This window comes from Pongo abelii, chromosome 10 (assembly GCF_028885655.2).
Source record: "Pongo abelii isolate AG06213 chromosome 10, NHGRI_mPonAbe1-v2.0_pri, whole genome shotgun sequence".
Classification (NCBI taxonomy): Eukaryota; Metazoa; Chordata; class Mammalia; order Primates; family Hominidae; genus Pongo; species Pongo abelii.
The window spans coordinates 91660489-91732577 of NC_071995.2; the positions used below are offsets into that span (position 1 = coordinate 91660489).

At 41.1% G+C, this 72089-nt stretch overlaps 1 long non-coding RNA gene across 1 annotated transcript; it reads left to right on the top strand.

Moving 5' to 3' along the window:
- The first annotated feature begins 28786 nt into the window (after window positions 1-28786).
- LOC103892108 (uncharacterized) lies at window positions 28787-36827 on the top strand. The gene is made up of 3 exons (XR_656334.4): window positions 28787-29491; window positions 30411-30540; window positions 35837-36827. It is a non-coding gene; the product is annotated as an uncharacterized LOC103892108 (long non-coding RNA).
- Window positions 36828-72089: the final 35262 nt, after the last annotated feature.

Below are 72089 nucleotides of genomic sequence, written 5' to 3' on the forward strand. Positions count from 1 at the left end.
TATGAGCATTATTGCTTATTTAGAAATTTGTCCCTGTAAGAGCTTTGATATTCTCAAAGGAAAGGTGCTGCCGAAAAGTGAAAATATTTTCTATGCTTCCACTATGCACGTGAGAGAAAGGAGATTTGGATCAGGTAAAAGAATTATTGGCAGGCACATAAATTCTTTATCTAATCATATTAGGATAACACTCCTGAGCTCCTTGAATGGAGGCATCATGAGTACCTGCTGCGCTTAGCACATACCTTACAAAACACTGAAAATCTTACTCAACACAATCAGAACTGCTCATTAATGAGCTAATCAGTAATGTCAGTCAAGAAAAAAATAAGGGGATACATTTATGGTGTAAATGTAATCACTCGACAGGTTCTTCTCGCCTGATGCACAGAAGAAATCAATTCACTGACACCATGGTATTGAAGTAAAGAATGAGTTTAATTAATGCAGGGCTGCCCAGTGGAAGGAATGGTGTTATCACTCAAGTTGGTCTCCCCGAAGGCTCAGAGGCTAAGGTTTTTCAAGGATAGTTCGGTGGGCCAGGGACTAGAGAATGGGTGTTCCTGACTGGTTGGGGATGCAATCAGAAGAATGTGAAAAAATAATCTTCATGTGCTAAGTCTGCCTCTGGGTGGGGGCCACAGGACAGGTTGAGTCATGAGTCACAAGTCCAGGTGAGGTTAGTAGGTTGCCAGAATGCAAAAGCCTGAAAGACATCTCAAAAGACCAATCTTAGGTTCTACAATAGTGATGTTATCTATAGGAGCAATTGGAGAAGTCATAAATCTTGTGACCTCTGGCCACATGACTCCTTAGCAGTAAGAGATGATAGAAACTCTGCCTATACCTTAGCAGAATTCAGGCCCCTTCCACAATCCTAATCGTGTGGCTTTTCATTAGTCTTACAAAGGCAGTTTCAGCCCCTGAACAAGGAGAGGATCAGTTTTAGGTAGGTACTATTATGATCCTTGTTTCAAAGTTAAACTATATGCTAAATTCCTCCCATGGATAGCTTGGCCTACACCTGGGAATGAATGAGGACAGCCAGCCTGTGAGGCTAGAAGCAAGACGGAGTGAGCCATGCTAGACTTCTCTCACTGTTGTAATCTTTGCAAAGGTGGTTTCATAAACATTGTATTTTATTTATTTTTTAAATCTTTTTAAGATGGAGTCTTGCTCTGTTTCCCAGGCTTGGAGTGCAGTGGTGTGATCTCAGCTCACTGCGACCTCCATCTCCTGGGTTCAAGTGATTCTCCTGCCTCAGCCTCCCAAGTAGCTGGTATCACAGGCATGCGTCATCACACCTGGCTAATTTTTTTTGTATTTTTTAGTAGAGGTGGAGTTTCACCACGTTGGCCAGGATGGTCTTGAACTCCTGACCTCAGGTGATCTGCCCACCTCAGCCTAGCAAAGTGCTGCAATTACAGGAGTGAGCCACTACATCTGGCCCATAAACATAATATTTTAAATTAAATAAATATAAATGTATTTACCAAACTGGTAGAAGGCCATGGTTCTTTCCCTCACTATAGATTCACTGGCAAGGGTCCAATACCACCTTTTTTTGCCTAAACCACACCCATAAGATCTCATTCTTCGTTTCCAACTTTTCTTTCTTTGTAGTGGATGAGAACTTAAAGACACTCATGAGCAAAATACTGTAGAGTTTATTATTTTTCCCAATCTCTTATTGTTAACTAATTTAACATTAGTGAGTCTTTCCAAAGCATTCCATTTAAATGTCATTGTAATAATTCTCTCTCTCTTCACCCTCATGTTATTAAAGTAATATTAAAGTAAATAGCATAATTTTAATAACAAGTAAAACTAGCACAAATATGTTAGGGAACAAACAATTCTGATTCTCATAAAGCACAAAATTCAACTCCTCAGAGAAGAAAGGGATCAGTGAGGACAGAGTGGACAGCTCTGTTCAGTGTGTTTTGACCACCAGCCCAAGCCTTACAGAGGGAATGGACGCTGGTTCCCTCTATGAGTCGCTTAAGCAGAAGTTGGTTTAAAGAGTGCCCACCATAGTTTTTTTATTAGTTAATTATTAATATTAAACAGTGTACTTGTGGACAATGACTGGTGACAGCCCCAGGTAGGAGTTTAAATCATATGTATTCATTCATACTCAAAGTTTTAAAATCCCATCCTCCCTACCCAAATAAATTTCCAGAGTCTGTCAACTTGCCTCTCTACATAATAGGTTTGAGTTCACATTATCCTGCTCGTAGGACCATAAAAGACCCAGTTACTCACCAGGGAAGCCTCTTAAGATGAGAGGGAAGAGCTAGAAGAGCAAATTAAATCTCAACTTTTATTTTCTTCCTGCTACTTACAAACATTGTAAGCTTTCTTATTATTTCTTATTTTCTGTCTCCCAACATTGGAAGGTAAGTTCTGTGAGAGGAAGGATTTCATCTCCCTCACCTACCTCTGTATTCTTGGCACACTTAGAAGAGTGCCTGGCACAGAGAAGTTACATAATAAATGTTTGTTAAGTGAATGATTGATTTAATCCGGGTAAACACAACATGGATGTTTGCTACACAAATTTGATCCCACTTAATGGTTAACTTTTTGTTTTTCCATTTTTTAAATAAATTTCTACACTTGTTAGAAATTTTTCAAATTTCTTGGCAAAAATATAGCATGCAAAAGGCTAGCTAGATTTTAATCTTGTCTAAATCAGGTCAGAAAAATCACTTTTATTCCAGAAAACACAAAGGGCAAAGTACAATGGCCAGAGCTACATAACAGCTACACTCACCAGGTGTGCAAAGCGATTTAATATTGTCATTCAGACTCAGCCCTAATGAGCAATCTTGTTTATCTACAAAACTGTGAACAACCAGCCGCTAACAACCGGACATTGTCCCCAAGCCCAGCACACTTCATGTCACCTCTCGATGCACCTACAATCTAGGGCCGTTATTAGAACTTCTAATAAGGACCATGATAGAACTGCTGAGAAATAAAGAAAAAAACGGATTTCATGCACGTGCTTTAAAACTTTATGTTTAGTTATTTTAAGTATATGTTTTGTTCTGGTACACTTAGATTTGCAACTGAAAAGAGAAAGGCATATCAGAAAGAAGCTTTTTGTTAAAGCAGACTGATGAAGAAACCAATGATAGATGGAAAGCACAACTCATTTGAAGTTACCAGAGGAAGCAACAGAAAGTTTCTCCAAAAGAAAGAAAAAATAAAGAAAGAAGCAGCCAATTGGAGAATTACTTATTTTTATTATGCCAACTAAAAAGATAGTCAAGGGGCCAGGCACAGTGGCTCACTCCTGTAATCCCAGCACTTTGAAAGGCAGAGGTGGGTGGATCATTTGAAGTCAGAAGTTCAAGACCAGCCTGGCCAACATGGTGAAACCCTGTGTCTACTAAAGATACAAAAATTAGACAGGTGTGACGGTGGGTACCTGTATTCCCAGCTACTTGGGAGGCTGAGGCAGTTGAACCTGGGAGGCGGAGGTTGCAGTGAACCAAGATTGCACCACTGCACACCAGCCTGGGCAACAGAGTGAGATTCCAACTCAGAAAAAAAAAAAAAAAATAGTCAAGGGCTTCATGCCACATCTTTTTTTTTTTTTTTTGAGACAGAGTCTCACTGTGTTGCCCAGGTTGGAGTACAGTGGCTCAATCTTGGCTCACTGCAGTCTCTGCCTCCCAGGTTCAAGTGATCAGCCTCCTGAATAGCCGGGACTACAGACGTGTGCCACCATGCCCAACAAATTTTTGTATTTTTAGTAGAGATGAGGTTTCACCATATTGGCCAGGCTAGTCTCGAACTCCTGACCTCAAGTGATCCGCCCACCTCGGCCTCCCAAAGTGTTGTGATTACAGGCCTGAGCCACCACGCCTGGCCCCACGTCTCCACAGAGTGAACATGACCACGATCTTTCTTCAAGCATCACCTTTGATAGCCTTTCAATATAGAGTTATGGGCTTTACTTCAAACATTAACTCGTCTTCCACATTCAGTTATCAAAACCATTGAATACAACCTTTAAAACATTTTGCAAGTTCAGCACTTCTTCTCCATCCCATTGATACTGATTCAGACTCTGCTCCTCATTGCAATGAGCTGTTATAACAGCTCCTGAATTATACACTTGCCAGTGCTCTATCCTTGTGCTAATCCATCTCCATGAAGCCACCAGGCTTCCCTCTGACCCAACTCCCTGGCATACCATTTAAGGCTTTCACCCCAACTCAACTCACCTCCGAAATCCTATTTTTTTTTTGCTCTGTCGCCCAGACTGGAGTGCAGTGGCACGATCTCGGCTCACTGCAACCTCCACCTCCTGAGTTCAAGCAATTCTCTGCCTCAGCCTCCCGAGTAGCTGAGATTACAGGTGCCCACCACCACGCCTGGCTAATTTCTTTGTACTTTTTAATAGAGACGGGGTTTCACCATCTAGGCCAGGTTGGTCTAGAACTCCCGACCTCGTGATCCACTGGCCTCAGCCTTCCAAAGTGCTGGGATTACAGATGTGAGTCACCACGCCCGGCCTGAAATCCTATTTCTAGTCAATCCCCCTGCAGCATATATTTTATGCTTTAGGCACAATTAGTAGATAGTGGGCTACATGAGTCTGAAGCCCAATGGGACAATCTGGAGCAACTGAACATTTGTAAATAGAGTAGTTCATGATTTCTGTGATGGATACTGTAATGCGCCACTCAGATCCTTCGAGAACATGATGCTCATGCTTCCAGCTGCAGGGGAGTGCTGACTCACAGCTAACTCTCTTTCCAAAGAAGCTGCCTTACTCAAGCTCATGTCCCTTCCAAATTGGCAGCCCATATCCAGTGACTGGTTGAGGCAGAGCACAGAAGCCCAGAACCCTTGCCTTGATGGCAGATAACTCTGAAGGGTGATCCCAGCTTGAGGACTCATCCTGCACCATGGGCTCTGTGTTGGCTATATTATAGCTTACCTTCTCCTTCTGTCCAGTCCTGCTTCCCTTCTTCCAAGGAATTCTTCCCTATAAAGCTCCTGCATAGGAATCTTAGGCACAGGGTCTGATTCCAGGAAACCCCACCTAAGGTGGTTTTATTTACATTTTACTTGAGATATTATTATCTTATAAAAATGACTTGCTTTTTAATTAATGTTTATGCTTGACCATTTCAACTTTTTTAAGGTTTCATTTTAATTCAGAATGTTTAACTGAAAAGAAGGAACATCTGTATCTTTTTTTTGTAAGTATTAATTCCTATCCAGCTCCACAATCAGATATTGCTTAAAATAGTAGAGCCAGAACTCTGAAATCTGGCTCCATCGTTTCCCAGCTGTGTAACCTTCAGTAGGTTACACAGCCCCTCTGTGTTTCCATTTCCTCACCTATAAATTGAGGATAATAACAATAAAATTATCCTAAATAAACTGTTGGGAAGACTAAATGAGTTATCATATATAAAGCATTAAGAATGATGCTTAGCAAAAATACATGTGCTCAAATTCATTAGGGTAACACTAGCTGCTATAACAAACAGACCTAAAATTGTCCAATGACTTGACTATATAATAGATATTTCTTCCTCATTTGTCTACATGGTTTTACAAGGACTTAGGTTGATAGATGCACAGTTTTCTTCACTACATAGTTTCTCCATCCCAATTGGCCAGAAAAGGGAAAGAACATGAAGGAGTATGTACCAGAGAATTCTACGGAGGTCATTCTTCCTGCTCAAATCCTATTGGCCTGAACATAATCACATGGCCACACCTAACTGCAAAGGAAGCTGGGAAGTGTAGGCTAGACAATGAATTGTAATGACTAGCTGTCTATAAAGCAAACTTTGCTGTACTGATAATTATTGTTATCATCTCATTATTACCAACTTTCGAGCTTGGGCTCTTATCTCCACTTACCTAGAATGCTGCAAAAGCCTCCTCACTGGTCTCTCTAACTCCAGGCTATTTGCCATCCCAAACGCTTCCTCCACAACAAACCCAGAGTTATTTATGTCAAATCCCAAGTCTGATCTTTTCCCTCACCATCCTCCAACTTCAGTTTAATATCCTTCTGTGACCTCCCCACTGCCTCAGGTTCCAGTCAAGTCCCCTTCATTGCCTTCATGACTCAGTCCCTCCACATCCCTTTAGTTCATCTCCAAAATCCCCACCCACCTTGCAGCGGGTGTTTGCGATTTGACACCCACTTTGTGCCTGCAACAGTGCTGGACACAGACTACTCCAGTGAAGAAAGCGGGCGGGATCCCTGCTACATTTTAATGAGGTAGCCGAAAAAACAAGTAAACAAATAAATATGTAATATTAAGCTATAAGGAGTACAGTGAAGAAAGATACAGGGTAAAAAAAAAAATGGGGCGGTGAGCTAAATGAACAAGTAGTAAATAACATCTTAAATTTCACGTGCAAGTGATAGCCATTCTGCAGCAGGATGCATTGTGGACTTTTTATCTTCACTATAATTACCCACACCCCTGAGACTGCATATTACAAAAGAGTTCTTATCATTGGCCTATATTTGCATTCCTTTTAGCTTCTTTTATGGCTGTTATTCAGGGAAATAATATAGAGCACTAAAGATTGCCTAATGTGCTATTTGTGTGGGATGTTGAGAGAGAATATCATTTGCTATTTCCCCACGGGGCAGTGACGGTACAAATTACTCAATTTTTTTCCCTGCAACCTTCTTTGCAGGAAAATTCAACTAAAAATATTTAGTAAAACCAAGTTTTACTCAAGTATGAAAAACTGTTATTTTTAAAATTCCCTGGGCTATGTTACTGTCACCATGGTAGCTTAAAAAGTATTACATATGTGATGTTCCTGTCACTTTACTGGATTTAGGTTTTCAAATTCAGAGCAGGTGAAATTGAAGGTTTTCTTACAGAGGCTGTTCTTTTAACCAGGGTGATTTTCTCCCACCCGACTTAGTCATTTTTTTAATTTTTGTTTTCGTCTTTGTTTTGAGATGGGAACTCGCTCACTGCAGCTTCAAATCCCCAGGCTCAATCAATTATCCTGCCTCAGCCTCCCAAGTAGCTGGAACCACAGAAGGATGCCACCAAGCCCGGCTAATTTAAAAAAATTTTTTTGTAGAGATGGGGGTCTCCCTATGTTACCCAAACTGGTCTCAAACTCCTGGGCTCAAGCGATCCTCCTGCCTCAGGGAGGATCCTCACGAAGTGCTAGGATTACAGTTGTAAGCCACCGCACCTGGCCCTGACTTAGATTTGTATTGGTCTAATATAAGCAGATGCTATAATGTGAGATGCACATTAAACCATGGATTTCCTCTTAATCCTTCTATTAAAACACTGGAACTTTTTATTCAAAATGATTTTTTAAAATAATCCAATTGTCGGCCAGGCACAGTGGCTCACACCTGTAATCCTAGCACTTTGGAAGGCCAAGGTGGGTGGATCACTTGAGGTCAGGGGTTCAAGACCAGCCTGTCCAACAACGTGAAATCCTGTCTCTACTAAAAATACAAAAATTAGCCAGACATGGTGGCACATGCCTGTAATCCCAGCTACTTGGGAGGCTGAGGCAAGAGAATCACTTGAAGTGGGAGGCAGAGGTTACAGTGAGTCGAGATCATGCCACTGCACTCCAGTCTGGGTTGCAGAGCAAGACTCCATCTCAAAATAAAATAAAATTAAAATAATAATCCTAATTGTTAAATAGTTGAGGAATCATTAAATAAAACTTGGAATATTGTACAGTCATCAAAACTCAAGTTTGTGAGGCCAGGCATGATGACTCATGCCTATAATCCCAGGACTTTGGGATGCAGAGATGGGAGGATTGCTTAAGGTCAGCAGTTCGAAATCAGCCTAGGCAACATAATAGTGAGACCTTGTCTTCACAATTTAAAAAGAAGAAAAAAAATTAGCCAGATGTGGTGGCATGTGCTTGCAGTCCCAGCTACTAGGGAGGTTGAGGTGGGAGGATTGCTTGAGCCCAGGAGTTCAAGGCTACAGTGAGCCTTGAACTTCACTGTGCCCCTGAACTTCAGCCTGGGCAACAGAGCAAGACTCTGTCTTTAAAAACAACAACAACAAAACAGTTGTTGTAAAACACTTAAATACTTAATAGCATGGAGAAATAGTTGGGACATAAAACCAAGTGGAAAGGGGAGAACGTTAAAAAAAGTGTAAAGCGTATAATTGTATCAGTCAAATTTAGAAAACCCAAAAGAACCTCAAAGAACTCAGAAGAACAATAGTCTAGGACTGGCAGAGTAGCTCACAAAACTGTTAGGATCTCAGAGCATTCAACCTTGCTACTCCCCTATCTTCAGCCCGTGACTTCTAAACAATGGCCCAAGATGGCTGCTTGAGCTCCAGCTGGTATAACCACATCCCAGCCATGAGAAGAAGAAACAGGTGAGAAGAAGAAAGAGGTGATAAACAGAATAATGACCTGCTGAAGATGCCCAGGTCCCAGTCCCTCAAACCTGTAAATATGTCATCTTTCATGGAAAAAGGAGCTTTGCAGATGTGATTAAGTCAAATATCTTTTGATGGAGAGGTTATCCTGGATTATCAACGTGAATCCTGGATAATGTATTCACAAAAGTCTTTATAAAGGAGGATCAGATTCAGATAAGGAGATGTGATTACAGAAGCAGAGATAGTAATGTGAGGAGGGTGCTCCAAGTCAAGAAAAGCATGTAGCCTCTAAAAGCTGGAAAAGGCAAAGAAACAGATTATTCTCTTGAGCCCCCAGAAGGAATAGCCCTTTCAACTCATTTTAGACTTCTGACTTCTATAAAAGTAAGATAATAAATGTATATTGTGTTAATCCCCTAATTATATGACAATTTGTTACAGCAGAAATATGAAACTAATCTATTCTCCTTTAATTTACCAAGGAAGAAGATAAAATTGATGATGGGGCACAACTAATATATTCTTCCACAATGTTGTCCTTTAAAAATGGGAATATGTGACCAGCATGGCCAACATGGTTAAACCTTGTCTGTACTAAAAATACAAAAAATTAGCGGGGCATGATGGCATGAGCCTGTAATCCCAGCTACTCGGGAGACTGAGGCAGGAGAATCGCTTGAACCCAGGAGGCAGAGGTTGCAGTGAGCCAAGATCGTGCCATTGCACTCCAGCCTGGATGAGAAAAAAGGGGGTGAGAGAGAGGAATATATATTCCAAAGGAAAGATGCTAATTGTGTTTTACTAGAAGTCATTGGTTGTAAATATGGAACCCCAATCCCAATTCTAGTTAAGGCAAAGGAAGGGGAGGACAAGTTTATTTATAATTTATTTAAATGGCTCACCCCATTAAGGAACAAATGAAGGATAAAGTATATACCCATAATGCCTGTAACCAGGATTTGTCCAGCATGCTCTCTCTCTCATTCTATTCCTTCTGCTTTTCTCTGTTTGTATTCATTCTCTTCTACTGAAGATGGACCTAATTCACATGATAAGAATCAAGGCAGTGGGCATCTCTGGGTCATTCAGTCCAACTTAAAGATCTTCACTTGATCATTCATTCATTTGCCATGTATTTACTGGGTCCCTACCATGTGCCAGGCTAGTGAGCAAGACAAACAAGTCCCTGGCCTCAGCCTGGCAGCTAATACAGATCGTAAACAAATGCATAAACAATATCTTCACAGATTATATCAGGCGTGATGACAGAAATGTGCAGAGATAAAATACACAGCAACTGGGGAGACCATTCTAGAATGGGTGGTCATGGAAAGCCTCTCTGAGGAGTGGACATCTGAGACCCCTAAGATAAATAAGGCAGATAGGAGCATGACTGAGGGGACAGTGAAGACTCCAGAGTGATGTCATTAAACAACAAGAAAGGGAATCATACCTGGAGCAAAGCGGGCAGATGAGGACAGGGACAGTTGGGGCCACAGCCAGATCTAGCAGGGTCTCGTGGATACATCTTGGTTTTCCTGGGAGAGTCCTCTTTGCATGTGTTTTCCTTACATACATATTAACAGCCATCCCAATTTGAGTATCAATCATACAGTCACCCTAAACACGAACTACAGGAGTCAGGATTTTATCCTAAGAGAAATGAAAAGGCATTGAAAAGTTATAAGCAGAGCAGTGAAACGATCTGATTTTTATTCAGGCTCCCTGGAAACCAGAGAAGGAGCTAGTAGATGCAGGAAGTTCAATAGGTCAACATTCAGGACACTAATTTTTTTATTTTTTTGTTTTTCTTACTTTTTAAAATTCTTATTTTTATTTTAGAGACAGGGTCTTGCTCTGTCACCCAGGCTGCAGTGCAGGGGCATCATCATAGTTCCCCGCAGCCTCCAACTCCTAGGCTCAAGCGATCCTCCTACTTCAGCTTCCCAAGCAGCTGGGACTACAGGTGCACATTACCATGCCTGGCTAATTTTTTATAGAGACAGGGTCTTGTTTTGTTGCCTAGGCTGGTCTCAAACTCCTGGGCTCAAGCGACCCTCCCGCCTCAGCCTCCCAAAATACTAGGATTATATGCATGAGACAGCACGCCTGAATTTTTTTAATATAAGAAATCAATATAAAGACAAAATAAAAACAGGTAAAATGTGTGCCTTTAACCTAAGGTATAGATAAAGCCTTATTATCCTCATCTAACACACAGACCTTAATTCTACTGCTGATTTCCTTCCCACTTCTCTTCAACTGAGAAGCACTTTCTGAGGCAAAACATAGCTCCAGCTTTCTGGTCTCATGGCAACTTGGCAGCACAAGGCTTCTAGGCTAAAATCCCAGCTTCCATGGATCCATGCTGTTTCAGTCACAAATATTTACCTTGCCTGGCTCCGCAGGCTAATTAAAGGGGTAGGCTCTGTTCCTCTTAGCTCTCCTCTAAATTGCTTTTAGAGGAAGAAGCAGTGACGGGACCAGAATGGCAGCCCCATCACTCATCTCCACAGCCACACGGTGACTACCTTACAAATATCCTGTTCAGATTAGAAAAGGGGTTTGCAGGCACGCCCTTGCCTCTCTCCAGCTAGATCTGAAATTGCACCTCCCAACAATGATTTCCCCTGGAAGCTGACATAAGCCCTAGCAGCGTATTTGACTGACGGTGCCTCTGAAAGAGGGGCTCTCAGGATCAAATACTAAGAGCTTATTATACCAGTTAAAACACAGTGTTTCACTGTGAATATTTACTTTTATTAAAAAAATGACATATGCTTATTATAAACAATTCAAGGTGAAGAAAAGGTGGGAAGTTCACAGGGAATTTTTCTTCTGCTCTCACTCAGCCCCAGCACTGATCCAAAGACTGCCCTCCCTCTAGAAACCTCTGTTATCAGTTTCTGGCATTTTCTATGCATCCACAAGCAAATGGATACACACACACACACACACACACACACACACATATATACACACACACACAAACATACATATATATATATATATATATATATATATATATATGCATTTAAATAAATCACCCTAAAGGCTTTAAAGTGATTTCATAATAACAAGCAAGTCCACATTTGATAAACCATAAAATGGAGTCACATAGTTCCAGTCAGCAAAGGGCTTGGCCCTTCCTACAAAGCAGAGTCACTGGGTGAATCCTGGTTACAACTCACAATCGAGTCAAGAAGCCAAAACCAAATTGCCAGGCCCAGGAAGCAATCAGAACATGAGGTGAGATTACAACTCTGAAAACAGATACTCAAAGTCTGGGCAGGGGAGGGAAATCAATGTAGAAGGTAGAAATACACTCTGAAAGGCAAGGGGCTCAGAGCGCTGGGTCTAGTTGGAAGGGGAGATGATATGGTTTGGCTGTGTCCCCAACCAAATCTCATCTTGAATTGTAGTTCCCATTATCCCCACCTATCTTGGGAGGGACCCAGGGGGAGGTAATTAAATCACGGGAGCAGTTTTTTCCCATGCTGTTCTTGTGATAGTGAATAAGTTTCACGAGATGTGATGATTTTACAAAGGACGGTTCCCCTGCACATGCTCTCTTGCCAGCTGCCATGTAAGACGGGCCTTTGCTCCTCCTTCAACTTCACCATGATTGCGAAGCTTCCCTGGCCATGTGGAACTGTGAGTCCATTAAATCTCTTTTTCTTTATAAATTACCCAGTCTTGGGTATTTATTATAGCAGTGTAAGAACAGACTAATACAGGAGAGAAAGCACCCCAGGGTTTACTGTCATCACTGGGGTGATGGGTAGGGAGCAGAAGTGGAGAAGTGGCAATTTGAGTTTGCCTTACAGGAAGAAGCAAAGATAACACTGGAAAAACAGAACACATCCATCCACAAGGTGAGAGGAGACAGAGGAGCCCACAGGGGCTGAGGCTGGGTGGCATCTACCTGGGAGGCAGTCTCCCTCTGCTTCCTCTTTGAGAGACTTCTAATAATATTATAAGTTGCCTTTCAGCTTGCTTTTGTTTGCTTTCTTGTTTTAATATGATAAAATGTATATGTAATGTAAAATTCATCATTTTAGCCAATTTTTTAGTGTACAGTTGAGTGGCACTAAGTATGTTCACAATGTTGAACAACCGGCACCATCATTCATCTCCAGAACTTTTTCATCTCCACAAACTGAAACTCTGTCCTCATTAATAACTCCCCATTCCCTACTATATTAGTTCATTTTCATACTGCTATGAAGAAATACCTGAGACTGGGTAATTTATAAATAAAAAGAGGTTTAATGGACTCACAGTTCCACATGGCTGAGGAGGCCTCATAATAATGGCAAAAGGCGAAGCAGGAGCAAAGACATGTCTTACATGGTGGCAGGCAAGAGAGCATGTGTAGGGGAATTGCCCTTTATAAAACCATCAGATCTCATGAAACTTATTCACTATCATGAGAACAGCATGGGAAAAACTCACCCCCATGATTCAGTTACCTCCCACTGGGTCCCTTCCACAATATGTGGGGATTATGGGAGCTACAATTCAAGATGAGATTTGGGTAGGGACACCGCCAAACTATATCACCTACTTCTCCCAGCCCCTGGCAATTACCATTCTAGTTTCTGCTTCTATGAATTTGACTACTCTAGGTACTTCACATAACTGGACTCATACAGTATTTGTGCTTTTGTGATTGGCTTATTTCACTTAGCATAATGTCTTCAAGTTTCATCTATGTTGTAGCATGTGTCAGAATTTCCTTCCTTTTCACAGCTGAATAATATTCCATTGTATGGATATACCACATTTCATTTATTCATTTGTTAGTTGATGGACACTTGGATTGCTTTGACCTTTAGCTATTGTGAACAATGCTGCTATGAACATGGGTGTACTTTCAGGTGCTTTTCTAAATGAAGTATTTTAAGCCATGAAAGGTGAACAGGGTTTTTCTAAGCAGAAGACATTCCCAAGTGAGGGAAAGTGTGGTGTGAGGAAGCACATCTTGTTCAATGAAAGGTAGGAGGCCCCGTGAGGCAGCGATATGAAAGAGGGGAAGAATGACAAGTGAGATAAAAAATGTGGGTCAGTCCATTAAAGTTAAAAATACAAAGAAGAATAGAATATATTCACCACCTAGTTGTGCTGGGTCTTAATATCTTGCCCTATTTACTCATTTTTCAAAGAAATATGGTATTACAGATACAATTGATCCTTCCTGCAAAATCCCTCATCTCATTCTTTCATTCCCCTTCATAATGGCAACCATTTTCCCGAATTTTTAATTTATTTTTTCATGTTTTATAAATTTACAACGTATATGAACCATGTCATGTTTTGCATACATTTACATTTTATGAGTGACATCACACTCTGTATATCTCCATTTCCAACTTGCTTTTTTAAATCAACATTATGTTATAGGGTTTTACTTAGATTATTTCATATTAATACTCCATAGTATAAATATTTTACACTGTATTTTTGCACCATTACAAACACTGCAGCAATAAACATTCTTGTACATTTTCCTTGTTTATATGGGTATGACTTGAGGCTGTGGACCTAACAGCCTCAGTTGGTAAAGGCAAATTGCTCTCCAATTAAGTGGTTATGTCAATTTACGCCCCAACAAACGGGGTTCACTTGTTCCCATTCTGCCGCATCCTTAACAACAGTGAGTATTGTCAAATGTTTAAATTTAACAAGTTGATAAAATAGAAGGTAGTTAAGAACTCAGATTTTAGAGCCAAACCACTGGTATTCAAATGCTGGCTTTACTGTTTACTAGCTGTGTGATTTCAGCCCTACTTTCCCTCTCTGGAAGAAGAAAGAGGTCGTAATACCTACCTCATGCACTCATTGCCAGGAATATGTGTGTTAACATATGCAAAGCATTTGGAATAATATATATATAGCTAATACTCAGTAAAGCCTTTAGAATAATACACAGTGAGTGCTCAATAAGTGTGAGCCTTGTTTTAACATTTTGAATTGGCCATTCAAATCTTGTCTCCTGTGAATGTTCTATTCTTTTCCTTACCCTAGGACTTATCATTTTGACTTGTAGGTATCCTTTAACTATTCCGAACAATAATCATTCATTTGTGGTTATATGTTGGAAATATCTTCTTTTAGTCTGTGGCTTGTCTTTTTCATTTTTATGACATTTTTTGTTAAGAAGTTTTAAATAGGAACCTAGTCAATATATTGTGCTTTGTACTCTTTTTTCTCTTGTTTAATCAATCCTTCTCTTTGGTGCAGTCATACAAATATTCTCCTATATTTTATTTGTAAGTTTTTAAAGTTTGTTCTTCACATTTAGGATTTTATGATTTAATCCATGTCGAATTTAATTTTGTGACTAGTGTGAGATAAGGAGTTTTTTCAATCACTTCTCCATATGAGAAACCAAATATTGTGATATCGTTAATGAATTTGTAATGTCATTTTTGTCATGTTATTTGTACATATGAATAGGTCTGGTTTTAGGCTCCCTATTCTATTACTCTATTTTTGGGGGTTTTTGTCTTTTTTTTTTTTTTTTTTTTTTGCCTACAACAAACATTTCTTTCTTCTTTCTTTTTTTTTTTTTTTTTTTGTTTGTTTTCAGACAGGGTCTCATTCTATTGCCCAGACTGGACTGCAGTGGCTTGATCGTAGCTCACTGCAACCTCAAACTCTTGGCCTCAGGCAATCCTTCTGCCTCAGCCTCCTGTGTAGCTGGGACTACAGGTGCACTTCACCATGCCCAGCTAATTTTTTTATTTTTTGTAGAGATGGGATCTCACTATGTTGCCCAGGGTGGTCTGGAACTCCTGGCCTCAAGTGATCCTCCTGCCTCAGCTTCCCGAGTAGATGGGACCACCGGTGCATGCCACTGCACTTGCTAATTTTTTTTTTTTTTTTTTTTGGTACAGACAGGGTCTCTTTGTGTTGCCCAGGCTTTCACTGTCTTAATTACAATAGCTTTAACATTCATCTTGACATGCTAGGTTATTTCATTACGACTTTGGTTGAGCTAGGAATTCCCTTTCCTGTCTGGTTCCAGGTCCAAGCTGGCCAAGAGAAGACCTTGTGTGAGACTTTGGGATGTGGAAGTGAAGGGCAGTCCTTTACTCTGTGAAGCTCTTCAAAGTTAGATGGGGTGACAGACACAGGAGTACCTAACAGATTCCAACTTGCCCTTGTTCTCCTCTGCTTTGCATCCTGCTGTTCTTCCCAAATTCTGGTCCTGCAGCCGAAGACCTACTACCAGATACTTGGCTAAGAGCCACAGAGAAGGTGGCTTCACAAAGGCAACAGCTTCACACAGACATCTCCGTGAGTTCCCTCAGCAGGACAAATTCAGTAGCTGGATGTGTACTTGGCTTCTTAGATTTTTTTCTGTAAACTCTGACTTGTCCACTTATGCCAGTGCTTTCAAAAGATGATTTAGACTTTTCTCTGAGCTCCCAGCTTCTCCTTCCAGATCTTCATCTCCCCAGCTCCTGCACAATTGGATAAGGTCTGCTTTCTAGAATAAATCCCATGTCATAACACTCTTTGTGGCTCTAGTTCCTTGATTGAACCCTGACTGACATATTTGATAGGTTAAAGTGAGCCTTCCTATCTTGGTCTTCTACAAACTTCTTGGTCCTTTGCTCTTCCACATGGCTTTTTAAATCATCTTGTCAAGTATCAAAAAAAAAAACTAGTTGGGATTTTGAGTTGGGATTGTTTTGAATTCATTAATTAATTAAGGAAGAACTAACTTTTTATAATATTTAATATTTTAAAAATTATTTATTGATGTTGATGCAGTGTAAATTATCTTTATACTAATATTGTGCTTAGTAACTTGTTGATTTTTTATGTTAGTTCCAATTGCTTGCCTGTATTTTCTCTTAGACTCTATGAGGGCAATTTCTGTAAATAGCGATTGTTTTGTTTTGTTTTTACAATTAGCATGTCTTCCTTTTCCTGCCTTACTGTTCAGCTAGAACCCCCAAATAATGATTGGCTAGAAATAGCAATTGTAGGCATCTTGTCTTGTCCCTCATATTAAACGAAATAATTCTAAAGATTTACCACTACATATGATGTTTGCTACAAGTTTCCGATAGACATATTTTACTCTGTGAAGAAAATCTGCTTCTATTTGTATTTCTTAATTTTTTTAATATAAAAGTGTTGAATTTTAACAAATAATTTTTCTGCCTCTATTGAAGTAATCATGTGCTTTTTCTCTTGCAATTTGTTTATGTGGTAAATTATGTTAATAGATTTTTCTAACATTAAGCCATCTTTGCTTTCCTGGGAACTTGACCTGGTTATACTGTATTATTATATACTATACAGTATAGTGTATTTTTGTTTTTAAACAAAATATAGTTCTGTTTTATATAAAATATAGTGTATTTTTGTTTTTAAAGTTACCAATTTTGCTAAATTTTATTAGAATTTATAACTTTATATTTAGAAGTGAGGTTGGCTTACAATTTTCATTTATTTATTTATTTATTTATTTTTGAGACAGAGTTTCACTCTTGTTGTCCAGGCTGGAGTGCAATAGTGCAATATTGGCTCACTGCAACCTCCACCTCCTGGGTTCTAGCAATTCTCCTGCCTAAGCCTCTCAAGTAGCTGGGATTACAGGCATGTGCCAACACACCCAGCTAATTTTGTATTTTTAGTAGAGACGGGGTTTCTCCATGTTGGTCAGGCTGGTCTCAAACTCCTGACCTCAGGTGATCCACCCGCTTCAGCCTCCCAAAGTGCTGGAATTACAGGCGTGAGCCACCACGCCTGGCCTACAATTTTCTTTACTGTTCTTGTCTTATTTTGGAGTCAATCCAGTATAGGTCAGTCTAATAAAATGAGCTTTGGGGTACTCCTTCTTTTTGTATCTTGTTATAATCTCTGGAATAGTTTATATAAGATTGGGATTATATATTCCTTGAAAATCTGGTAAAAATCACTGGTAAAAAATTATTTGTGGCCAGGTGTGGTGGCTCACACCTGTAATCCCAGCACTTTGGGAGGCTGAGGCTGGAGGGTCTCTTGAGGTCAGGAGTTCGAGACCAGCCTGGCCAACATGGCAAAACCCTGTCTCTACTAAAAATACAAAAATTAACCAGGCATGGTGGTGGGTGCCTGTAATACCAGCTACTTGGGAGGCTGAACCAGGAGAATTGCTTGAACCCAGGAGGCAGAAATTGTAGTGAGGTGAGACTCTGTCTTAAGGAAAAATTATTTGTATGTTATTTCATAATATAGGTAGCTATAATCATTGATGTAATATCTTTCAAGATCATATAATTTGGGTTATTTCTTCTTAAGTTTGTATTGATTATTGTTTTCTGGAAGTTAACCATTTTGTATGTCTTCCGAATTAATTGACATAAAGTCATACCTGATTGTCTCTTGTTACCTGTTTTAATTTCTGGCATATTTGTGGTTATGTCCCTTTCTAATTCACAATTTCAATATTGCTTTGAATATCTTTTGTATGTAACATCATGCTGAAACTGGCTGTAAGAAAGCCCAGTTTTAACTAGTTTTAATAGCTAATTCTTCCGAAAACCCAGAGTTGTGAAGAGGAATAGAAACAGAAATACCACTAAAACTACTTCTCTATAACTTCTACCTACTGTCCCTAATTCTTCCCCTGGGAGTCACATAACCTCAAATGTGTACTTCTACATACTCTTTAGAAATTGTTACTCTTAAGTAAATCCAAAGTGGTGGTGTTTCGCTCAGTCCGTTCAAGAAACAAGAGACAATACACATCTCTCCTGAAATACATCTTTTGCAGTTTAAGGAGCCTCAGTTTTTCTGAAAGTTCCTCAAACACCCTGCATTCCAAGCTCTTTGCTAGCACTCCTTTCTGATGATCCGTCCCCAGGCATCAGCGTCTGGAACTGAGTCCTTTAGTCCAAGCGTAGTCTGACCAACATGAGGAGAATGAGTCTAAGGCTATCCTCTCACTGGACCTTTCCCTTCACACTTCCTAAAATGCATTTTTTGCTTATTCATCACACTGTTGACTCATGTTAATTTTGTCATCAACCAAACATTTGAGTCTTTTTCACACATGCTGAGGAATCTTTATCCCCAAGTAATAAAAGAAGACTCCATTGTCTAACTCCCTAGTCTACAGACTTCAAAAGAGAATTTAAAGCATGTTTGGGCCTTGAGCAAAGCATTGAGATAAAAAGTTGAGGGAGAAGGAGTAGCAGTACTATCCTTGGCAATTAGAGGAGGAATTCTTTCTTTATAAAGGAAGGCGTATCAGCTGGGTTATACCATAGTCCAATTTCCACAAACAGGGAAGGAAAGAATTCCCTTTTCCTGAGTACCGACTGGGTGCCAAGTCTAGGTTAGGTGCTTTATGTGTGTTTATCTCGGCTTTCGTGCTGATAACATCATTGGGTCAAGGTGCAGTGTAAATAAAGAACGATGTAAATAAATGCTAGGTAAAGTTATTCCCGTTTTATTTATGAGGAAACAGAAATTCACAGCATGACTTGCCCCAAATGATACAACTAAAAAGTAATGGGACCTGGTTCAACTTCTTCACTCTTAGCCAGGAATGAATGACTACAAGCAGAGGGGAGGCAGCAGGCAACAAGAGCAATTGGATGATGCTTTGTGGTTTAATGAAGGACAGGACTTTCACCTACATTAACTCTTTTGGATCACCTGCTCCACCTACCATAAGAGGCTGATTCTCACAACAGCCTCTTATGGTAGGTGGAGCAGGTGATACAATCTTTATTTTACAGGTAAAGATTACAGGGCTCAGAGGACCGAGGGACATACCCAAGGTTGCCCAGCTAGCCAGTGGTAGAGACACTTTGACCCCCGGCTTTCTGAGAACAAGCACCTCTTTTGGCAGCAGGTATGGGGCAAGGAGAACAGCAGGGGCCTGGGGCAGGTGTTGACAGGTCAATGTGGACATGGGGAAAGAAAGCCCAAAACCCCTCACCAAGGAAATGTAATGCTCTGTTATTTATTGAAAAAAAAAAATCTCAAGCCTTTGAGATGCACAGAAGAGGCCTGGCGCGGTGGCTCATGCCTGTAATCCCAACACTTTGGGAGGCCAAGGCCGGTGGATCACTTGAGGTCAGGAGTTCGAGACCAGCCTGGCCAACATGGTGAAACCCCATCTCTGCTAAAATACAAAAATTTAGCCAGGCATGGTGGCTGGCACCTGTAATCTTAGCTACTTGGGAGGCTGAGGCAGAGAATTGCTTGAACCCAGGAGGCGGAGGTTGCAGTGAGCCAAGATCATACCACTGCACTCCAGCCTGGGCTACAGAGTGAGACTCTGTCTCAAAAAACAAAACAAAACAAAACAAAACGAAGACGCACAGAAGAAAGCAAGTCCAGTGTATTAGTCTGTTCTCACGCTGCTAATAAAGACATACGTGAGACTGGGTAACTTATAAGGAAAGAGGTTTAATGGACTCACAGTTCCACATGGCTGGGGAGGCCTCACAATCGTGGTGGAAGGCAAAGTAGGAGCAAAGTCACGTGTTACATGGCAGAAGGCAAAAGAGCATGTGTGGGGGATCTCTCCTTTATAAAACTGTCAGATCTCATGGGACTTATTCACTATCATGAGAATAGCACAGGAAAGGCCTGCCCCCATGAATCAATTACCTCCCACCGAGTCCCTTCCATGACACATGGGATTTGGGTGGGGACACAGCCAAAGCATATCACCTAGGTCGATGACAGAAGCAGCAGAGGTGCCTAGGACAGAACACATCACTCCTTCTGCCACAAGCACGTTCTGGAAATGCCTCCAGCCAAGTATCCTTAGAACAATCGTTTTCCCAGCTATTTAAACTCCACTTAAGTCAAGCACCAGCTTATTCCAGGCCAGGCTTTGCCTGCTAATTAACAATTCACCTGCTGGTTACTAGGTCACACAGGGCCTCAAGGGAGACCAAATCCCCCAGCTGGGAGGTCCTCTTTTTTTCCAGCACTGCTAATTCAGATCTGTTGCCCATCTCCAGCCTGGCTGAGAAGTTGCTCCCCTGAAGCCCCCTTAGTTGCTCCAGGGATTCTAGATGCCCTCAACATTCAAGCCAACATTTATCATCTGTCAACAAGTAGTGGACATGTACTTTTATGATTGTACTCAAGTTCCTCTGAGTTTTGTTTTTTCAACCCAGACATTAAGAAATCCATACTTCCTATAGAGGATTAAAGAAATAGAAAAATGGCATGAACCTGGGAGGCGGAGCTTGCAGTGAGCCAAGATCACGCCACTGCACTCCAGCCTGGGTGACAGAGCGAAACTCCATCTCAAAAAAAAAAAGAAATAGAAAAATGAAATTAAAAAAAAAAGATAAAAGACATTAAGAAATCCAGAAGCAGAAACACAACTTCTCCAGTATTTTCCAAGCCTGGCTATGGATCAAATTCACCCAAGCACCTTAAAAGAATATACAGATACAGAAAGGATTCTGCAGCAGAGAACCACGTTAAACATTACTTGGATGCCATCAGCAAAATGCAGACTCTGGAAAAAAAGAAAAAAGAGAGAGAGATGAAGGAAGATGAAGGGAGAACTTGTACATTAAAGGAGACTTAAGAAACATAACAACCAATGGGATGTTTGAACTTAGTTGGTTCCCGTTTCAAACAAACACAAGGTAAAAACAGACAAATGAAAAAAGAAAATTTGGGACATTTGGGAGACAATTAAAATTTTGAACACTGGCTATATGATGATATTAAAGACTTCTTATTATTTCTGTTTAGATGTAATAATGGTATTGTGGTTATATCTTGAAAAGATTTCATATCTTGAAGAGAAATGTACTGAAATATTTTTGGCTAAAATGATATGTCTAGGAATTGCTTCAATATGGAGGAGAGTGAGTGGAAATCCAGACGAAGCAGGAATGGCCATCAGTCAATGATTTTCACAGCTGGATGTTAGTTTCATGGAGGAAAGTGGGGTTCATTATACTTTTTGTTCACTTCAGTATATGTTTGAAATTTTCTATAATAAAAGTTTAATCTCCCCAGTTTTGTAAACTATTCTATTTATTTTATTCTCATCCTTTAATACACCTATGTACACGGAACTTCCTGTGTAAAATGTTTATTGAGTGTTTATTCCCCAGAGGAGAAGCAAAGAGGAAGTAAGAATAGGATATTTTTGAACTATGTACAAATACAACCAGTTTCAGACACTTTTATATGATCTATACTCATTCTAGACTGAGCCACATAGAAGAGCTTTTCCTGAAGTCAGATCATCCTGGTTACCTCTAAAAGACCAAAAGACTAAACTAAAACAGCCTTTTTTTTTCTTCTGTGGAAGTATACGTGTGTTTGCATGTGTACGTGTACTGAACAGCTGTCATGTACCTTTGTGCAGGCTGTGCACTGCACAAGGTTGTCACATCTAAGGGGGCATGCTTCACCTCATCAACACATTGTAGATCTATATATTTATTGTGACAACAGTCTTGTAAGTGGCAGCAAAATGTCTTCTTCTAACAAAATTGGTATTTTTGATAACTTTCCAAAAGATGGAAGCAAAAATATCTTAAAATAGGGGCTTCTTTTCTAATTATGTACTTATGGTATGGGCTAGCAGTGGACCTGAACTGACTGTCTTGCCTGAGTTTGAATCTCTTCCCCCAAACTTACTCACTGAGTTTGTTATTTAATAGCCTTGAGTTCAAGTTTCACAAGTTATTTAATAGCCTTGAGTTCAAGTTTCTTCATCTGTAAAATGGGATGATAATATTAGGTACCCTGAGAGCACTGTTTAGAGCATTAAATGCATATAGACAGTATCTGGCCCATAGGAAGCCTTCAAAAAGTGTTAGAGATTAGCTATTACCATATCTGTTCACCCATATCAAATTTTACAGCTGTCGGTATGTTGCGTTATTCATAAACTCAACTAATAAATTTTGCAGTGGACTGAAAAAAGACTGTCTCCACTATTTCATGAATCCAAACTATTTTAAAAAGAGGATTTTCCCCTAACCATCAGTTCTGAAAAATGCAAGGAAGCTCAAGCTCCAGGTAAGCAGCCAGGGTTTCTAAGCCTCTCTGCGCACAGAAGCTGTGTGCATATGCTAATAAGGAACCTTTGAAGAAAAGTGCTGGGGTTTTTCCAACGCTCTAACTACTTGGCCAGTAAGCCTTTAATGATGGGAAAAGACCCAGTGGGAGTTGCCAGCCACAAAAGGGGTTTTACCTCACAGGCAGAATAGTCAAAATGCTTCAAGAGGTTAAAAGTCTATTTTTAAAAGGAAAGAACACAGACTATGCCTTTAACTTGATGTTAAAAATAAACTCAGCCTCCTCCTCTGCGTTTCCCACCCTCTCCCACTGTCCTTCCGTCCCCTGCACTGCCCTAAAGGAAAGAAAGAGTGCTTTTGTTTCATTTTTATTTTTCTCATGCGCTTTTCTTTCATTATTATTTGTTTACTCTTAGCCAAACTTGTTTTTCCGTTCACAAAACAAGTTGCATTTTTCTCTTAAAAATTCCTCGGGGATTCCCAGGAAGCAAGACGGATTATCAATTAGAACTAGCCCGTGTCAGGATGAGTAAAAGATTCGCGCGGAGATAAGCAAAGTGGAGCCCTTACGGCTTCCCTTGCGCCCAGAAAGTATCTGCAGGGGACGTTGTTCAAGCAAGAGGGCCTTTTATTTATTTTTTATTTTTTTATTTTATGTATGTATGTATGTATTTATTTTTGAGATGGAGTTTCACTTTTGTTGCCCAGGCTGGAGTGCAATGGCACGATCTCGGCTCACTGCAACCTCTGCCTCCCAGGTTCAAGCGCTTCTCCTGCCTCAGCCTCCCAAGTAGCTGGAATTACAGGCATGCACCACCACGCCCGGCTAATTTTGTATTTTTAATAGAGACGGGGTTTCTCCATGTTGGTCAGGCTGGTCTCGAACTCCCGACCCCCACGATCCTCCTGCCTCGGCCTCCCAAAGTGCTGGGATTTGAATGCTTTTTCATTGGGGTTTAAGTACAGACACTTCCTAACGCATGACTAGACACAGAAACACTACTTTGCTGAGCTGGCTTCAATAAATTCCATTAAGCAGCCATAAAATTCCAATAGATCAGATGTGCCAGTTTTTGTTCATGAAAAAGCTAATCTGTGTAGCAGAAAAGCTGCCAGCTGGAGTGGATAATCTGGATTTCTTATTGTATATTGATGGCGGAGGGATTTCAAGACCCCAGTGGAAGCCAAAGTTGTTGAAAGACAAGGAGACCCAGGCCTGTGCATAGTACTACGATTTCACTGGAGGGAAGTGTAAGAGATGAAGGGGTGGCTGAAGGCTTGAGACCCTGTTTACTTAAAAATATTTTTTAAAAGAAAGAAAAAGAAAGACAGCCCTTAGGCAATATAAGATAAAGGAAAAAACAGCAAAAATCATTTTAAGAAATAAAATTCTGTCAGCGTGGTCGTAAACGCCTGTAATCCCAGCACTTTGGGAGGCCAAGGCGGAAGGATCACTTAAGCCCAGGACTATGAGATCAGCCTGGGCAACATGGCGAAACCCCATCTCTACAAAGATACAAAAATTAGTTGCACGTGGTGGCATGCACCTGTAGTACCAGATACTCTGAGTGGGTGGGGGAGGCTGAGGGGGGGGATGGCTTGAGCAGGGTAGAGAGAGACCTGAAAGGAAGGAAGGAAGGAAGGAAGGAAGGAGAGAAAGAGAGAAAGAAAGGAAGGAGGGAAAGAGGGTAGGAAGGAAGGAGAGAGAAAGAGAGGAAGGAAGGAGGGAGGGAGGGAGGGAAAGGAAGGAGGAAAAGGAAAGAAAAGAAAGAAAGAAAAAGCTCTAGCTGGGTGTGGTGGCTTGTGCCTGTAGTCCAGATATTGGGCAGGCTGAAGCAGGAGGATCGCTGGAGCGCAGGAGTTTGAGGCCAACCTGGGCAAAGTAGCAAGACCGCATCTCTTTAAAAAATTAGAAAACAAAGTTCCTGTCTAGGGTTGGCCTCTAACTTGCAGCATGACCTCAGTCCAGTGATTTTCTTCCCTACAATTTCTTTTTCACAAAATCAGATCCCTCTCTTCTTGGATCTGTTCTTTAATAGGAATATATAATTGATAAATTACATATAATTGAAAACAAGATATTACATCAGAGCACTTAATAAGTGAAAATCACAGTACAAACGCATGCTTAAACACTGTTGAAATTTAATGAAGTAATTTTGACACATGTCTAGAAAGTCAGAAGGGAAATTTTGTTACTAAAGGTTGAGTTTGAGCCAATTGTTGCCCAATTTTCATGAAAGTGAAGCACTGTAATACAAAAGCATGCCTAGGGACACTAGCACCTAACTCAATATGCCTTAACAAATGAGTAAAGGAAGAATGCCAGGATTTCCAGCCTGTAAAGCTTCGCCTCTAGTGAGTCTATGGCCTTCTTGCAAGGGATCTTCTAGTTTATAAGCTCACCAACATAATTTGAGACCCAGTGAAAATGCTATTTTCACCATATGTATATGCCACCATTTTCAAATGTGTGTAGATTGGTTGTGACTAATAAAATATAATAAAAAATTATAAATTTATCATTTGTATATGTATTAATAAAATACAGACTCATTTAAAACATTACCAAAATTGAGTTAATAGTCAACATCTATTTCTTGATTAACCAATTCTAAAATTACAGTTTCTTCCAGCTGGGAACTCTGGAGTTTAATATACTATAGCTTTTTGTCATAAATTGATTATGCTAATCTCTGCTGGATTAGTTCATTCTAGAAAGTGATGGAACATTAATACTTTGAGTTACTTGAGTGCCAGTAACTCAGAGTACTTCCCTAAAGCAAAGCCAGGAATCAAGTCTGTGATTAAAAACATTTGAGTCAATAACTATTTATTTACTTATTTGTGTTGTCCTGGGAAGGCTTGAGGATGGCTTACCAAGATGCACAAAATTCAGCAAGATACAATCAGTTGAATAAAAGTGATGGGGGAAAAGATAGGATAGAAAAATCAGTAGCAGGGCTGTGGTTAGGACATAAAAGGCGTGCTGTGAAATCCCACATTCTTCCAAGTGCTGGCCTATTTGGCTCTGCCCTTTGTAAGCAGCCAAAGGGAAGAGGAAACCATTATTAGATACATAACTCATATTATCTGTTAATAAATATACATCAGCTTCTTATAAGAAGCCCAGCTCTTTCTGCTGGACAGATGAGAGAAACTTCAAGAAATGGCAGCATCCCCAACAACATACCAGTTGCAACAGATGAAAAACTCAGTTTTAGCCCATGTCCTCATGCCAGAGCCAGATTCAGTAACTAATTTTTTACAGACTTTCTCTAATGATGAAAAAGTACTTTTCCAACACTCAGTGAAAATGATCTTTTCCCTCTTGTTTAAGTGGGGAAACAGAGGCAGAGAAGAATGAATTGCTTCCACTTCATATACTAGGTCAATTGCTAAGATAAAAGTAGAAATAATTCGTCCTAGCTAGATATAATTACCTCCAGATGTGCATTTGCAGATTATATTATGATTAGGAAGTGCTCTTGAGGTCTCCTTAATGGTGTAATGGTGACCTTTTACTCCATTTCATTTTCTCTTCCATCCCCCGATGCAATTTTCCTCACCCTGACTCTCATCCTCTTGCCTTGGTCACCACTGAGCACTCAAGGACATAGAAAATAGATGGCCTCTACAAGGTGGAGGTCCAGGGGAAGCCATCACAGAGACGGATGAAATGGCAGAGCTGGAACACTCGGGCATGCACTATGGAGATGGCCTGGAATGAGTTTCTGAAAAGAGGCTGGGCCTTCAGCACCTCACTGCTGACCAAGAAGTCCAGAGACATGTCTGTGCAACTTCCACTTCCACGGCACCAGCAAATCACCAGGCCATTGAATAATTCACCAAGCAAATACGTACTGAGTGCCTTCCAAGGCACCAGGTGCTGAGCCTGTGCTAGGGAATCAAAGGCAAAAAAGGCACAGGTGTGTCCCCATAGAAACTGTAGCTTAGCTGGAAGAGAGTCCATCACACAAGAATTTTAATATGGCATACACACGTTGACTCTGGAATCAAATTCTTGAGTCCTACTCCCACTTTCGCTATGTGAGTAAGTCAAACTCTTGGGGCTTCAGTTTTACCATCTGTAAAATGGAGACAGCAACTACTTCTAGAGAAAGAGCCTAGAACAGTGCTGGGCACAGTTCCCACGCCCAGACCACTGCCTTCTCCTGGGATCCTTATCTCTGTAAGAATGACCAAAATTTACTGTGCTTATGATATTCCAGGCACTATTCAAAATATTTGAAGTGTGTCAACTCATTTTCCCTTTATCATAGCCCCATACAGAGGATATCACTATTATTTCCATTTTACATATCTGAGACATGTGATTCAGTGCCTGGCCCCAGGTTCTCAGAGTGGCAGTGTACATCAGTGGTTAAGGGGACACACTCTGGGGCCGAACTACCTAGACCTTGCAACTTAGAAGTTGTCAGAGCTTGGAAAAAGTAATGAACTTCTCTGGGCCTATCTTCTACCTATTTCTCTCAGTTTGTTCCCCATCTTTACCACGACCTCTGCAGACTACATTTTCCCAGGCTCCTGCCAATGAGTGTCTGGTTAGCTCAGCCAACGGGAAGCAGTGGTGGAGCTTAGCAGTAGGACAGGGGAATGTCAAGGTACTTAAGCCCCTCTCAGTTTGGGGTGGCTGCTCTGACAGTGGCTGCACCTCCTCTAGAGCTCCAGTTGCCGCTGGGCAGTCCCAGTGCCTCACCTCTGGTGCCATCCCCACTTCCTTCTGTCCCTCCAACCTGGAGCAGCAGCTTCCTACTGTTTCTCATCTTTGGATTATCTTGCATCCTCCATTTGTTTTTTGTGTTCTTGCAACAGCCTTGTAGTCAGAGCCCTGTGTCAAACTTCCTCTGGTAAACTACTAGAGTGGCAGATGCACTGTGCGCCAACAGTCTCATCTGCTAAGTGGAAATAATAATTGTGTCTACCTTATATGGTTTTTGCAAAATTAAATGAGTTAATATATTTAAAGTGCTTGGGACAAACCGTGGCACACAGAGTGACAGCTATACTGGAACACACAGCCAAGGCACCAAAGTCCCTTTCTAGACCCCAGAGAGGAGATCCCCAAAGCCTTTGAGGATGAATAGGAGTCAAGCAGGTGCAGAGAAGATGGAAGGACATTCAGGCTGTCTTAGTCCCTTTGTGTTGCTATAAAGAAAGACCTGAGGCTGGGTGATTTACAAAGAAAAGAGATTTCTTTGGCTCATGGTTCTGCAGGATGTACAAGAAGCATGGCACCAGCATCTGTTTCTGGTGAGGTCTTCAGGCTGCTTCCACTCATGGTGGAACGTGAAGGGGAGCTGGTGTGTGCAGAGATCACATGGCGAGAGAGGAAGGGAGCAAGCAGAGGAGAAGGAGGAGCCAGACTCTTTTTAACAACCAAATCTTGTGGGACCTAAGAGTAAGAACTCACTGATTACCACAAAAATGGCACCATGCCATTCATGAGCCATCTGCTCTTATGACCAAACACCCGCCACGAGACCCCACCTTCAACACTGGGGATCAAATTTCAACATGTGATTTGAAGGAGACAAGTATCCAAACTGCATCATAGGCAAAGGGATGAGACAACTAAGTGGGCAAGAGGTGAGAGAGAGAAGGGGGCCTTCTGGGAGCCAGGAAAGGGAAGAAACGCAGGAAGACGGGGCATGCTGACAAAGCAAGGGGAGAGGATGGAGTCAGGGAGAAGGATGAGGCTGGAGAGAACAGAGCCCGGAGCATACCCTTTTAGGCATATTGGAGTCCAGACTTTGCCCTGACAATGGGGAACCACTGGAGCATTTTACTGAAGTGACACATTTGAATTTATGTTTTAGAGAGATTTCTTTGGCTGCAGTACGGAAAATAGATGGGGTGGAAAGGAGAGATGAGAGAACAGCAGGAAGAGCTGTTAGGAAGCCATTGTGAGTGCCCAGGCAAGAGATAATAGCTTGGACTATAGTAGTGACCCAGGAGCAAAAAAGAAAAAAAAGAAAGGCTCAAGTTATTCAGGAGGTAAAAGGAACTGGATTGGCAGTGCATTGGATGTGGGAGCCAGGGAGAAGATGACATCAAAAATGATTCTCCAGTTTTTGACTTGGGTAAATGTACAACAGCAAGCAGCCCAGCCAATTGATTAGAAGCATGGGCTACAGTTTCAACAGCCTGCATTCAAAGTCTGGCTCTGTCCACAGCTAGCTGTTGAACCTGGGGCAAGGCACCGATTCACTGGGTGCCTCAGAGTATAAGAGAGGGATAATAATTGTATCTTCTGTACAGGGCTCTGGAAAAGGTTAAATGGGGTAAAGTATGTCAAATGCTTGGAACGGAGCCTAGAATATCACAAGCACAGTAAATCTTGGCCACTATTACGTAGACAAGATCTCAGGAGCAGGCATAGTTTGTGGGGGTGGGAGCATCATGAGCTAGGTTCAAACACACTGAGTTTGAGACATCTAGGGAACCACAGAACAAGTTCTGGGCTGGAGATGTAGATTTCATTTGAGAGCTGCCAGCAGTAGAGATGGTAATTGAAGCCATGGGAATGGAGGCGATTGTCCAGGGAGTGTAGGTAAAGTGAGAATAGATAAGTGCCAAAGGGCACAGTCTGGGTATGTCAACATTTAAGTGACAATTTCAGAAAGAGAAGCCAAGGAGGAAACCAGAGAAAAGCAGTTGGAGAAGCAAGAAGGCAGCCAGAAGTGGTCCTGGTACAGCTGTGATGGGGAGACAATGACGAAACAGCAGGAACTGGCACCGAGAGTTATTGGTGTAGCTTGGGCTCTCCCCTCATCATCCTCTCCAGCTGGGAGTCATGCGACAGAAGCAAGAAGCCTGTCTCAGCACATGTGTAAAAGAGCAAACTCCAGACACCCACGTCTGATCTGTGCTGACCCACAAGCGTGAGGTGGCCCACCTTGGTGACTGGAAATGACACCATCCAATTTTTCTGGCCGCTATGTTGCACCCTTGATTTTTTCCTTCATATGACAGACTTCACAGCAAATACTCCTACTGAGTCCAAACAACCGCTACGATTGAGAACAAGCATGAATCCGCCACCCACCTTCTCCTGGAAATAAGGTGATGTGTAGCTTCCTCATCTCCTTTCCAGTGTCCACAAACCCATCTGAGTACTTGCAACTTCAAATTTTTCTTTTTTTTTTTCTGTTACAGACACTGATTCCAGAAGAGTGTTCCATATGCTATGCTTTTTTAAATTTATTATTTATTATTTTTATTTTTTTGAGACTGAGTCTCGCTCCGTCACCCAGGCTGGAGTGCAGTAGCACAATCTCAGCTCACTACAACCTCTGCCTCCTGGGTTCAAGCGATTCTCCTGCCTCAGCCTCCTGAGTAGCTGGGATTACAGGCACGCACCACCACACCCAGCTAATTTTTGTATTTTTAGTAGAGATGGGGTTTCACCATGTTGCCCAGGCTGGTCTCAAACTCCTGACCTCAAGTAACCTGCCCGCCTTGGCCTCCTAAAGTGCTGGGATTACAGGTGTGAGCCACCGCGCCCGGCCCATATGCTAAATTTATTAGAACCCCCAAGCCTGGCCAAAGGCCTCACTCCTAAGATTCTGGTGGCGATGCCAGCATACGCTGGGCTCAGAGGAGGTCTTCAGATACCAGGAGGATTACTCTAATTCAACGCAGAAATGTTGTGAAACTGCTTTATATTCTGTCTAGCACAAGCAAGTGGGGGTTACTATTTTTATAATCATTATAGAGCCTTCAACTACATAATTTTGGGAAGTGGTGATAAAAAACAGAGTACTTCTCCCTTGAATTCTACCACCCCCAAACTTTCATTAACATCCAATTAATTTTCTTAGAAAAGTTCAGCATGAAACTCTCTGCAGCACTTTGGCACAGTAGTATCTATGCATCTGGAATGACCAGTAATTTCTTATCCTAGGGAAAAAAATTACTCTGTCAAAATGAATCTTTTAGCCTAAGATGAACTGGTTCCATTTCTCATTTCTCTTTTCTCAAGGTTATTGGGTTGCTGAACTCCCATGAACCAAAAAGAAAACACTGAATGGTATCCAAACCAGCCTGGAAGGGACAGCGAGAAAAGCCAGAACCAAGGCTGACCAGCCTGAATGCTGGTAAATGTTATCAAGGTAACAACTTCTCATGTATCGGTATGTGACCAATAAAAAGGGAATGTGCTTGATTAGCGAAAAGAATCTCCATGAAAAATAAGGCATATTAGCATGATGAGTTTATTATACAGCAATAACATAAACGGCAATCCACTCTCGTAGAATATTTGTGTTGAAATTAGGAAATGGCAGCAGATTCAAACACAAGAGCTAATGGAAGCCCTAAATATAGATGATATTCCATCTGGCTGCCAAGAGCCTGCCTCAGCACATTAACCAGAAGACCAAACCAGAGAAGGGAAATAGCTTTTGAAAGTGCAAAAGAGAAAAGAGATTCACTTAGAATTTTATCTGGTAAAAAAAAACATCTAGTCACAGGATGAGGAGTCATCCATTTCATGGACTATTTATGACTCAGATGTTAATTCAGATGCTGTCTTTAAATACATGGAGAGAAGAGAGAAATTTTCCCCGTTTACTTAGGCTTGAAAGAGTTTTGTTGAAGCAGGTAGCTCACAGCTGGTAAGTGGCATTCAGTTGTTTAAAATAATTTATATGATTTGGCTTTCATATTTGCTACATTTGCGCAATAAACAGAGCTGCTGTTTTGATTCCTCCAAAACCGTTTTAAACTCTAGCACCATGGGGACCATGTACCCTTAGCATTTTGCAAGAGTTATACTTTGCACTAAATGAACAGCAAGCCTGTGTTTACAAAACAAAATTATTTTTTTCCAGTTTCAGTTTTGCTTATTAACAAAGTAGATATTTCTCAAGTCAAAATTTCTCCTTTGTTTATGGTTGGAGCTCTTGGCCCTGATGAAAAAACAAAAATCCACTGATGAGTACAGAAAATCACCACCATGCAGAAATCTCTCTTTACAACAATCCTGTGGCTCACAGAGCCATCATGATTGCCAATGTCCTCGTAGAAAGTCAACAATAGCTATTTGCAGTTGATTTGGTTCCTCTGTTTAGGAGATTTTTTGTAGCATAAATAGATTACAGTGTTTGCAAAAATGTGCATTTATGGTTGACCCTTATGCTTCTCAGAGTCTGTTTGGAGTACTAAGCATGCTATCCTGGGTGTGTTGATTTCTCTTTGTGCAAACCCTGCTGAAAACCAAGGGCAATCAACGGTATGAAGAAAGTTTAATTCAGGACCTGGGTTGATAGAAATTACCTCTGGGTCTAAGGTCAGGGATGCTTTAGTCCTCCTTGTTAGAATATCCAGGGAAACCCTAACTCCCAGATATTAATCAGATCTGTAGAATCTGATTAAAACCTTCCAGTGGCTTAAAACCTTCCAGTGGCTCTGAATTACTCTTAAATAAAACTCCTTACCCTAGCTGATAACACACTATACAATCTGACCTCTGTTCAGACCTCACCAGACCTGTTATGCGCTGTTTATCCTGAGGCCTCTCACCTTGACCTGCAGAAGGCGGTCTTCTCCCTTTGTCTTCACATGACCTTTCCTCTGTGTGTAACTGTGTCCTAATCTCTCTCTTCTTAGAAAGACACCAGTCTTATTGGGTGAGGGCCCACCCAGAGGACCTCTTTTTTGCCTTAATTACCTCCTTAAAGGCCCCATATTCAAAGACAGTTACATTCTGAGGTACTAAGGGTTGGGACGTCAACATATGAATTTTGGGGGGCTATAATTTGCCTATTCTGCACATTTCATATAAATGGAATCGAACAAAATGCGGCCTATTGATTCTGGCTTCTTTCACTTAGCACAACGTTGTCAAGGTTCATCCAAGTGGTAGCAGGTATCAGTGACAGAGCAGAAGCACCGTCATCTTGGACAAACATCGCCATTTCAAGTTCCAGCTCCCTTTCTAATCTCAGGCATTTCAAGGAAATCACTTCTCTTCTAACAACAAGCAGCCAGAAAGAGCAGACAGTAAAACACAGATGAGACAGCTCAGGCACAGAAGGTGGGGGGAAAGTCTCTTGGGTAACTGCCAAACTTCACACTCATACAATGGGCCCCAGTAAAACAGTGGGCCCTAATAAGCACATCCCTTTCCCTTTAGGTACACTAAGATAGGGAAGCTAAAAGCAGGCTTCAGTATGCCTGCAGCTGCAAAAAAAAAAAAAAAAGGATGGAAACAAACACAAAAACTCCCTCCCAAATAAGCAAGACAAAGAAACACAGAAATATTCTGAGCCTGCGATAAGCTCTCCTGCCCTAAACACTTAAATACTCTTAGTCTGTAACAGAGAGTGCCTCTGACCTAATTCAGCCAGAAGCCACTCCCGGGTTTATTCTCCAAAATAAACCTGTCTTTAACTGTGAAGCCACTTTTCATGTTTCTTTCTTCCTTATTCAACTCTTACTATCAGTACTTTATTCTTTTTTATGACTGAATAGTATTTCATGGTACGGCTCTATCACATTTTATTTATCCATTCCTCAGCTGACAGAGATTTGGATTGTATCCACTTTTTGCCTGTTATAAATAATGTTGCTACAAACGTTTGTGTACAAGTTTTTGTATGAACATATGTCTTCAGTTATCTTGAGTATATACCTAGGAGTGGAACATTCTGGTTCATAAACACACATAACTTTGTGTTTCCCTTTTTGAGGACCCACCAAACTGCTTTCCCCAGCAGCTGCATCATTTTACATTCCCACCAGCAATATATGAGGGCAGGGCATGTTTCTAGAGATTAGATAATCACAAACGAAGGGCATTGTCCTTTATAGCCTGCTGAAGTTCAAAAGAGAGAGGAAGAGATGTTCAAGTAAGGAAGAGATGTTTTATTAGGAATATGAAGGGTTCACAAAGTCCCGCTTACTCGTTTTCAGCCAACTTTGCCATGGCATTATTTAATTAGCATTTTCACCTCATCTTCAATCTTAACATGAATAGCCTGGGTCTCAAGGCCATCTTTTCCCAACCAGTACAAGCACCTTCGAGACAGCATTCAATATGTGTCATTTTATTTCCTATTTAATAGGGAAAATTAGGTCTTGCTTTGCCCTCTCAGCTTTATTCCTGGAAATACACTTTTCAAAAAGTAGAAAGTTCAGTCTTGCTTTAAACCACCGAGCTGCCTGAATGGATTTCATCCATTATTTCAGGCTTTATTTTAAACTTTGCTTTTAATAGGCACAGAACAAATGCATATTTTAAACTTTTGACTCAGGCAAATTTTATATGTCCAAAAGACTCTTGGAAGTTAAGCAGACATAAGGGGTTCCGTGTGTGTGTGTGTGTGTGTGTGTGTGTGTGTGTGTGTGTGTGTGTATGTAGCACAGAATGAGGGGCACATGCTGCCAATTTAGTAATTAATTATCAACTAACAGAAGGCCACTACCTATACTGTCTGTGGCAACCAGAGCCTCACCACACTGACACAAAGTTGCTGTGCCTCCTTGACAGAAAGTAACACAGATTGCCATCAATGGATAGACAAAAAAAACTCTGAATCTATGGTTATATGTGTGCAGCTTACAAATGGAGTAACAACAAATAGAAGAAATATATTTACAAATGAAAATGAACCTGCATTTACTTACTCACTAAAACTGTTTTTTTTCTTCTCATCAAAGATTTCTCTATTCATGCTACTCAACATCCCAAAAAGAATCAGCATAAGGCCACAAACTTAACAAAATTCCTTCTCCTGTTCATAAAACTCCTGTCCTGACTCCAAGTTCATACCCTAAATAAACAGGCAAGCCTGTGCTCTGCACCCTGAGGAGCAGTTTCCTAGGCTTTGTCCTTTCAGAGAGCCCATTTCCAAGGAGAGGCCGTCCATCTACCCAGCTTTTCTCAAGGCCATGTAGCTCCTCTCCAAAGACAGCCATCCCCAGTGGTTCAGTTGATCCTGACAGCTGCACCTACAGAGAAAGAAGGGAAGAGAGATGGGAGAGGAAGAGCTCCCAGGAGTCAGGATGCAAGGTGAAGCCAGCTGTTGATCAGCAGTCACTCAGCAGCTAGACCAGGTGACACTCTCCTTCTGCAGGCTGTAGGCTGTGAGAGTGTTCTGAGTGATAGCTCCCGTGCAGCATGCCAGCTTCGGCAGGGCGTCCTATGGTAAGCCCTAAAATGCAGAGGGAAAAGAATAACCAAGTGGAAGTGGGTTGTCGCGCCATCTATCAGAGACAATGCATGTGACAATGCTGCTACTAAATGAATGAAAAACTCTTTGTAAACTCAAAGTTTGTGGTTCTCAAACTTGAGCATGTATCTTTTTTTTTTTTTTTTTAAATTAAAATGCTGATTTACTTGGCCTTCTTCTAGAAGTTAGATTCATTCGGTCTGGGGTAGGACCTGAAAATTTGCATTTCTAACACTGCATTTCCCAGAGGATCTGCTACTGTGGGTCAGCGGCCACACTTGGAGAACTACTTGCTAAAACACAGGATCCATGTCAGCTGAAGCTATAATGGGCAATCATGAGCCATGCCCAGACTGAGCAGTAAAAGGAAACAATGTTACTGTCTAAAACAAGCAAGAAAATAATAAAATATTTAAAAATAACAGAATATATAATGCTTGAGTTGCCAGTAGCAAAGTGTTAGGATTAGGTCCTTGAAGTCGGAAAAAGCAAAGATTAACTAGACATTTTTGAACAAGCCCTGTCCTCTAACTCAGCAGAAAGGAAGAGACGGAGACCAACTCCATCATCCCCTCAGTAAACCATTGGCCCTGGAGCGTTGGCTTTCCCTCTTCACAGAGAAGGAGTTCCATCTTCTAACTCACACAGAGCAGGGAGAGGATAAGAGCTGAGGAAATGCTAACAGCCCTCGGCTGGTCACTGTCTCTACTAGTAGTGCCTCATATGGGTATAAGGCTTTATGGTTTTGAAAAGCTTTCCAGTGATCAAAACAATGTGACATGGGTGAAGGAACAGACAAATGGACCAGCTGAACAGAATAGAGGGCCCAGAAAAAGACCCGCCCAAATATAGTCAACTGAGCTTTGACAAAGGAGCAAAGGCAATACAGTGGAGAAAGGACAGTCTTTTCAATAAATGGTGCTGGAACAACCAGACATCCACATGCAGGAAAAAAATAAACTAGAATCTAAACCAAGACCTTACATCTTTTTCACAAAAATTACCTCAAAACGGATCAAAGACCTAAAGGTAAAAATGCAAAACTGTAACTGGTGACAGCCAGAAAGAAAAAAACAATAATTGAGTGACTGCTAGTGCCAGCTATCAAGTTAAGTACTTTTAATAGCTTATCGCATTGATTCTAAACTCTGTACACAATGTATTATTCCCAAATTACAAATGATGACTTTTTTGCCAGTGATAAAGCATAATTTCTCTATGTTATTCCCTATAGAATCTGGAGCAGAAGCCTCACTCTTCTATCAAAAGGAGAAGAACCTGAAGAAAACACTTCTCTTCCTTCTCTCTGCCTAGGGGCAGTGACCCTGAATTCAACCACCATCATCCCTTCCAGACACCAGAGTGGGGAGTCCCACAAGGCAGAAGGTGCCCCTGTGACCCATCCACTTCTCTTCCATGTTCTTTACCTCCTTGCTCAGGAAGCCATAAAGTTGAGCTGAGTAGAAGGTGAATTTCATTGCAAAGTTTACACAGACTCTGCTGAAGGTTCATGAAAACACTACTGAATATGTTACATACCACCAATGCTCACAGCACATCCTGTGTTGGAAGTGATACTTTTCCATTGCCAGTAACCCTCCTTTTGTCCTAGGAGCTCACTGAACAGCTAAAATCAGGTGGTATTTTTACATGGAACATGCAACGTATTAAGTCCTTTTGCTCAGTGACCCAAAAAGGAACTAAACGGTACCCAGACTAGAAATCAATGTCAAATTATTCAAATAAATTCCACTTAAAGAATGGTGGCTTGGGAAGCGCTCAGCCAGAAAGAATTCTCCCAAGATTAGTTTACTGTGAAGTAGAAGGGAAGAACGTTTTAACTTTGGTTGGAAATCTGATGACATTACATAGAAGGTGATGAAACATCCTCTAAGAAACGGTTCTGATCCACTGTATGGCACCCTCCTCTCACATTCTCCCATTTTACCCACTCAAGAAGTTCTTTTACAAGAGGCTAAGGAAACCAAGCAATATAAGATCTAATAAAAACTGAGTGCTGGAAATGTGTGGGGAGAAATCCGTAATTAAACTGAGCAATTAACTCCAGAAAGTTAACTGGGGCCAACTCTGACACTACCATAAAGTTATAAAATCTCCAGCATCTCATTTCTTTGTCCCTTTACCCAATTTCCCCTCAAATGTAAGCCTCTCTTGCTCTCTCCTCTCTTCTTCATATTTAATAAAACTGTTTGCCAGAAAGGAAAGAATCTTAGGTTAGTCATTTACACTTTAGTGTGAATTAAAGCCAGTGTGTCAACTCTCACAGGAATGAGAATTTCAAGCCATACTTCTAATTGTGGAATCGCTGTCATTGAATTCTTTTAAGGGTATTTCATGGAACAACTAAATATAAGGAAGAGGAGAGAAACTGCCCAAGTCTGCCTATGCCTAAAGTCAGCCTTAAGTTCAATCTTGAGGGTGAGAGCTTTCAGCTGCCACTCCCAATTGAAAGTAAATTCAGATTAATTCCTAGATGTTGAATGAAAGTTATAATTTATCCTTTCAGGGATCTACTGGTTTTCTTTTCTTTTCTTTTCTTTTTTTTTTTTTTAGACAGAGTCTCGCTCTTGTTGCCCAGGCTGGAGTGCAATGGCATGATCTTGGCTCACTGCAACCTCCACCTCCCGAATTCAAGCTATTCTCCTGCCTCAGCCTCCCGAGTAGCTGGCATTACTGGCATGCGCCACCATGCCCGGCTAATTTTGTATTTTTAGTAGAGACGGGGTTTCTCCATGTTGGTCAGGTTGGTCTTGAACTCCCAACCTCAGGTAATCCGCCTGCCTTGGCCTCCCAAAGTGCTGGGATTACAGGCATGAGCCACCATGCCTGGCTGTTTTTTCTTTCTTTTTTACTTTTATTTTAGGTTGAGGGGTACATGAGCGGGTTTGTTATATAGGTAAATGGGGGGTTTGTTTACATATATTTTGTCATTCAGGTACTAAGCCTAGTACCCAATAGTTATTTTTTTTTCTGATCCTCTCCCTCCTCCCACCCTCCAGCCTCCAAAAGGCCCCAGTGTCTGTTGTTTTCCTCTTTGTGTTCATGTGTTCTCATCATTTAGCTCCCACTTAGAAGTAAAAACAGGTGGTATTTGGTTTTCTGTTCCTGCATTAGTTTTCTAAGGATAACGGCCTGCAGCTCCATCCATGTTCCTGCCAAAGACAGGATCTCATTCTTTTTTATGGTTGCATAGTATTCCATGGTGTATATGTACCATGTTTTCTTTATCCAATCGGTCATTGATGGGCATTTAGGTTGGTTCCACATCTTTACTGTTGTGAATAGTGCTGCAACAAACATTCGCATGCATCTTTATGGTAGAATGATTTATATTCCTTTGGGTATATCCCGGATCTACTGGTTTCAATATCCGCCTCTTCTCCTCTAGGCCCAGAAAACAGGTCAATTTCTGATGGCTTTTAATTGTCAGCCCTATAGACCCATTCTCACTTGACACCAGGTATCTCCACTCCAGATGCCCTTCCCCCTACCGGGTTTTACTTGAAAAGCACAACATGAGTGGCTTGGGCCAAATGTGGCCATAGGTCCTTCAACAAATGTTGAGCGAGTGCGACCCTTGGAACAGAAAGTTGACAGGGCTCTGACACATGGCTGGTCCCCCAGAGGCTCTCACTGCTCTCTTAGCTGGAAGAACTTCAGACTCTCAGACAGTGGAAAATTCAGTCTGTTCCAGGCAAGAGACACAAATGTGCTCTTAAAATTCATACTGGCATTTGGAACTGCCCAGGGTATTATAAATATAATCGTTCTGAAGAGTGAATGTGTGTCAGGGAGAGAAAGAGATGGAGAGAGAGAGAGAGAGAGAGAGCGACAGAGAGTGTGTGTGTGTGTGTGTGTGTGTGTGTGTGTGTGTGTGTGATGACAGAAAGGAAAGTGAGAGCAGACCCAGGGCCAGCAAGTATCCATGCCAAGAACACAAGGCCAAGCACAGAGAAGAATGTCCACCAGATGCCCAATGACTACATTCTGGATTTTCTACTGCTTCCTCCTCAGAGAAAAGGGGGAAATAAATTAGAGAGAATGCAAAGGGAGAGAGAGAGTGAGCAAGATGGGTGGGGATGGAGAGAGAAAGGAACAGGAAGTGGGAGCCTTACTAGACATAGAGCAAGAGGCCCAGACTGAGAGAGAGAGGCTGTCAGAATGAGAAACTACTGAGAGATCACAGGCTTCTCCACCAGTTACAAGTGATTAATATCTACATTTATTGTGTTTTGAAGCCATCAAGTTCTATGTCCAAATGACCCCACCCCTCCCATAATGCAGCACCAAGACTAATCCACCATCCACAGGGCATTCTGTGTCCTGCCAAACAGATGGGGCTTATTGAGGTTGGTCTTACACAGCCTCTTCCAGGTCTTGGACACACGCCGGCCAGCCTCTGTAGCTGAGGAATAGAATAAAGTTAAGCAAACTGACCCTACAAGTGGGCCCCTATGACCATCACTGCTCTTGAACTAACTGAGCTGACCAGCCAGCCTGAAGCAACATGGCCCCAGGGCAGGGGCTCTTAACCTTTTATGCACCAGGCTTCCTTTGGCAGGCTGGTAAAGCCACAGACTCCCTTCTCAGAATAATGTTATTAGGCCTAAAATGAAATACACAAAGCTACAAAGGAAATCAGTTACAATATCAAATATTTTAAAGATTACGAATATAGTAATATTTTTACTCTTTTATCAGTGCTTTAAATAATAGGATCTGGTGAGGGGTCAAATAACAGCCATCATTTCAAAGAGTGACGGGAGAAACAGTGTTTCTCCTGTCTACAACAACTACCAGGTGATATGAAAAGATCTGTTATTTCTGTGGTAAGAGTCATAGGCGCTGCTAATACCACTGCAGTTTCTTGCCTACATTCTTAATAGAAACAAAAAGCTAGATTTCAGTAAGAGGTTAGATAAAATAAAGATGCCATTTTTCCCCATCCAAATTTATGAACCAGAACAAAGGCAATAAAAGGAAGGGAGCTGCAACAACAGTAATCGTAATGACAAAGCAACATCTGCTAAAAGAACAACAGCAAAAAATGGCTGCCATCTCTGCTCTGTATCAGGCCCTGGGTTAAATGCTTTCTACTCATCTTTCTCTTCCATTCTGAGGAAGACATCATTTTGCCCACTTTACGATGAGGAAACTGAGGCTTCAGGACGTTAGGGAACTTGTCTAGGACCATAGCCAATAAGTAGCTGTGCCAAGAATGGAAGTCAAGGCTGTCTGACACTGAAGTCCACATTCACTGTGCACTGTGTCTTCAGAAAGAGATAGGGGGTGTGTGTGTGTGTGTGTGTGTGTGTGTGTGTGTGTGTGTAAGAAAGAGAGAGCGAGAGAGAGAGTACTGTTTCCTTTTTCTCATTCATGCCAGAAGAATTGGACTGGCTTAAACATCTATACTTTCACCCATCTTGACTATCCGTTTCCATCTTTTTAATGTTTGCTCTTTTCAGTTCAAAGACCCTTATGCTTCATTTATTCAATATATGTTGGGTACTGGCTATGTTTACTGACACCAAAAATTCAAAGATAAATATGTTCTCTGACTTTCAGGAATCTTATAACTTATTGGAGAAAACAGATATGCAAACAGATAAATTATAATATACAGCAATTAGAATTCAAAGTAATTTACACAATAAAGAGAATTTATTGACTCATATAACTGAAAAGTCCAGAAGTAGACAGCCTTCAGGCACTGTTTGATTAGGGCTTCATCAGCAGTATGCTAGGAAGTATGTCACAACTAACTGACTTTCCAGAGAAAAAAGAGCCATGAGTTTGTCTATTTCCATGGTGTAAATACTCCCACCACGACCTATTTCAAGCTACCAACATGAAGTCACTGAAGACAGAATTGGGAAGAGATGTGCTCAGTCACCCCTCGCCTGATGCAGGCTAGCTCCAGCACGCTATGACCATTCTCATTTCTTCACAATTCTCTCAGTTTTTCCATCCTCTGTATGCTGGTTTTGTCCTGATGATGCAACCAGCAGCTGGGACTGTATACTTTCCTTCTAGTGTCTAGCAAGCTTCTCTTCTACTAATCACCAAAAAAAATTCCTGAGCTCTTCTGAAAGAATCGCTGTATCCAAAGAATATCACCCAGCTGGCTTAGCCTTGGGTGGCATATTGAAATAAGCAATAGCTACCTTCTCTCAAGGCTCTTCATTTCAACTACCAAGTACTCCTTGTTGGACAAAGCTATGGTCTGAATGTTCTTGTCCCTTCAAAATTCACATGTTGGAACCTAATACTTAAAGTGATGGTATTAAGAGGTGGGGGGTCTTTGAGGAAGTGATCAAGTCATGAGGGCTCCACCCTCATGAATGAGATTACCACCCTCATAAAAGAGGTTGAAGGGAGTGTCCTTGCCCCTTCCACCATGGGAGGTCATAGCAAGAAGGTGCCGTATGAGGAATGGGCCCTTACTAGGTGCCTTGATTTTGGACTTCCCAGTCTCCAGAACTGTGAGCAATAAATTTCTATTGTTTATGAATTACCCAGCCTAAGGTATTTGGGTGTAGCTGCCTGAATGGACTAAGACAGGCAGAATTAGTGCCAAAAACCTATCCTCTAGAAGGTGGAATTATCAGCAAGACAAGAAAATGATATTCTTGTTTACCCATTTTAGTGCCTGTGTCAACCAGATGTTCCCTTCAGAACTGAGACCCTCATTTTCCCACTCTGGAAGTATTGATGGCTGATGGCTCACAGCTGAATTCCTCCCAAAGCATTGCTCTGACCAAAAGGAGCTGCCAGACTCGAGGATATTGTCCCCCTTGAGAGGACACTGCCTCTAATGGCTGATCAATGAGTGAGTATAAAAGCCTGAGGTCACCTCAATTCAGGCATGTCTGAAGGATCATCCCGGCTCCAGTGCTTCCAAAGGGGAATCAGATAAAGCCTCTGTTGAAATCACATATTGGGTCAATTTCTCCCTCTGTGCCATCCATCATCCTTCCCTCTCTTGCCTACATCGTTCCTATGTGCCCTCCCCACTAAACCTCCTGCATGCAATCTCAGTGTCTGTTTCCATAAAACTGAATATTCAATGCCTATCTCTAAACAAGTCAGCAGATGTTCTAGACAATTCAGGGCCCATCCTGGAGCTGGGAGTGGAATCAGTCCCACCCACATCCCAAGCCTGCCCCACGGTAGGAGAGGGTTGGGATGTATCTTGAGACATAACTGCACTGTCTGCTACATAATAAGGCACGCTAGGTGATGTAAAAGATGTATGAACAATATCACAGTCCAATGGCTGAGGCATTATAGGCATAGAGCAAGAAAAAAGCAGGCCCTGACATCCAGAAATAGTCACTGGTAGACCTCAATATTATTACAAGCTGATCTGACACTCACAGCCAGGCCATTGTTTCCCTATTGGACATAGACAATCTCACAGAACACCAACCTCAGACAAGCCTATTCTGAACCGTGATAAAATGAAACAAAACAAGGTCACTACATAATTTTGTCCATGCACAAAAACAAGGTCACTCTGCCCCCTGTAATGCACTCAATCATAGAATTGCCTGGATTTCTGATGGTATCCGACCTAGAGCAAATCCTTAATTTCTTAAGCCCTCCACAAATCACCCAACCAAAGTCCAAATCTTCTAGTAGTTTCTTTCTAACACAGTTGCTAAGACAGTGTCCTTAAAGTATGTTCTCCCTTGATCAATGAGTAATAAGCCCAGTTTGTTTAATTATCAGTGTGTTCCCGGTGGTCTTTGGCTGGAGGGCATTGGTAGCTTTCAATCAGTGTTTGTATGGTGTGAATAACTGGGTGTGTAAATGGCTATGCTGCCCCTCTTTCAAGAAAGGCTTAACAGAAGACCTTTGAGCTGGTTCTTAAAGGAAGATTGAGCTTTTCCAAGCAAAGCAGGGTCAGAGAGAAGTCATTCCAAGCAAAAGAAGCAAGATGTGCAAAGGTTGGCATCACTGAAATGAAGGATGAAGAGTCCATATGAGTGGGGTGTTGGGTGGACTGCAAGGGTGCTAGGACCAAATGTGGAGGTCCTTGTAAGTCACAACTAATCCTTCAGGCAAAGAGGACAGAGAAGCAGGAGAGAGAGCACTCGAAATTTGAAATCTGATTGCAGGGAGTATTCCTGGAGTAGCCATAACTATTTTTCCTCCAAGCCTTTCTTTCTGTTTTGGAGAGAAGGAGAAGACATTTGCTTTGATTAAAGCAAAATTGCATATTTTGAGTTTTCTCAGTTTTCCCAACCTGACCTTTAAGGTGCACACCTAACAACACTGAGCCCTTAATTCCCTGGATATTGTGAATGCTTCAAAGGCATCATGGCCTTCTCTCAAAGGTTTGATAACTTTCACTTCACTATATAATTCCTCTTGCTTGTCGGAAGTGCAATTCAGCTGGTCACTTCCTCTGTTATTTATAATTAAATAACTTACCATACATTCTTTAAAAGAGAGTTCCAGATGCCCTGATAGAAAATGCCAATGTCTTCCCGCTTCCTTGTGGGTGTCCACCTTTGACTCTCCATTCGTGGCGCCCCCAAGATGACAATCGTCCTCTAGGGGTCTTATCTCTAGGACCTCCTAGGCAGTACGATTCCTGCAGTCCCTCCACCTGTGTTTAAGTCTTGCTTGTGCTCCACAAAATCTTTCTGCCTTAACAGCCCTACAGCTGCACGGCCTCCTCTTCTGTTCCCTTCTGTCTGTCTTGCCCTGCCCTGCCACTGAGCACTCAGATTTTATAACATCTTGCCTTGCCAACTGGTTTTGTAAGTATCATATAAGTATTTGTTAATTATAGATCTTTTACAAATAACATATACCTGATACAGCTGAAGGAAACTGACATGTCCCCACTCTTACAAACCCATGTTAGTGCTGCGCTAGACTACCCTTAGAATGAATTTTGTGTATATTTGTGAAATCCATGTTTTTTACTTTTACTCTCTCTATATATATCTCAATAACCTATATATTACTTTGTGCTTTTAAACATAATCATAGTGTTGTATCATTTTATTCTATGCTTTTTACACTCACAATTATGTTTTAAGATTCAGTTTTGTTAATATATGCAAAGCTTTTAGAACAGTGCCTGTAAACACCATATAAGTATTAGCTGCTATTATTTTCAGTATTATTATTATTGTTATTTTGAGGCAGCATCTCATTCTGTCACCCAGGCTGAGTGCAGCGGCATGATCACAGCTTACTACAGCCTCAACCTCGCAGGGTCAAGTGATCTTCCAACCTCAGCCTCCTGAGTAGCTGGGACTAACTACTGGCATGCACCCCATGCCCAGCTAATTTTTGTATTTTTGGTAGAGATGGGATCTCACCATGTTGCACAGGCTGGTCTCAAACTCCTGGGCTCAAGCAATCTGCTTGCTTCAGCCTCCCAAAGTGCTGGGATTACAGGTGTGAGCCACCACACCCAGGCTATTATTTTCAATATTATTAATAAATGGATTTACATCATTCCTTGTAATTATAGTTAGCTAACATTGATCATATGACATTTTATTTATCCCATTCCTCTCTTGATGTGTTGGGACTTAGAAAACGACACCCCAAAGTGAAGGCCTCTGAAGCAAAGTCTCTCTCTGACCTTCTCCTGCCCTCCTGTCTCTTGCCCCTCATTCTTCCCTAAGGCAAGCCATAGAAAATTGTAATTCCTCTTCCCCAAGGCAGATCATAGAAACCAAAACAGATTTTACACGAAGCCAGTCATAAAACCCAAAACTATTACTGTAATCTTCCCCTGCCTTTCTGTGTAAGAGCTGGCTGTAAAGAAATTAAGACCCTCATCCCAGAGGGTTCCTATTCCATACCTGGGAGAAAGAAATGCTGCACGGAGAGGCCAAGAAGAAGCTGAGCTGACAGGGCTTGATAGGTTTCCCGACTCAGTCTATCTCCATTAGATTATTCCTGTTTCCCCCAATCGTAGTTCTACATGGCTGTACATTCTTCATTGAACCTAAGCATAAAAAAAGGGATCAATTTTTCCTGGATCTTTGGTCTCCATTCTGAAGGCTCTCATGTCTCATAAAACTGTGATCAAATAAATGTGTTATGCTTTTCTCTTGTTAGCTTGTCTTTGTTATAGGAGTGTCAGCCATGACCCTTATGACAGGGAGGAAAGGGATCACCTTCTTTCTGCCCCTAAGGTACATATTTAGGTTGTTTCCAATTTTTCACAATTAATTATAAGCAGTATCCCAAAGAATATCCTTAAATATGCCATGTTCATATGTTCAAGAGTTGGTATTTGCTTAAAAGTGGACTTGCTGGGCTGTAAGGAGAATGTATTTTAGGTTTTGCTAGCTATTGTCAAATTGTTTCCTGAAATGTCTGTACCCTCAGCAGTGTATGAGAATTCTTATTTTTCTATCTTTGCCAACCACCATTGATTTTTTCAAAAGTTTGTGAGTACAAAGTAATAATCTTGTTTTAACTTGCATTCTTCTTTTCATTAATATGTGATATTTGTACATTTTTTCTCTCCATTTATTGGCCGTTATGCACTGGGCCTTAACTTTTTCTGGGGTCTTAGATGCCTTTGAGAATTTACTTCAGAAAAATACACACACATATATATATACACACACATACACTTTATAAACACATTGAGGGGCTTTACAGAGTCCCTGAAGACCCATCCACAAAGCCCCTTCAGAGCAGAGACTCTCGAGCTTTTAGTAGATATGAGAACCTTCTGGGAAGTTTTTAAAAATGCAGATTCCTAGGACCCATCTTTGAGGATCCTGACTTAGAGGGCCCCAGCTAGGAACTGAAGGGCTGGTGCAGGTGATTAAAGAAAAGAAAGAAAGACAACCAAGACTATACTTTCAGGGGCCATTTCTGTAGTTCGTTAAGAAAGACAATCTTGAGTTTCTGGATTCCCAGTAAGAACTCCTATTTCTGCTTTCCAAAACCTTCCCTTCTCCCACAGCTATGAAGCAAAGGATAAAGTCGCCAAGTTTAATGTACTAAAGCTGTAAATTGCCTTTAAATTGATGCTGTAGCTACTTTTAAATCCATGGTTACTTCTGCAGATATACCTTGTGCCTCTCTCCTCCTTAGCTGGAAAGGTCGGTGAAGGAATGAATAAATAGTGTGACACGTGAGACAAAGAAAAACACAAGGAAAGGAAAAAAAATTTAGGAAATTCGAAGCTATTCAGAAAATGCTACATAAAAAGCATCATCCTACTAAATATGAACAGCTTGTGTTTGGAATGGTTTGTGTTTCTAATTTTATTACATGAACAAGCTCATTTTTTTTTTCTCTGCCAGATACTTCAAAGATTCTCTTGCAAAAAGAAGGAAATAAATTTATTTTCCTCTTGGATCCAAATTCACATAAATGATTCTGTTGTAAGATGAAGAAAATTGATTGCTTCAATGGCAAATAAGATATTTTTTTAATTTAAAAATTTAATACTAAGGAAATCATGTACCAGGGAATTCTCAAAACATTTTGAGAGAGGTTGAGAATCCCGGTATGATGAGATGATGATGTTACTCGTGCACATTTTCCCCCGCTTTCTTTTTCAAGCCTGCAAGTGTCAAGACAGAGTTAATCCTTATTTTTGACTCAGTCACACGCAAATGCTTTCTTCTCTGAGCTGGTCAGTGGCCAGTATCCTCTTGAACCTTTGGTGGAATTCAGGTCCATGAATGATGCCAGGAACAAGAATCGGGATCTGATTCTAGGACTTTAGAATGACTCACTCAGTACCTTTGTCCAGTAACAATAGAAAAATGACTTGGTTGCTCTATCCGTGAAACTAGGGCAGTGATGCTGGCTGCCTGCCTCACACAGGGTTGAGGGGAAAACAGGCTTACAAAATGACAGAGGTCTCTGGAGCACGGGCATCACATGGGAGGAGGTGGGGGTATCTTCACAGAGCCGGAAGACAACAGAGGGGGCAACCTGATACAGAACCAAAGGAGGTCCTTGAACCCTGCCATGCCAGCCTTGGTGGAGGGTATTCTGTATACACTGGAGAAAATTGAATGAAGTCAACTTACATCTTTCATCTTTCTGGAGACCATCTTTTTACTTTCACATGTTACTCATGGACTAAGAAGAAAAATGGTGGCCATGACATTTTCTAACATTTTCTGGTATCCATTATCTTGTTTGCTTGGCCATACAGTGCTTCTTATACTCTAGATTTTCAGATTCTAGACAGTATGTTCATTAAAAGCAGGAATTAAAATTGACATATAGCTATACATAGACGTGTGTGTGGTGGGTAAGGTGCCTGGCACTCAATATAAATACTGGATATAATAAATGAGTGAATTCCTACACACAGAGAAACACAACACACACAAACACAAATAAGTCAGCATTTTTCCAGGACTCAAGCCACAAGGAAGAAGATTTGGGCAGTGGAAGACTTCTGCTGCCAACCTCATTCCTGCCTGTATTATTTAGGATATAAATACCATTGCAGTAAAGCAGACTGAGTGACCATAACTTAAACAAAATAGAAGTTTATTTTTCTCTCATATAACATGGCTGCTCTGTAGTATCACAACCCCAAGCTCCTTCCACCTTTCTTAGAGTGTTATCTCCAACTGCATGGTCCATGTAGCTCACCACAGCATCTGCATCCAAGCTGATAGAATAAGGAAAGGAAGGAGAGCATATCTTCCCTTTCAAAAAGGCTATATCTTTCCTCTTCACAGGTCTTGGGCCAGAACTTAGTCACATCACCACATCTAGCTGCAAGGGAGGCTGGGAAATGTAGTCTTTATTCTGAGTAGCTGTAGATCCAGTTGAAAAATAAGCATTGTCTTAAAAAAATAAAAAATAAATAAATATTGGGGGAAGTAACTGTCCCTGTCACACTGAAAAAATAAAAGCACAAAGATGTAGGTTTCCCAGAATCACTAGAAAAATTCCCAGTAAACCTAGGACTAGTACTGGGCTGGGTGCAGTGGCTTGCACCTGTAATCCCTGCTACTTGAGTGGCTGAGGCAGAAGGATGGCTTGAGGTCAGGAGTTTGAGACTAGCCCAGTCAACATAGTGAGACTCTCATCTCTAAAATATAAATTAGCCAGGCATGGTGGCACACATAGAACAAGATCCTATCTCTAAAAAGGAAGTAGCTAATACTTAGCTGATTTCACAAGCATGTCAATCTACTAAGCAGATGTTCACTCCAGAGAAAGACAGTTCTCAACTTCTTACATTTGCCTTTTAAACAATTTACACTTTCATCTATTAATCTCTGATAAATTTAAGCTTCATTTCCCATACCAAATTTGGGTTTTCGTACTGCAGGTAGAATTTTATGTTTTCTGACCTCTAGAAGAATAAATGCCCAACCTGATCACCACACATACAAGGCTAGAAGATGAATACATTTGGTGTGAAATCAGAGATCTGCCTGAATTCAGCTTGGGAAATAAGAATAAAAAGCCAAGGAGCCCGTCCAGAATAGGTAAGGTTACGAATGATCAGACAACCTAATAGTGATAATTAACGTAACCATAACATAGTTAAAATCTATGGAGGACTTACTTTGCATCAAATGCTTTGCCCACATCATTTTATGTAGAATTTTCTTTTAATGTTGGAGGGTGTATTAGTCTATTTTCATGCTGCTGATAAAGACATATCCAAGACTGGGCAATTTACAAAAGAAAGAGATTTATTGGATTTACAGTTCCATGTGGCTGGGGAGGCCTCACAGTCATGGTGGAAAGTGAAAGGTACATCTCACAAGGTGGCAGACAAGAGGGCTTGTGCCAAGAAACTCTTGTTTTAAAAACCATCAGCTCTCATGAGACCCATTCACTATCACGAGAATAGCCCCAGAAAGACCGCCCCCATGATTCAACCATCTCCCACCGGGTCCCTCCCACAACATATGGGAATTATGGGAGCTACTAGATGAGATTTGGATGGGGACACAGAGCCAAACCATATCAGAGGGCTATCCTGTTACTAACCCTATTTATAGTCAAGGAAATGGGCTTAGAAAAAAGTCGAGGAACTTGCCCAAGATCACACAAATACCAATTGACAGAGCCTGGACCTTAACTCAAGAATCTAACTCTGTTGTTGGTACCTGAAATCACTGATCACTGTGGAGTCTCAATTAAAGAAAAAGACAGGCTGGTGGGAGCAGGGAAAAGCAACAAAAAAAGGCAAATACGCTGTAAGTCTGCCTTTCTTCATGGTCCAGGACATACAGCCCTCCTGTGCAAATAACTCATAATCTTTCTGTGTCCAGCTATCACCAGACCCTCGGCTAATACAAAAAATGCAAGTTAGCTCCCTGCAACCTTAGCATTAGCAGTACTGCGCATAGTACTCTGCAGCCCAAAACCATCCTATAAAATCTCTCCAGCAAGCCTTTGTCTCCTGGCAGTCAGCTTCTCTTCTGCTGATTTGCCCGTTGCTTTCTTGCAATGTATTTTCATACTTTCTCTAATAAATCTACCTTTCTTTATCTACAACTGTCTTGGTAAATTCTTTTACCTCCACGCCACTGGCCCAGATAATCATCTCTCCCCAGCAATAATCTCTACCACCATGCTGAAGGCGAGGAGGATGGTGAGCAATGTCCTACGCATCCTTCCCGCCCACCATCACATGGATAGTTATCAATCTTGTTGTTCATCCTATCTGGGAGTACTGAGTTGGGTGACCTAAAAAAGAATATAAAAGTTCCGACCATCAGTATTTAAGAAGTGATCTTAGAAATTTACTAAAATCTTCACATAGCCTTTGTACAACAAAAAAATCCAGAAAAAAACTTGAAATATATTAAAAAGAGACTTCAAACTTTGGTGAAAATGTTTTGTAATTACTAAAGTTTACAAAATCTACACTATCCCAGATGGTCATATCCGCAAACTACTCTTTTATGGCACTTACTGCTATTGGAATTCATCACGTAATAATTTGTGTAAGTTTACCTTGCCAGTGGAGAGAAGACTCCAAGAAGGTATGTTTATTCCTAAACTGGAAACAGAATAGGTGTTCAATAATTATTTACTGAGTGAATCAATGTTTTTCTTTCAACATATCTTTTTAGAATTATTTGCCGCTTATTAGAAATAGTTAATATAAATAATTATATTATTAGATGTTGCTGTGCTTCAAAATTTGATACTAAGAATTTGCACTATAAAAAGTTTTGCTTAATCCGTGTTAACTTATCACAGGAATTTAATATCCCACTGACTTGTATGTGTCTGTGTTCCCTGTGGGATTTCATTTCTATTAATAAGTTTGTTTACTGGACTACTTTTTGCCCCCAACATTTCGTGTGGTCAGTTTTAAATTTGACACCACTGGATATGAAGGAGTCAAGTCATTAAGAACTCAAACTGCTTTAGAACATGGTTGTTATGCTCCAAGTGGAATGACCCCTGGATCCATCTGACTTTAATAAATCCATTCTTGAAAAGAAATCCCTTCTCCCTGAGATATATGATTAATGTAACATGAAGTATAAAAATAAATTTCTCCCCAGAAATTCCAGTTGAAAATTTCAGGACGCTTTTTACCCTAGAATTTTGATTCTTCGTCACATAGGCAGACAGATTCTTACTAAGTATGCACAAATGCTTAACAGGTCCAAGAGACTTTGACTTCCTTAAGGTTTTCTAAATGGTTGCTCTCTCAAATGCATGTTCTTGTTACTGTTTCCTTTTGTGAGCAAGCCCTCCCTCCACAGCTCCCTCTCAATCCAGCCGTTCAGCTGCAGGATTGTAAAGAACTGAGGATTCCCCAATGTGAGAATTGGCCAAGAGTTTAAATACCCCACTACCCTTTATAGGTTGTGGGAGCCATTCGTCTCAAAAGGAGAACAGCGCCCTGGTGTCTTTGTGAGTTTGCATCAAGGGTTCCTCACTGAACAGAATGTTTGCTAGACAAAGACATGCAGATTGGTTAGCTAGTTTTTTTCCATGAAGATTTCCCCCCACCCCAACTTTTTATTTTGAAAATTTTCAAGCCTACAGAAAAGTTGAAAGCACAGTTCAATGAACATCCATAAACCTTTCACAAAGATTAATCAGTTGTTAACATTTGTCATGTCCCAAAGAACATTTTCTACCTCTTTACATATCTGTATTTGTGTGATTATAAATATAGAAACAGGGTCTTGCTATATTGCCCAGGCTGGAGTATAGTTGCAATTCAGAGCCCCAAGCATGGCTCACTACAGTCCCAAACTCCTGAGCTCAAAAGATCCATGATCTTCACCCTCCTGAGTAGCTAAGACTACAGGCATGTGCCATACACCCAGCATGTGTGTGTGTGTGTATGTGTGTGTGTCATTGGACCATTTGAAGGTAAGTTGCGAAATCATGATGCTATACCCTTAAATACTTACTCTTATTTGTCCTAAAAAAAAAAAACGGATATTTTCCTACATAGTTATAATATCATTGTCATACCCAAGAAACTTTCCTTTGATTCAATAACATTATCTAATATACAGTCCATAATCACATTTTCCCAGTTGTTCTATAATGTATTTTACAGTCGGGTTTTTTTAGGGGAGTGCCTATCTGTATTCATTCAAGATTCATGCATTGCATTTAGTTATCATGTACATTTAGTCTCTTTTAATCTAATTCTACCTACCTCCAGCCCTGCCTTTTTGGTTTTGCTCTGTCTTTCAAGTTTTTTGAAGAGTTTAGGGCAGTTGTCTTGCAGAATGTGCCCTAATCTGGTTTTATCTGATTGTTTCCTTGTGATTCAATTCTGCTTAAGCAATTTTGGCAAGAATGATACAATGAGATGCTGTTCCCATGAACTTTGAATAAACTCAAGGACAAGGATTTTACCAAGCCTGAGTGATCAGATTCAAAGAGGTTTAAAAAAAAAGGCATTTTTGAAAATGAGAATTTAGTAAGTATATGGCTCTTCATAGCAGGGTGAGATGTCCCAAGCAAAATGAAAAAATGGAGCGTCTAAGATTAGTGCCCAAGATTATTCATGACTTGTATGTGTTTGAAAGAGGCCCTTGTTATGTCAAATCTAGCAACCTTTGTTGAATCATCAGGACTGAGATTTGGGCAGGGTCAACCTCTGCTGTTGTAAAGTGGATAATTACTAACTTGGTGCAATTTCAGGAATGCAGAGGCCACTCTTCCCCACTCAGCTACACTGCCTCTATTATGGGAGCGGTGACGCCCGTCTGCTCTTATTAAAGAACAGAGCTGCTCTCTAATGACTATCTACTATATGTCGGGCCTTGTGCTTAGTGGTTTATTAATCTGTTCCTTACAAAAACCTCATGAGGTAAACATTATTATTCCCATTTCCTAGGTGGGAAAGTGAGGCTTAACAGTGTAACTTCCCCAAGGACCCAAGCAGCTAATTTAAGATGTGAACCAAAATCTCCCTCCATAACTAAAGTTCCATAATTCCATGTTCCATGTGATGCTCCTCTATTCCCCAGTCCCAGTCTTCCCTCATTCCCTAAATGGCTTTTCCTTCTCTCTCTAGAGCATACATTACACCGGACATCTGATTACCCCATTTTATGCCAATAGATCCTTCTACAAATGCTAACCATTATTGTGTGTGCCAGGTCTAGTTTGTGCCAGGCACCTTGCTGAATGCTCTACACACCCAAACTCATTTACTCTCAAGAACCCCAGAAGGAAGGTGTGCATCAGTAATGTCCTGTGACCACTCTGATAGTAGATGGCAGAAAGAGAATCTGAAGCAGATCTGACTTCAAGCCTGAGTTCCTAACAAAGATAAGAATAACAAGGCAACCCCGGATGATACAGTAGCCAGACGCTTGCTAGTAAAGGCCAGAACACTGACTCACTAAGCTCTGAACTCCTCTGCCCCCATGCTGCCAGGGGCACAACCCCAACAGACTGCCCAGCACACTGCCCTAATGGGCCATTGACTCATCTGCTCCAACGAGCAAATCACTGCACAGAACTCTTCCCCCACAGAAAGGTGTTGGTCCTCCGGCATTCAGAAAGAACCAGGAGCCAACATACCACTCACAGGAAGAAAACGCACACACTGTCTCTATTTGTTATTCCTCCCACACAAACTCTTTAAAATGATTGAGTTTAATAAAAGAAGATGTTTCCCTGCAGCTGTAGAGAGGAAATGTTCTAAAGTAAAAATCAGAACACAGTCTGACTAGGATCACTATGCCTATAGCAAGGATGTCCTCAAGGGAGGAAAATGAACTTAGCCAAGTGCATCCAGTCTGTTCCTCTGGCCCTTCTAATGAGCAGGACCTGCAGAAGGTGAGGAAGGTTATGGTCGCACCCGTAAACACCTCTTGGAGGCACCTGCCTTATCCATGCCCCATTCTTTCATAACTGCACCCCACTCCTGACCCCACTTCCCTGACAAAGCTGACAGCACCAAGAGTAGACATCTGTTAGGGCATCTTTCCTAGATTCTCTCCTAGAGACTGGAATTTAGGAATTCTTGCTCTTGAAGGTTCTTGAACTTAGAGCAGTAGAAAGGCCAGGAGGAAAAGCCAGTCTTGAGTGAGCAGAATAAAGCAGCCTCAGTGAGAGATGAGATGAGAGAGAGACACAAGCCCAGGTGGACCCGTCACAGCCCCGTCTCAACACCGCTCAGTGAATCTATCACATATGCCTAGTACATTTGTTTCCCCATTTCCAAAATGAACATTCTCCTCTCTAGAAACCCCAGCCCACCCATGCCCGCCCTACCCTTCCTTTGAGTCCTGAAATGTATTCCTTATTGCCTTCTCCGGGACTTCTCTGTCATAATTATGCCCCCTCGTGGATTATTCCCATGAACATAGAGTAATACTGCCCATCTTTTAAAAACAACCTCCAGCTGGGCACCATGGCTCATTCCTGTAATCCCAGCACTTTGGGAGGCTAAGGCAGGTGGATCACTTGAGGCCAGGAGGTAGAGACCAGCCTGGCCAACATGGTGAAACCCCGTCTCTACTAAAAATACAAAAATTAGCCAGGTGTGGTGGCACAAGCCTGTAATCCCAGCTACTCAGTAGACTGAGGCAGGAGAATCGCTTGAACCCAAGAGGTGGAGGTTGCAGTGAGCCAAAATCGTGCCACTGCACTCCAGCCTGGGTGACAGAGAGAGACTCCACCTTAAAACAAACAAACAAAAACATACACAAACAACCTCCCTTTTCCACACATTTTCTTCTAGCCTCCACTTCATTTTCTGCTCCTCTTCAAAGCAAAGAGTTGTCTCTATTTACCACCTCCACATTTTAAAAAATTTTCTATTCTGTCTTCAGTCCACTTTAGTCAAGCTTCTTTCCAAATCACCTTGTTGAAGTCAAAATTAAAATATAGAGACAAATCTCTACAAGTAATGTTTTCTTTGGCAAGAAAGGATCCCAATGTGGGGTGTACACACAGTCCGGGTGGTTTTTGATATGTCCAAAGAACAAATAGAAGGTTGGGGATTTTATAAAAAAGAGAGGATCGTTATGTGTGGTCCTGAAAGAAAGTTCAATGCGATTAGCAAAGATTTGGGGAGCTGGCAAGCTCCAATTTGTGGGCAAGGGTGGTGGGCAAAGTTAGTCCTAGAATTGCAGCAAGTAATCTTAGCAGCTATAGATAAAACTGGTTTCAGGTTACAACCAGCAGTTTCAGCTGCTACACTTGCAGAAAGTAACATTTCTAGAGCAATGTGAGGTATCCTGAGTGCTTTTTCCCCAGGCCCCTTGACTCTGTTTTAGTTGAGTATGACAAGAATGACCCAATTCATATGATCAAATTTCACAACCCCATGAAGACTGGTCTCATTAAGGTTACTAATGGCTTTGATGTTTGCCTAATCTAAGGATCACAAGCTAGTCTTTTCTCACTTGGATGGCCTGCAGCATTTGACAAAATGATGATCATTGTCTCCCATGCAAGATTTGCATGACACTCCCTTCTCCTGGCCTTCCTTCTCCTTTTCTGCCTCCTTTTCCATCGCCTTTACTGTGTCCATCTTCTCTTGTTCTCCAGTTCTCCAAATATTGAGGGAAGGGACAGTGAGGCAGGAAAGGAAAGAAAACAAACACAATGTTGCATCCCTGAGCTGGCTTTCTCTCGGGATCATGCATGGCCAGTTACTCCATGTCCCAGGACCTTCGTCCAAGAGACCACAAGAATGACCGCATCTGAGCACTGGCTGTCCAAGGAGAGGAAGAGGGAGGAATTTATCCACCAGCTCCCATTCCCCAATAGTCAAAAGTTTACTCCACAGGGTGTTAACTCCTCCTCACTTCCCAGTCACTTCTACAGAGGCATTGAGCACATTTCTGTCATCAATAAGAAATCCCCGAGATGGAAAGTGACACCCACAAAAGGCCAGTGGGAGCAACACAGAGCCAGCCACAGAGGCAGAACAAATCTGTAAGGCCTCTGAGGCATGTAAGCCTGAGAGCACCTGGAGTAGCTCATGACAGGTGTCTGACACCCCAGTCCTCTGTGCTCAACGCCAGACTTGCCAACTTCACATTTCCTCATGAATGTCTAACAGGTATGTGAAGCTGAACGTGGCCAAAAGAGAACTTTTCTTCCTCTATTCCCCAACTTGCTTTTCCTATATCTTCCCTATCTTGGTCAGTAACATCTTAATCCAGCTAGTTGCCAAGCTAAAAAGTGAAGGGTTACCATAGACCCCTCTTGCCTCCTCATCCCACTCATCTATCAGTATGTCTTGTTGGCTCCAGCTACAAAATGTATCCGAAATCCATCCACTTCTCCTGTCTATACTACAACCAACCTAATCCTGCCCATCACCATATCTCAGATAGATTCTGCTTTTCTTAACTGGTCTGCCTGCTCTTTGTCCCTCTAAAACACAGTCTCCACACAGTTGCAACCAGAGATACTTTCTTTCTTTTTTTTTTTTGCAACATCTCATTATTTAAAAATTTCAAGCATATACAAAAGTAAAAAGAACAGTAAATCAAAACCCCCACTACTCGCCATTAACAAGTATCCAATCATGGCCAATGTCATTCATCTCTATCTCTAATTTTGAGGTAAATCTCAGATATTACACCATTTGGTCTATAAATGATCTGATTTTGCATACGTTTGCATCTCTTAAAGATAGGAACTTTAAAAATAACCACATCTAAGGAAAAAATCAATAAAAATTCCAATAAAAAAACACAAAGTGTTTTTTTGTTTGTTTGTTTGTTTGTTTTGTTTTATTTGACAGGATCTCATTCTATTGCCCAGGCTGAGTGCAGTGGCACAATCATGGCTTACCCCAGCCTCGACCTCCTGGGCTCAAGCAATCCTCCCACCTCAGCCTCCCGAGTACCTGGGTCTACAGGCATGTGCCACCACACCCAGCTAATTTTTGTATTTTTTGTAGAGACGGGGTTTCACCATGTTGCCCTGTCTGGTCTCGAACTCCTGGCCTCAAGCTACCCACCTGCTTCAGCCTCCAAAAGTGCTGGGATTACAGACATGAGCCACTGCACCTGGCCCAGAATGGTCTTTTTAAAAAGTAAAGCACAACATGTCATTTCTTTGCTGAAAACCTTCCTGTGGTTTCCCATCATGCTCTGAACAAAGCCAAACTCCTTCTTAAGACTGCTTTTACATGGCTCCCACCTATGCCTCTGGTCTCATTTCCAGCCAGGCTCTCCCTGTCCGTGCACACCAGCCACCTTCCTTCTTCCCTGGGAGCCCTTGTTCTAGTAGTTCTCTCTACCTAGGAGGCTCATTCCTGTCATCTTCCTATGCTTGGCTCCTTCTTGTCACTCAGGTCTCAGCTTATATAAGGACATCTCTTATCACCTGTGTCAAGTAGCCACCCAGCCCTCACCACATGACTCTACTCTAATTCTCGCCATAGTCTTTTGCCCATGACATTTCCAGTGTGTCCTGGACAGGTTTACTCTTATTGTCAAGCATGACTATTAATAGCACCTCATTCACTCTCAAAAGTAGGCAACAAGGCTGGACACGGTGGCTCATGCCTGTAATCCCAGAGGGCCAGGGTAGGAGGATCGCTTGAGCCCAGGAGTTCAAGACCATCCTGGACAACATGGTGAAACCTCACCTGTACAAAAAATACAAAAATTAGCTGGGTATGGTGGCACGTGCCTGTAGTCCCAGCTACTTGGGAGGCTGAGTGGGAGGATCCCTTGAGCCAGGGAGTTTGAGGCTGCAGTGAGCTGAGATTGCACCAATGCACTCCAGCCTGGTGACAGAGCAAGACCCTATCGCAGAAAAAGAAGTAGGAAACAAATTTCATGATCACTCTACTTATAAGAAACTTATTTTTATTTGACTTTGACTAGCTTATCACCTATCTCCTTCTATGAGGATATAAGCTCTTTGACAGGAGTTCTCTCTGATTAGTTTTTTACTGTATCTACAGTACTTGGCTCATAGGAGGTGCTTGATAGGTATTTGTGGAAGGAAGGAAGAAGGAGGGAAGGAAGGAAGAAGGAGAGAAGGAAGGAAGGAAGGGAGGAAGGGAGGAGGGGGGAGGGAGGGAGGGAGGAAGGAAGGAAGGAAGGAAAGAAGGAAGGAAGGAAGGAAGGAAGGAAGGGCATGAGGAAGGGAGGAGGGTGGGTGGGCTCAGGCCCTGACTTTCCAGTTCCTGGTTTCAGTCATCTTTTGTAATATGTACTGGGCTTCCATAATCTCCCGTTAAAATTCCTGTTTTGCTTAACATAGATGGAATGGTTTTCTGTGACTTATAACCAAGCAATTCTTGACACCTGCTGATTTCTTTTAATAAATTGTCCACTTTCCTCTTCACGCTATACTTTACTTCTAGTGAATTGCTTTATTTAATAAAGAAAAAGAAACTTTTATAGGCACCATCCTTTTAAAAAGTGTTTTCTTTAATCGTAAGCTGTTGAGAAGTCTGGAATTGCAAATAAACAATCCTAATACAAGGTAATTCTGCTCCAAAATCTACAATAAATATTAGTGACACTGGCAATAAAGCTTCAGATCCTGATTATGTATGAACCCGTTTTTACAAAAACTTTCAGTGGAAGATAGAAATGCATTATCAAAACAGCATTAAACCCTTGAAATAAGAGCCAGATTTTTTTTTAATTCAAGTATGTAAAGCATGTGTATTGCCATGGCCTTCGGGTCATTCCATTTCAGGAAATTCATGCTTTAAAATAGTCATTGTCAAATAAGAGCCATTCTGGGAGGAAACGAAAGGTTGGGTATTATTCATTCAAAGAGAACAATCCAAATATCAAAACTCATTTTGTTTTGTTTTTAACAGGGAATGCTGGGGGTTGGGGGTTTTCTCTGAACTTCAGATAACAGATAATGACAGGAATGTTGATTCATAGCGCACAATATTGAGAAAAAATAAATAAGCTCATTCCCCAAGTAACCGTAACAGTCTTTGAACAAAGAATGAGGAAGCCAAGTATGGAAGGAGATAAAGAAGTTTACTAAAGAAATGTGCCCCATACCAATTCTCCAACCTCAGCTCTGCTCTCTTTCCCAAAAGAAAAGATTATATTTAACAACCAAAGAAAATCAGAAGGTCATCACACCTCCTTCCAGTAGCCCACCCCCACAAGCAACAAGTGCCATTCCTGTAAGAAAGGCACTATAAATCCATTTATTTCATGAAAATCCATTGTACTGAACTGTGCTAGGATTTGGATGTACAGTGTGAGTAAAACAGACAAAATCTCTGCTTTCTTGGGGCTTGCAATCTTGTTGAACCCTCAGAAATGGCCCAAATCCCAGCATATGTGATTTTTTGATCAAGGAGGCAGCATTCCATTGGCCCTGTAGTCAGTCAAGGGGCCTGAATGAAAATCCTGGTTTTACAGTTTACAAGCTGGGTGATCTCAGGCTAGTTACTTAATCTCCCTATGCCTCAGATTCCTCTTCTGTAAAACTAAGATGGTAATAACATCTACCTCATAGGGTTGTTGGGAGGATTAAATGATGTAAGCAATGTAAAGCAGTTAGAATAGTGCCTGACATAGATTAAGCAATATTTAAGAGTTTGCCATTTTTATCATTAGTACAGCAAAGTGGGATTGACGGAAAAGGTCTGTATTTAGAACAGTTAATCAGTGAATATAATGCATCGAAACATCCCTGTACACAGTTTCCTGGTAGCCAGGCCCAGACAGGAATTATGAGGTTTCTTATTTGGAGAAACTGAATGGTTCCAGAGAAAAGACCTTGATATGGTTAGGCTTTGTGTCCCCAACCAAATCTCATTTTGGATTATAATCTCTATAATCCCCATAATCCCCACATGTCAAGGGAAAGACCAGGTGGAGGTAATTAAATCACAAGAGCAGTTTCCCCCATGCTGTTTTCATGATAGTGAGTGAGTTCTCAGGAAATCTGATGGTTTTATAAGGGGCTTTTCCCATTTCACTTGGCACTTCTTCCTGCCGCCTTGTGAAGAAGGTATCTTGCTTCCCCTTTGCCTTCCACCATGATTGTAAGTTTCCTGAGGCCTCCCCAGCCATGTGGAACTGTGAGTCAATTACACCTCCTTCCTTTATAAATTACCCAGTCTCGGGCAGTTCTTTATAGCAGCATGAGAATGGACTAATACAGACCTCCATAGGCTAGCATTCAGAAATTTCTCAGTTCACAAAGCATTCAGCTCCTTAATTTAAAAAGAAGGAAAAAAAATTTCCAAGTATTGCGGCCAACTCCCTGCTGCCAATCGTCCTAAAACAACTACCCTCAGACAGTTAGCCCCACCGAGGTCTGAAGCATCCCCACTCCACTCTCCAGCAGCTCATGCTTCATTATGCATGAAGAGCTAAGTGTGACCAGACCTTTGATAATAGAGAGACACCAAGAAAAGCAAGCATCTCATCAGAAACAAAGAAAACATAAGAAACTGAAGAGAACCTGAAGCCCCTGAAAGATTAGGGAAGATATTGCAACTATAAAATAACATCAAAATTCTATGGGGACAAAAAAAAAATAGAGAACAAGAAAGTTTGGGGAGCATTAAAAATAAAATTGCTCAAATTGAAAATTCATTAGAACAGTTGGAGGATAAATTAAAAGCACACACACACACACACACACACATATATATACATATTATACATATTATACATAACATGTATATATATAATATATATTATACATAACATGTATATATATAATATATGTTATATATAACATGTATATACATGTATATACATATACATATATACATGTTATATATCAACCCTGTTCCCCTCCCTTAACAGTGGCATCAAGAGCCTGTCTTCCCTAACCCACTTTTCTTCCGCATCCCGTGCCCTGGGCTATATTAGAGCGCTCTTGACACTAGAGACATCTGGCAGATGAGGCTGGAAAATGTCCAATGAGGGATGGAAAGAAGGAGTGATGGCAGAAGTGGAGCCTAACTTCTTACCTTTGCAGCCTCCTGGGATCAGTTTCTGCTGCCCCTCCCTAAACATGCTCTTCCCCTCTGCATAGAGGCGACACCTGATGAAGGTTTCATAAGTACACAAACACTGGACTGGAATTACACAGACTGGTTGTGTGTCCAGGCTCTGCTATGAAGTTTCCAAAGAGGCAAGAAGCATGTCCATCAGAACAGCTATTGGCTTGCAATCTAGTTGTCACCATTAGCCAAAAAGAAAGTATCGATTTTATTTGAATGGCCTTTGGCAATGTTGGTCTGAAAATATGTGGCATGAAATAATAATGATTACTATTAAACTGATTATAAATAAATACCTATATCAACTGATATATAAAACAAATGATTGGGCCAGGCACAGTGGCTCATACCTATAATCCCAGCACTTTGGGAGGCCAAGGCAGGAGGATAGCTTGAGCCCAGGAGTTTGAGGTCAGCCTGGGCTAACATAGTGAGATCCTGTCTGTACAAAAAATTTTAAAATTAGTTGGGAGTGGTGATGTGCACCTGTAGTCCCAGCTACTCAGGAGGCTTAGGTGAGGGGATCGCTTGAGCCCAGGAGGTCAAGTCTGCAGTGAACTGTTATAATAATAATAATAATAATAATAATAATAATAATAATAAAAAACTGATAATGTGAAAGAAAAGATTAATATGTAAAGGATTGATCCAAGATCTCAAACATTTGATAGGAGTTCCTGAAAGAGAAAAGGAAGGGGATAAAATAACCAAATAAAGAACTTTTTCCAAGGTTTGAAGAACATAAATCTTCAGATTGAAAGAACTTAGCACAGAAGAAAAACCTCTACCAAAGAAACAGCATCATGAAATTCTAGAGCATGAGACACAAAGAGAAGAAATAAAATCCCTACTTCACACGATACACCAAAGTTGATGCCAGGTAGATTAAAGACTTAAATATGGAAGTCAAACTTGAAAACTTTAAGAATAGAATATAGCATAGTATCCTCATGTCCTTAGGATAGAGAATGATTTTTCAAATAAGACATAAAATGTACAACATATAAAGAAAAATCTGTGGCTGAGCAGGATGGCTCATGCTGATAATCTCAGCACTTTGTGAGGCCAAGACTGGTGGGTTGCTTGAGCTCAGGAGTTGGAGACTAGCCTGGGCAACATGGCAAAACTCTGTCTCTACAAAAAATACAAAAAAAATGGCCGGGCGTTGTGGCTCATGCCTGTAATGCTAGCACTTTGGGAGGCTGAGGCAGGAGTTTGAGACAAGCCTGACCAACATGGTGAAACCCGCTGTCTACTAAAAATATAAAATTAGCCGGGCATGGTGGTTCGTGCCTGTAGTCCCAGCTCGGGAGGCTGAGGCAGGAGAATCACTTGAACCCGGGAGGTGTAGATTGCACGGAGTTGAGATGGCACCATTGCACTCCAGCCTGGGCAACAAGAGCAAAACTCTGTCTCAAAAATACAAATAAATAAAAATAAAAACAAATTAGCCAGGCTTGCTGACACACACCTACAGTCCCAGCTACTCGGGAGGCTGACGCAGGAGGATCACTTCAGCCGGGGAGGTCAAGGCTGAGGTGAGCCATGATCTTGCAACTGCACCCTAGCCTGGGTGATAGAGTAAGACCCTATCTCAAAAAAACAAAACAAAACAAAAAACAAAAAACACCCAAAGTGACACATTTGACTACATTAACTTTAAAACTTATATTTAATCAAAGGAGACTGACATGATTTGGATATTTTTCCTGCCCAAATCTCAAATTGAAATGTCATCCCCAATGTTGGAGGTGGGGGCTAGAGGGAGATGATTGGGTCATAGGCTCAGATCCCTCATATCTTGATGCAGTCCTCATGATACTGAGTGAGTTCTCACGACACCTGGTTGTTTAAAAGTGTGTGGCACCTTCCCTCCCTCTCTCTTACTCCTGATCTCACCATGCGACGTGCCTGCTCCCACTCCACTTTGTGCCATGACTGAAAGTGCCCTGAGGCCTCCCCAGAAGCTGAGCAGAGGCTGGCACAATGCTTGTACAGCCTGCAGAACCATGAGCAAACTAAACCTCTTTTCTTTGTAAATCATCCAGTCTCAGGCATTCCTTTATAGCAAAACAAGAACGGCCAACACAGAGAACATATTGTTCTCTCATCCTTTTGTCCTTTCCTCCTGTACTCTGACTGCAGTTCTCAGCCTTACTTGCAGCAAGTATAGCCATGTGATGGCATAGTGGTCAATGAAATGCATCCATCTGGGACAAGGCACCCTCCATCACTTAAAGATACACAGCTAACAGGATGTGTTTTGTTTTTTTTTGTTTTTGTTTTTTTATTCTCAGTGTTCAAGACATATTTGAAGGGAGGAGGAGGTGAAGGTTGCCACGAGCTGTGATGATGCCACTGCACTCCAGCATGGGTGACAGAGCGAGACCCTGTCTCAAAAATAAAAATAAAAATAATATGGAACTCAGAATAGCAGCATTTAACTGTTCCTAGAACTTTCTAGAAATGGTCATCATTCAACTTCAGCAACACGTATGCATTACTACTACTTCACACCAAAATCCCCATAGTTGCAAATAAAATATGAAAGTGCTTTGCAAGTATAAAATGTAACATAAACAGAAGTGTGCTGCTAAGAGGAAAGAAGTGCTAAAAAGAGAGTGAAACCCACAAAAAACATTATTTTAATTTCAGTAAGAAGAAACAATTGCAACGTCTTTAGCAATTCACTTAACCTCGCTTGTTCTTCAGTGTCTAAGTCTGTAACATGGAGGTAATAATAATACCTCCCTTATAGGATTGGCGTGACAATTAAATGGGTCAATAAACTTTGGAGCTTAGAACAGTGTCTGACATTTCAGCATAATAAATAGTTTGTTTTTTTAATACTATTGCCTTAAAAATGTCAATGCTTACAGCCCTCAGTAAAAGGGAAAAAAAAAAAAGGAGAATTAGTTCAGAGAAGAGAGGGGCGGGAACATAAAAGGGGCTGGGCACTTTTTACAGGCAATCTGACTTGAAGCCTCCCTACAAAATTATGAAGCAGATAACACTGTGCCTGTTTTATAGATAAGGACAAAGAGGCTTGAAACTATATGGCTATTAAGTGTACTTCAGGCACATTTTCATTTCATTTTACTTTTTTTCCTCCTTTTATTTTATTTTTCCATAATTTATTGGGGTACAGGTGGTATTTGGTTACATGAGTGAGTTCTCTAGTGGTGATTTGTGAGATTTTGGTGCACCCATCACCCAAGCAGTATACACTGCACCATATTTGTAGTCTTTTATCCCTTGCCCCCCTCCAGTCCTTCCTTTGAAGTCCCCAAAGTCCATTTTATCATTCTTATGCCTTTGCATCCTCATAGCTTAGCTCCCACATATCAGTAAGAACATACGATGTTTGGTTTTCCATTCCTGAGTTACATCGCTTAAAATAATAGTCTCCAATAATAGTCTCCAATCTCATCCAGGTCACTGCAAATGCGTTAATCATTCCTTTTTTATTTTATTGCTGTGTAGTATTCGTATACACACACACACACACACACACACACACACACACACACCCCACAGTTTCTTTATCCACTCATTGATTGATGGGCATTTGGGTTGGTTCCACGATTTTGCAATTGTGAATTGTGCTGCTATAAACATGCATGTGCAAGCATCTTTTTTGAACAATGACTTCTTTTCCTCTGGGTAGATACCCAGTAGTGGGATTGCTGGATCAAATGGTAGTTCTAATTTTAGTTCTTTAAGGAATCTCCACACTGTTTTCCATAGTGGCTGTACTAGTTTACATTCCCATCAGTAGTGTAGAAGTGTTCCCCGTTCACCGCATCCATGCCAACATCTACTGCTTTTTTATTTTTTTATTATGGCCTTTCTTGCAGGAGTAAGGTGGTATCACACTGTGGCTATTTGCATTTCCCTGATCATTAGTGATGTTGACCATTTTTTCATATGTTTGTTGGCCATTTGTATATCTTCTTTTGAGAGTTGTCTATTCATGCCCTTAGCCCACTTTTTGATAGGATTGTTTGCTTTCTTCTTATTGATTTGTTTGAATTCATTGTAGATTCTGGATATTAGTCCTTTGTCAGATGTATAGATTGTGAAGATTTTCTCCCACTCTGTGGGTTGTCCATTTACTCTGCTGGCTGTTTCTTTTGCCGTGCAAAGCTCTTTAGTTTAATTAGGTCCCAGCTATTTATCTTTGTTTTTATTGCATTTGCTTTTGGGTTCTTGGTCATGAAATCCTTGCCTAAGCCAATCTCTCGAAAGGATTTTCCAATATTATCTTCTAGAATTTTTATAGTTTCAGGTCTTAGGTTTAAGTCCTTAGTCCATCGTGAGTTGATTTTTGTGTAAGGTGAGATATGAGATCCAGTTTTATTCTCCTACATGTGGCTAGCCAATTATCCCAGCATCATTTGTTGAAAAGGGTGTCCTTCCGTGGAATACTACACAGCCATAAAAAAGGATGAGTTTAGGTCCTTTGTGGGGACATGGCTGAAGCTGGAAACCATCATTCTCAGCAAACTATCACAAGGACAGAAAACCAAACGCCGCATATTCTCATTCATAGGTGGGAATTGAACAATGAGAACACTTGGACACAGGAAGGGGAACATCACACACCAGGGCCTGTTGTGGGGTGGGGGGAGGGGGGAGGGATAGCATTAGGAGATATACCTAATGTAAATGATGAGTTAATGAGTGCAGCACACCAACAAGGCACATGTATACATATGTAACAAACCTGCACTTTGTGCACATGTACCCTAGAACTTAAAGTACAATAATAAAAAATAATAATAATAAAAAGAAAAGGGTGTCCTTTCCCCACATTACATTTTTGTTTGCTTTGTCAAAGAGCAGTTGACTGTAAGTATTTGGGTTTATTTCTGGGTTCTCTATTCTGTTCCATTGGTCTATGTGCCTATTTTTATACCAGTACCACGCTGTTCTGGTGACCATGGCCTTAGAATATAGTTTGAAATCAGGAAGTGTGATGCCTCCAGATTTGTTCTTTTTGCTTAGTCTTGCTTTGGCTATGCATGCTGTTTTTTGGTTCCATATGAATTTCAGAATTGTTTTTTCTAATTCTGTGAACAATGATGGTGGTATTCTGATGGGGATTGTGTAGATTGCTTTTGGCAGTATGGTCATTTTCACAATATTGATTCTACCCACCCATGAGCATGGGATGTGTTTCCATTTGTTTGTGTCATCTATGGTTTCTTTCAGGAGTGTTTTGCAGTTTTCCTTGTAGAGTTCTTTTGACTCCTTTGTTAGGTATATTCCTAAGAATTTTATTTAATTTTTTTATTTTTTTCAGCTATTGTAAAAGGGGTTGAGTTCTGGATTTGATTCTCTGCTTGGTTGCTGTTGGTGCATAGAAGAGCTACTGATTTGTGTACATTAATCTTGTATCCGGAAACTTTACTGAATTCTTTTATCACTTCTAGGAGCTTTCTAGAGAAGTCCTAAGGATTTTCAAGGTAAACGATCACATCGTCAGCAAACAGTGACAGTTTGACTTCTTCTGTACTGATTTGGATGCCCTTTATTTCTTTCTCTTTTCTGATTGCTCTGGCTAGGACTTCCAGTACTATATTGAAGAGGAGTGGTGACAGTGAGCATCCTTGTCTTGTTCCAGTTTTCAGAGGGAATGCTTTCAACTTCTTTTCCCCATTCAGTGTTATGTTGGCTGTGGGTTTGTCATAGATGGCTTTTATTGCATCAAGGTATGTCCCTTGTATGCCGATTTTGCTGAGAGTTTTTAATCATAAAGGGATGCTGGATTTTGTTGAATGCTTTTTCTGCATCTACTGAGATGATCGTGTGATTTTTGTTTTTAATGCTGTTTATGTAGTGTATCACATTTATTGACTTGGGTATGTTAAACCATCCCTGCATCCCCGGTATGAAACCCACTTGATCATGGTGGATTATCTTTTTGATATGTTGTTGGATTCAGTTAGCTAGTATTCTGATAAGGATTTTAGCATCTATGTTCATCAAAGACATAGGTCTGTAGTTTTCTTTTTTGGATATGTCCTCTCCTGGTTTTGGTATTAGGGTGATGCTGGCTTCACAGAATGAATTAGGAAGAGTTCCTTCTTTCTCTATCTTGTGGAATAGCATCAAAATAATTGGTACCAATTCTTCTTTGAATGTCTGGTAGAATTTTACTGTGAATCTGTCTGGTTCTGGACTTATTTTGAAATGGCAATTTTTAAATTACCATTTCAATCTTGTTGCTTGTTATTGGTCTGTTCAGGGTAGCTAATTCTTCCTGATTTAAGCTTGGAAGGTTGTATTTTTCCAGAAACTTATCCATCTCTTCTAGGTTTTCTAGTTAATGCATGTAAAGGTGTTCATAGCAGCCTTTAATGTCTTTTGTATTTCAGTGGTGTCTGTTGTAATATCTCCTGTTTCATTTATTAGTGAGGTTATTTGGATTTTCTCTCTTCTTTTATTGGTTAATCTTGCTAATGATCTATCCATTTTATTTATCTTTTCAGAGAACCAGCTGTTGTTTCATTTTTCTTTTCTATGTTTGTTTTTGTTTGTTTCAATTTCATTTAGTTCTGCTCTGGTCTTGGTTATTTCCTTTCTTCTGCTGGATTTGGGTTTGGTTTGTTCTTGTTTCCCTCGTTCCTTGATGTGTGACCTTAGATTGTCTGCCTGTGCTTTTTCAGACCTTTGGATGTTTAGGGCTATGAACTTTCCTCTTAGTGCCGCGTTTGCTGTATCCCAGAGGCTTTGATAGATTGTGTCATTATTGTCATTCAGTTCAAAGAATTTTTAAATTTCCATCTTGATTTTGTTTTCAACCCAATGCTCATTCAGGAGCAGGTTATTTAATTTCCGTGTATTTGCATGGTTTTGAAGGTTCCTTTTGGAGTGGATTTCCAGTTTTATTCCACTGTGGTCTGAGACAGTGCTTGATATAATTTCAATTTTATTACATTTATTGAGGGTTGTTTTATGGCCTATCATATGGTCTATCTTCGAGAAAGTTCCATGAGCTGTTGAATAGAATGTGTATTCTGAGGTTGGATGAAATGTTCTGTATATATCTGTTAAGTCCATTTGCTCCAAGGTATAGATTAAATCCATTGTTTCTTCATTGACTTTCTGTCTTGATGACCTGTCTAGTGCTGTTAGTGGAGTATTGAAGTCCCCCACTATTATTGTGTTGCTGTCTATCTCATTTCTTAGGTCTATTAGTAATTGTTTTATAAACTTGGGACCTCCAGCGTTAGGTGCATATATGTTTAGGATTATGATATTTTCCTGTTGGATAAGGCCTTTTACCATTATATACTGTCCCTCTTTGTCTCTTTTAACCACTATTGCTTTAAAGTTTGTTTTGTCTGATATAAGAATAGCTATCCCTGCTCGCTTTTGGTGTCCATTTGCATGAAATGCCTTTTTCCACCCCTTTATTTTAAGTTTTTGTGAGTCTTTATGTGTTAGGCGAGTCTCCTGAAGGCAGCAGATGGTTGGTGAGTTCTTATCCGTTCTGTGGTTCTGTATCTTTTAAGTGGAGGATTTAGGCCATTTACATTCAATGTTAATATTGAAATGTGAAGTACTGTTGCTTTCATCATGCTCTTTGTTGCCTGTGTACTTTGGTTTTTTGGTTTTTGATTTTGCTTTTTAACTTGTATTTTTGTTTTATAGGTCCTTTGTGATTTATGCTTCAAAGAGATTCTGTTTTGTTTTGTTTCAAGATTTAGAGTTTCTTTTAGCAGTTCTTTTACTAGTGGTTTGGTAATGGCGAATTCACTCAGCATTTGTTTGTCTGAAAATGACTGTATCTTTCCTTCTTACATGATGCTTAGTTTCACTGAATACAAAATTCTTGGCTGATAATTGTTTTGGCTGAAGATAGGTCCCCAATCCCTTCTAGCTTGTAGGGTTTCTGCTGAGAGATCTGCTGTTAATCTGATAGATTCTCCTTTATAGGTTACCTGGTGCTTCTGTCTCACAGCTCTTAAGATTCTTTCCTTTATCTTAACTTTGAATAAGCTGATGACAACGTGCCTAGGCGAAGATCTTTTTGCAATGAATTTCCCAGATGTTCTTTGTGCTTCTTGTATTTGCATGTCTAGATCTCTAGCAAGGCCGGGGAAGTTTTCCTCGATTATTCCCCCAAACATGTTTTCCAGGCTTTTAGAATTCTCTTCTTCCTCAGGAACACCAATCATTCCTAGGTTTGGTCATTTAACATAATCCCAGACTTCTTGGAGGCTTTGTCCATATTTTCATATTCTTTTTTCTTTGTCTTTGTTGGATTGGGTTAATTCAAATACCTTGTTTTTGAGCTCTGAATTTCTTTCTTCTACTTGTTCCATTCTGTTGCTGAGACATTCCAGAGCATTTCACATTTCTAAAAGTGTGTCCAAAGTTTCCTGAATTTTTGATTGTTTCTTCTTTAAGCTATTTCCATGAATATTTCTCCCTCCATTTCCTGAATCTTTTTTTTTTGTTTGTTTGTTTTTGTTTCCTTGCATTGGGCTTCGCCTTTCTCTGGTCCTTCCCTGATTAGCTTAATAACTAACCTCCGGAATTCTTTTTTAGGTAAATCAGGAATTTCTTCTTGGTTGGACCCATTGCTGGTGAACTAGTATGATTTTGAGGGGGTGTTGAAGAACCTTACTTTGTCATATTACTAGGGTTGGTTTTCTGGTTCCTTCTCATTTGGGTAGGCTCTGTCAGAAGGACGGTCTAGGGCTGAAGGCTGTTGTTCAGATTCTTTTGTCCCATGGGATGTACCCTTGATGTGGTACTCTCCCCCTTTTCCTATGGATGTGGCTTCCTGTGAGCTGAACTGCAGTGATTGTTGTCTCTGCTGGGTCTAGCTGCCCAGCAAGTCTACCCAGCTCGGGGCTGGTGCTGGAGGTTTTCTGCACAGAGTCCTGTGATGTGAACTGTCTATGGGTCACTTAGCTGTGGATACCAGCACCTGTTCCAGTGGAGGTGACGGAGAGTACAATGGACTCCATGAGGGTCCTTAGCTTTGTGGTTTAATGTTCTATTTTTGTGCTGGTTGGCCTCCTGCCAGGAGGTGGCACTTTCCAGAAAGCATCAGCTGTAGTAGTATGGAGAGGGACCAGCAGTGGGTGGGGCCCTTGAACTCCCAATATTATATGCCATTTGTCTTTCATTACCAGGGTGGATAGGGAAGGACCATCAGGTGGGGGCAGGGCTAGGTGTGTCTGAGGCCAGACTCTCCTTGGGCGGGTCTTGCTGCGGCTGCTGCCAGGGATGGGGGTGAGATTCCCAGGTCACTGGAGTTGTGTACCTAGGAGGATTATGGCTGCCTCTTCTGAGTCATGCAGGTTGTCAGGAAAGCAGGAGAAAGCCGGCAGTCACAGGCCTTACCAGCTCCCAGGCAAACCAAAGTACCAGTCTCACTCCCACCATGCCTCCCACAACAGCCCAAGTCTGTTTCCAGGTGGAGAGTGAGAAGGGCTTGAAAACTTGCCCAAGGCTATCTGCCTCCCAGCTGCAAGAGAAAAAAGCTCTAGTTCTGCCCTTGCCTGTGAAGTCTGAACACCTGATTCGCGCCCTGCCCTTAGTTCTGGCCAGGAGGCTTCTTGCCTTGTTTAAATTGTTACAAAGTTCAGCTAGAGAATTCCTTCTCCCTGTGGAGTTTTACCCCCTGCTCCTCTGGCCACCCTCTGGATGGATCCCTGTGGTGTCAGGCAGGAATGGGCTGTTTGGGGACCCAGCAAGCTCCCAAGGCCTTTCGGCTGCTTCCTCTACCCCTGTGTTTTGCTCAGCTCTCTAACTTGACTCAGGATCATGTAAACTCAGAAGCTTCTCCCACAAACAGAACTTCAGTTTCTCCAGTGGGGGGGTGTGTGTTCAGGAAAGGAGGGTCTCCCTTTCCCAATTCCACAGTTGGGGCACTCACAGTATTTGGGGTGTCTCCCGGGTCCTGCAGAAGCAGTCCACTTCTTTCAGAGGGTCTGTGGGTCCTCTCAGGATTGCTGGTTTGTTCTTGCAGTCGATCTGGAGATAAAATTCACAATGCAAGCCTCCGCATGCTGCATTTTCATTTTAAAAGGCACTACCAGTGCTTTACCTTTCAGAGAAGCCATATAATTCCATAGACATACTCCATCATAATATGCTAAAGATTATTTAAGCTGTTCATTCTTGCCAAATTGAATCATAATCAAACTGTCAAGGAGGCATAGAAACTCAAAGACTGCTGTTAAATCACCCTTTTGCCCCCTCATTCGCAGGTAAACTGACCTCAGGTGTTTTAATCTCATCCCACAAGTGTTATTTCTCCAGCCTTTACTCACTGCCCCTTCCCTCTACAGTCCTGAGCCTAGGTTTCTAGAAGAGAAGCTGCTTTGGATGGGCCCCTTCTCCTATACGTCCCACCCTCTCTGTCTGTTTCATTTTGGCAACCTTGGCTAATGTCACCAGAGATGTGTCTGATTTTGTCAGTTTTCTCAAAGAAGTAACTTGCCATTATTGATAACTTTTATTTTATCTTTGTTTTCTATTCTATGTAATTTACATGTATTAAGTTTTTAGCCTTTGTAGTGTATAGTTCTGTAATTTTTGACAGGTACTATCATGTAGGCAGAACCATGAAGATATAAAGCATTCCGATTATCCCTAAAAATTCCTTACAACCCTTTGTTGTCAGCTCCCTCCCTCACCTCCAAACCCTGAAAATTACCATGTGTTTTCTATTCCTCCAGCTTTGCCTTTTCCAGAATATCATATAAATGAAACCATGAGGCATATACCTATTTGAGTCGATTCTTTCAGTTAGCATAAAATATTTGAGATTCAACCAATTGTTGCATGTGTCAGAAGCTAGTTTCTTTTTATTGCTCAGTGGAGTTCTATTGTTTGGATGGACTACAGGCTGTTTATCCACTCACGAGTTGAAGGACATTGGGGTTTGGGATGTGATATGGTTTGGCTATGTCCCCATCCATATCTCATCTTGAATTCCCACATGTTGTGGGAGGGACCCAGTGGGAAGTAACTGAATCATGGGGGCAAGTCTTTCCTATGCTTTTCTCCTGATAGTGAATAAGTCTCACGAGATCCGATAGTTTTAAAAAGGTGAGTTTCCCTGCACAAGCTCTATCTCTCTTTGTCTGCTGCCATCTGTGTGAGATGTGATTTGCTCCTCTTTGCCTTCCGCCATGATTGTGAGGCTTCCCCAGCCATGTGGAATTGTAAGTTGATTAAACCTCTTTCTTTTGTAAATTGCCAGTCGCAGGTATAGATTTATCAGCAGCGTGAAAACAGACAAATACAGGGTGCTTATGACCAAAGCTTCTATAAATACTTGCACACAGGTTTTCATGTGACTATATATTTGCAATTTGCTTGGATAAACGTCTAAAGTTGGTATTAGTGGGTCATAAGGTAATGATATTTTAACTTTATAAGAAACTGCCAAACTTTTTCTAAAGTGGCCGTACCATTTTGCATTCCCACCAGTAATAGTTAAGAGAGAGTTCCAGTTTGGGTACAGTGGCTCATGCTTATAATCCCAGCACTTTGGGAGGCCAAGGGAGGAGGATCACTTGAGCCCAGGAGTTCAAGACCAGCAGGCTCCATCTCTACCATAGGTAAATTAAAAAGAGAGAGGCTGGGCACAGTGGCTTACACCTGTCATCGCAGCACTTTTGGTGGCCGAGGTGGGCAGATCACTTGAGGTCAGGAGTTCAAGACCAGCCTGGTCAACATAGTGAAGCCCCGCCTCTATGAAAAATACAAAAATTAGCTGGGTGTGGTGGCACATGCCTGTAATCCCAGCTACTTGGGAAGCTGAGGTGGGAGAATTGCTTGAACCTGGGAGGCGGATGTTGCAGTGAGCCAAAATCAGGCCACTGCACTCCAGCCTGGGCAATAAGAGTGAGACTCCATCTCGGGAAAAAAGAAAAAAAAAATTAAAGAGAGAGTTCCTCTGCATCTTCATGAGCACTTGGATTTTTTATTTTTCTTTTTTTATTATTATTATTTTTATTTTTTATTTTTTTCTGAGACAGAGTCTCGTTTTGTTGCCCAGGCTGGAGTGCAATGGTGCGATCTCGGTGCACTGCAACCTCTG